At 44.5% G+C, this 72,089-nt stretch overlaps 1 protein-coding gene across 2 annotated transcripts; it reads left to right on the top strand.

Moving 5' to 3' along the window:
• Window positions 1–23,463: 23,463 nt before the first annotated feature.
• Window positions 23,464–47,027, top strand: KCNG3 (potassium voltage-gated channel modifier subfamily G member 3). 2 transcript variants are annotated; one of them, XM_074988532.1, is made up of 2 exons: window positions 23,464–24,089; window positions 46,254–47,027. In XM_074988532.1, the coding sequence occupies exons 1-2, from the start codon at window positions 23,464–23,466 to the stop codon at window positions 46,897–46,899; spliced, it is 1,272 nt and encodes a 423-aa protein (XP_074844633.1). In that variant the 3' UTR covers window positions 46,900–47,027. The 2 variants fall into 2 exon arrangements, with proteins under 2 accessions (XP_074844633.1, XP_074844632.1); XM_074988531.1 differs by having other exon boundaries at window positions 23,464–24,122.
• Window positions 47,028–72,089: the final 25,062 nt, after the last annotated feature.

The following is a 72,089-nucleotide window of genomic DNA, read 5'->3' as shown; positions in this document are numbered from 1 at the left end:
GGGCCGCTGAGGCGGAGTGCGGTTACAAACAGGCCCCGGCCACCCTGTGCCACCAGGCCCAGCAGGACAGGGCGTGTGTACAGAAGGCCCTGCACCAGGCCTTTGAACGGGGCCATGGTGACCCCCCCACCCTGCACACTCCCCCACCACCCACACCCTGCACACACACACCCACACACACCAGCACACATGCATGGGGGGACACAAGATAAACCTTAAAAATAAACTATTTACTCGCAGAACTGTGCCCCTCATTTCCTTGGGAGAACATGTGGAGGGGGGAGGGTGAATGGGGAGCCGGGATGGGGGGGCCTCACCCCTCCACAGGGCTCGACGGCTGGGATCCCCGTTGCCTGCACCAACCCCTTCCTCCCCATGTCCAGGGGCCCCACTGGGGCCAGGCCGGGGGCATAGGGAGGTAGGGGCACAGCTTGGGCGCAGTCCCCACGCCTGTGCCAGGCTCGGCATAGGGGGAGAGGGGACCGGGTGCTCAGCCTCCAGATGGCCAGCCCTGATGAGCAGGGTGTGGGCCAGGTGGACGAGGCTGGCCGGGGGGAGGTGGGGAGGAAGCAGGGCCTCAAGGTTGGCCTCCTCGGGGCGGGGGGCGTTGTGGGGAGGCAGGGGGATGGGGGATTGGGGCAGGAAGGGGAAAACGCTGGGAGGAAGGGGGGGGGACGCACGGGTGCTGGGGGCTTGGGGGACAGTGGGGGTGTGACGGCAGGGGCGTGGGTGTGGAACTAACCTACGATGGAGCAGCAGCAGGGGCCAGATGGCTGACCGCAGCCTGGGTGAGGGTGTCCAGATTGGATGCCATCCAGTCCCATGCCTGCCGCTCCATGGCAAGCCACTCCCACACGGCACCTGTCAGCTCTCTCAGGGTGGCTGTGTGGGCCGTGTCCCCTGCCTCCTCCTCCCCGACCTCATGGCGCCAGCGGAGGGACGAGCAACGGCCCTGTGCTGTCCCTGTCTGAGGCCTGGGCTGTCGTTGGGCTCCCCTGGCCAGTCACAGGGCTGGTTCAGCTGCTGGAGCTGTGGAGACACAAGGGGAGAGGAACAGGCCATTAGTCCCAGTGAGGGACCCCTTGAACTCCTCTGTCCATCCCATCCCATCCCAGGGGCCCAGTATGGACCGTATCCAGGGTTCCCCCTCTGGGTTGCAGGAGCACTAGCTCCCCTGTACCACCATCCATCTCTCCACGGCCTGGCAGCCCATGGTGCTGTCTGGCCCGCATGGTGCTGGGTGCCACACGTCAGCCCTCTGGGGCCAGGGTGGCAGGGCCGTCAGGCCTGCCTGTGTCCTGGGGCTGATGTCCCTGTGAGTGGGCTGCGGCTGCCGTGGGCGGGTCTGCATGCCCCCTCCCCTGGCCCCGCAGCCACCGGCATGCACAGTATATACCTGTGGGTCCCTCCAGGAACTCGGGAAAGGTACAGTCGGAGGGGGCCAGGCTGGATGGGCCAGACGGGACGTCAATGACGAGGGCCCCCACACTCGAGCCCTCATCATTGCTGCTGGCTGGGATCTGGGGGAAGGGTGGTGGGGGGGTGCCTGCAGGTGGCTGGTGGTCTGGGACAGTGCTCCCCCTTGGTCCCCATCTCCTCCATCTCTGGCTCGGTCAGGGGGTTGGTGGTGTCCAGGAACATGACCGAGGGTCCCACCTCCTTGGGCCCAAGAAGGCAGGCCAGTTCTTTAAAGTAGGGGTTGGTGCTGCCCCTGACCTCCCGGCCGTGTCTTGAGCCCAGTGGTAGCCCTGCTGGAGCTCCTTGACCTTCGACCTCACCTGGTCCGAGGTCTGGGTGGGGCGACCCCAGCTGGTAAGGCCCTTGGGCAGGCACTCGAATGCTGTGGCATTCCAGCACCGGACCCCTGTCAGCTGCAGGACCTCCTTGTCTTCCCACAGGGTGAGGAGGTCATGCAGCTCAGCATCAGTCCAGGAGGGGGCCTGGCACCTGGGGGGCTGGCTCCCCTCCTGGGAGGACTCCCCCCAATCCGTGGCTGGCCCCTGAGGTGGGCGGGAGTCCCAGCTGCTGGCCATGGTGCCGATGGAGTTGAGACTTCACCTGGGGCATTGCAGCTGTCAGCAGGCTGAGTGGTAGCATGGGCTTCCTGCTGCCTGCACACTCTCGGCTTCCTCCCTGATGGCTTCTGGGTGCCTGCATCCTGAAACGTGGCCAGATGCTGGAGCCATAGAGCTCCACTTGTGCTGTGAGCAGTACCGCCACCTGCCAGATGATCGCGGCCATGGAGGACCGCTCTTTCGAAAGAGTGGGCCATGGAGCGTCTGCACTTGCTCTCTTTTGAAATAATCTTTCGAAGGAGGGCACATTTCCCATCCTGGGAACAGAGGACCGATTTTGAAAGAACAGGAGAGTTCTTTCAAAGTTAATTTCGAAAGAGGGCCATGTCAGTGTAGATGTTCTACAGCTACTTTCGAAAGAACTCAGTCTTCTGATCTGAATTTCAAATGTACTTGCTAGTGTAGATGCACCCTGAGAGCTGGAATCACAGGGTTTTGTCTACTACAAAACCCACAAGACAGCAGTGGATGAACGGACGGCACAACCGGCGGCTGGCCAATAGGAGGAGCAGCAGTGGACGGACGGACAGCGTGCAGACAGACAGCATGAGTGGCGGACAGCTGGTAGGAGGCGCAGCACGCAGACGGTAGGTGCGACTGGCGAATGGCTGGTGGGGCAGCTGGCAGGGCGTAAGTGGAACAGTGGCCCGGCATAAAGGGGCATTGCCTCAGGTTCAATGAGGGAATGCATCAGGGTGATGCGTCAGGACCTGCATGGACTGGACCAAGTTGTAAGTGGAGCATTTGAAAAGGGGGGTACAAGAAAGTTTGGGTGTGTGGATTGTCTGGTTGCAGTATTGAACTGGTGAGCTTGAGAGGCAAGGGACACTGCTCAATCCACTTGAGCTGGGAGAGTTACTTGAGGCTTGGTTATGAACTCTGGGTGTGGTATTTTCCCAAGCTTGTGCCATATGAAGTTTCTGCCTCTTTCATTAAAAGTTTCTTTTCTACACTCAGACTCTGTGCTTGCAAGTGGGGAAGCAGTGCCTCTCTGAGGCACCCAGGGGTGTGTGAATTTCTCAGCCTACTGGGTGGGGGCTCGAGCCAGTTCTGTGTGAGATGGATAAAAAAGAACCCCTAGATATTGAACCTGGCCCTGGGTGCTGCCGACTCCTTCTGGCAGAAGGGTTACATTGAGATAAAGAGTAAAACAAGTTTGACTACTCAAGACAGATTACATGTGAGAGGCAAAAGTCAGTAGTTACAACAAGAAAATGAAATATAAACATGCAGTCTGAACTCTCAAACCTATTCGACATCTAAATAAAGCAGTTTCTCATTCCCCTGAATATTGCAGTCCTTAATATACAGCTTTGTCCCTTAAACTTGAGCCTTCTCCTTTATAGGAGTCCTCAGTCTTCTTCTCGGTGTCCCTGATGTTTGCAGCATAGGTGGGGTAGGAGACAGGCCCAGCATGTGCACATTGTTCTATTTTATACCCTCAGCTCTAAATGCTCCTGGAGTACAAGTCCAGGCATGTTTGGGGGCCTTGTGAATCTTCACACAAAGCTGAGCAATTCTTTCAGTGGGGCCTCATACAGGTGATTTATTGAATTGAAGCTCCTTTGCTGGACAGTGGTTGTTGATGGATTGTCTGACACCCGCTTTCCTTACTATTGTCTCTAGGTATCTGGCTGATTCTCCAATTTACATCATGTGTTAATGAAAACCATACAATGCAATTCTCATAACTCCATATGCCTTGTTGATATACATATATGGATAGAAAATGATGACTTTCAGCAGATTACAACCTTCCCCTTGATACATAGGAAGCATGTCTTGTGAAGTAAGATCACAGTTATATAAAGCACAAGGAAGATGAGGGTTTCAGGATGCTTCCCCAAAGTATAGAATGTCACAGACATGCATGACACACAAGTGGCCAGCCATTTGTACAGCTCTTTGACTCCTGTACTGTTCCCCCTCACACATCACTTTAAAGTTAAAAGTAAAATTAATGGTATTTAGCTGAGATTTGAGCTTCTCTTTTCAAAGGAATTGCCCATTGACCCAGTTCTTCTTTACTCTGGGATTAAAAAATATTCTAATGAATGGATGAGATATTTGCTACCAATTAATTTTCAATGGCTGTGGCTACACTAGCCCCCGCCTTTCGACAGGACCGCTGGACTTCAAAAGCCCCTTCTTCCCAAAACCAAATGGGAAAAAAGGGCTTTCAAAGTCGGGGGGTCCTTTTGAAAGGCCCCTGTCTATGGGGGCAGCGTGCATTTTGAAAGCGGCACTTTCATAATGTGCATGGCTGCCATTATGCTAATGAGGTGCTGCATATTCATAGAAGCACCTCATTAGCATCTGCTGAAGTGGCTCATTACCATGCCCCTTCCGAAAGGCAGGGCTAGTGTAGCCACAGCAAATAAGATCCCAGTTGTGAAGGTAACAAGTGGTTCAGCAACATCATGGAAAATAGCTAATCTCTGGCTGTGTCTACATTACCACCTTCCTTCGAAGGAAGGATGGTAATGAGGCTGTTCAGAGTTTACTAATGAAGTGCTGCCGTGCATAGGTGGCACTTCATTAAGCATATTCCCCCCGCGGCAACGCCGAAGTTTTAAACTTCGAAGAACCAGCATGCGTCTAGCCGCGGTGCACCTGCTGATACTTCGAAGGAGTAAGGGGGCTTCAAAATTGTTTTACACGCAAAGACAGAAGGAAAACTATTATTCTTCATGTTCTTTATAAAATGGAATAGTACATTCAAGTATTAGTTTTATGTCAGAGGCACTGTTTTGAATGAGGAGAGAAAAAAGAAAGTGTTATATTTTATAGATTCCAATCCTGCCAGCCTTTTGTATGCAGAACTTCTGGGCACAGCGGCCCTTTTGTGTCACCATTCATAACTCTTGAAGTTTTCTCTGTAGCTATTCCCATTATCAGCCTCTATTACAAGATTTTATAACTTGACAATAAAAGTTCATGCTGGGCTGGAGTTTGTCTTAGTAGGTTTCATGAACCCAAGAGCAATTGTTTTTCTTTTTTGTGTATAAATTATTTTTCTAGTTGTGTGAATGGAAAGTGTGGTGTGCTTGGGAGGAAGAGGGGGATTTTGGCTGCTTTTTAATGGATGCATAATTCAAAAAAATCTATTATGCAAGTATTTGCAAAGCAATGTGTTTATAATGTGAAGTAACTGCCCTTTAACACAAAATACTGTATCTTAAGTCACCTAGATGGTTGTAAGGACAGAGACATTTCAGAAGGATTGTGAGCATACACATTTATAGTATACTAGAAGATTTACCTGGTGTTGCTCAGGTCCTTAACTCTATTAATGTTTGTATGTCTTCACTTGAGTCATTGCTCTGGGGTGAGTCTGGGGATGAAGGGTTCAGTAGACAGGCTGTCCCAGGGAAAGAGGACTCCCCGAGCCCTCTCTCACCGCAGCAGCTGGAGGCCAGATGACAAGCACCTTTCCATGGCTGCTGCAGCTTCAGCAGGCACAGCAGGGGAGGTTGCACATCCCCTGGCTAAGGCAGGTCCAGATTTGTATGTCCCCTGCACTCCCCAGCCAGAGTGAGAAATGCAGCAAACTGTGAACTTCCCCTTGCTCCCTGTTGAAGGGGAACAGCCAGTAATATTCCCATATGAACTGGGGGGCAAGGGGGAGCTTCAGCTCCCCATCTCTTCCCTAAAGGGCACATGTGGGTGGGAGGCTTAGAGTTGAGGCAGTCCTGGATGTAGCATGGGGTGCAACGCCAACCAGTCTTTTTTTCCCTGTCTGGTGATTCTGTCACTTTTCCATATGGTTGTATGAGAAGCAGTCCCAGGCCAGGCACATCCTCTTTCCCTGGCACAATCAAAACCCTTAGGCTACCTGAAGTTATGATAAGAGGAAACTGTATACCGAATTTGGAACTAACAGACTGGTGGACAGATTCAGAGACAAACTTTCTCAGAGTAGATGCAGGTACAGAACCTACCATGGCCTGTGCAGCCACAGCTTCTGCATGGGAGATTGATTGTGAAACTTAACAGCTGCATGATAAAGCAATATTTAATTACTATGAGCATTGATATGGTAGACTCATGTAGTGAACACCTATTTGGGAAAATTTCATTATGTAATAGATCATGTGTTATTTTGTTATGTTGTAATTCTATTGGTTTGAGTTGTTCTGGATTTGCACTGGTGTAACTGAGCAGAATCTGGTCCAATGATTATAAATTCAGACTCCATGGCTAGACTGTGCCCTTGGGACACATAGCTATTATGGGATCAGTGCAGAACCACTCAACCCCAGAGGGCACATTGATCAGAGATCCAAAATGCCAAACAGAACTCCCCAGTGTAATGGGAAGAATTCATACTGCTATATCTCTATAAGGGATGCAGCACAGTCCATAACGGATCAGCTCCACCTGCCAGTAGGGTTGGGGAGCAGAACTATGGATCCATAGACTTTTCTCCTTGTCAAAGCCAATCAAAGGAGGGGCAGAAGGGCAGTTTGGCCTTGGCCTCAAGTTCACAGGGGCCTCAAATTTAGACACTTGATAATTTTTGGCATTTGATAAGTCTTGCAAATTGCTTTCATGTGCAAACCTATCAGATCAAAATGTGAAACACCTTTATTTTGTTTTCATGTGTTGTAATTTTTTATTTTTCTTATGGCTAGGGGCCTCAATGCTGGACGAGGCCCAGGCCTCTCTGGACTTCTGACAGTGTCTGGTCCTTGCCCACTTTTGAATGCTGTTCACCTGGGAATCCTAGCTCTCTGATCCATGCCATGCTCTACTGGAAACTTGATGCCAGGAGTTAAGCAGTAAAATACTGTGAAGCCTTTTTATGCTTGCACAAATTGGATAAGTTTGGCAATACTGCCAAATCTTGTCACACCTATGAATTTGTTGTACTTGGGAGAAAAGAAGAGAAGTAGAGAGAAACTATACTGGTATTCTGTAGGGCCACTGAGAATAGAGACAACTAAACCCTGTTCCACTCTTGGCACAGATCCTGTTTAGAATTGTGCAGTTGTGTCGGGCGTCAAGTCACAGGATCTATGCGTTACATGATGGTGAGAACTCTCCCCAGTGACAGTAGTGCAAGTGCCAATTCTGCTGCTTGCACATGGGCAAAATATGAGATTCTGTACCACTTGCACACCTGGGAATGAAACTGGTGAGGTAGTGAGAAGGCACAGGGTGGCCTTGATGTGGCAGATGGTTCAGGAAGAGATCCAGGCTGTCTGCTTGACAATCCGGGGTAGAGAAATGGAGAGGCTTCACTCCTGCAGACCTGGCTAAAAAGCTGCTTTATGCAAGTGAGTGGGGCTTTAAACTATGTTTGAAGGGACAGGTAACCAAAGCCCACTGGTAAGTCAAAAGCATGGAGATACGGGGAAAGGATTGACATTTGAGGGGAGTGAGGGCTGTAATGTCAGAGATAAAGGAGAGACAAGACATAACTGGGTGAGGAGGAAATCAAATTAGTATCTCAGATGTCTGTATCCTAATGCAAGAAATATGGTGAATAAACAGGAAGAACTTGAAATGCTAGTAAATAAACACATCTATAACTTAGCAGGCATCACAGAGACTTGGTGGGATAATATGCATAATTAGAATATTGGTATAAAAGCGTACAGTTTGCTCAAGGACTGTCAGGGAAAAAAGGGAAAAGGTGTAACCTTGTATATTAAAAATGTATATACTTTGAGGTTCAAATGGAAATTGGAGACAGACTTATTGATTGTCTTTGTGTAAGAATAAAAGGGGTAAAAGCAAGGATGATGTCATGGTAGGGATCTATTACAGGCCACCAAGCCAGGAAGACAAGGTAGACGAGGCTTTTCTTAAACAACTAACAAAATCTTCCAAAGCACAGGGCTTAGTTGTGATGAAGGACTTCAGCTACCTAGATATCTGTTGGGAAAGTAAAACAGAAGGGCACAGATTATCCAAAAAGCTCCTGGAATGTACTGGAAGACATTTTTTATTTCAGAGGTGGAGAAAGCTACTGGGGGAGAGGGTGTTTCAGGTTTGGTTTTGACAAATGAGATGGATGAGAATTCAAAAGAGGAAGGCAGCTTGGGTGAAACTGATGAGGGAATGGTAGGCTTCATGATTCTAAGGAATGGTAGGAAGGAAAACAGCAAAATAAAGACAATGGATTTCAAGATGGCAGATATTAGCAAACTTACGGAGTTAACAGGCAAGATCCCGGTAGAAGCAAATCGCAGAGGAAAGACAATTGAAGACAGTTGGCAGTTTTTCAAAGAGACATTATTATGGGCACAGGAGCAAATGACTCCACTGCACAGGAAAGACAGGAATATGGCAAGAGACCACCTGTCTTAATCAGGAGATTTTCAGTTATCTAAAAAAGAGTCCTACAAAAAGTGGAGAAACTAGGTCAAATTACAAAGCATGAATATAAACAAATAACACAAGTATGCAGAGGCAAAATTAGAAAGATCAAGGCACAAAATGAGATTAAACTAAACAGAGTCATAAAGGTTAATAAAACACATTCTACAAATACGTTAGAAGCAAGAGAAAGACCAAGGACAGGGTAGGGCTATTAATTAATTAACAAAGAGGGAAAAACAGTAACAGAAAATGTAGAAACGGCAGAGCTACTTTATGACTTTTTTCAGTTTTCATCGAGGAAGTTGGTGGTGGACACGTAACCTAGTGAATTCCAGTCAAACAGGGTAGAATCAGAAGTTAAAAATTACCTAGCCTACATCAACACTACAAAATAGTCAAATTTATTGAAGTCAACTTTTTACATCTAGAATTTAAAAAAGTTGAAGTTGAGTGTCCACAAATGTCCAGAAAGTTGTCATATCGTGTTTTCATTGCCTAAGTTACATCCGACTGCATCAGCAATGCATTGTGGGTACCTATCCCACAGTGCCAGCAGCCCCATTGCATTCTGGCTTTATGTGCCAGTGGGTTATGGGAAAGCACTAAGGGAAAGCACTAAGCACTATGCAAGTGGTTGTGGGTGTCTGATGTCATCATCCCAGAGTACAACCCTCCATGCTGTCAGAAAACAAATAGCCAGCCTAAGGAATTTTGCACCATTTTTTGGATCATCTTCCCAAAACCTACTCCTGGATCTTGCCACTGCATGACATTAGCATGGATCCTGAACAGCTTATAGCTGTTGCACAGTGTCTTGTGGCCACTTCCCAGAGTGCCATGCAGTATTTAATTCAACAAAGCCAGTGGGAGAATGAGATGGATGAGGTGGATGAGGATTATTTGGATGATGATATTGAAGAACTGGAGACCAGGAATGCAGAGCTGCTGGCCACCCTGGATGCACTGCATTGTATGCAGTGGGGTGCCGGTTCTGGAGAGGTGAAACCAGCACGCACTGGTGGGACTGCATTGTTTTGGAGGTCTGGGATGACCAACAGTGGCTGCAGAACTTCTGCATGCATAAGGCCACTTTCATTGAACTTTGTGATTTGATGTCCCCAGTCTGAAGTGCAGTGATATCAGAAGAAGACCTGCTTTGCCCATTCACAAGCAAGTGGCAATTCCTTTGTGGAAGTTTGCAATACCCAACAGCTACCATCAGTGGAAAATCAATTTGGGATCTACACTGGGGGACACAGTGATCCAGGTAGCCAAGGCAATCTGCCTGTCTGATGCAAAAGACCATGATTCTAGGAAACGTGCAGGACATAGAGGATGGCTTTGCTGCCATGAGATTTCCTAACTGTGGTAAGGTGACAGATGGAATGCACATCCCCATTTGGGCCCTGGACCACCTAGCTTTAGAGTACATAAACTGCACGGGCTATTTCTCCATGGTGTTGCAGGCATTGGTGGATCACAAAGGTCATTTCTTTGACATCTATGTAGCATGGTCGGGGAAAGGTACATGATGCACACATCTTTAGAAAATCAGGTCTGTATAGAAAGCTCCAGGATAGGACTTTCTTCCCAGACCAGAAAATCAAGATTGGCAATATGGAGATGCCTCCAGTAATACTGGGTGACACTGCTCCCTTGTCTCATAAAGCCATACATAGGCACCCTGGACTGCAGCAATGAGCGCTTCAGCTACAGGCTTAGCAAGTGTATAATGGAAATGGAATGTGCCTTTGGCCTTTTAAAAGCAAGATTCAGGTGCCTTTTGACCCATCTGAACCTTTTCCAAACCAACATTCCCTCTCTCTCCCAGCTCCATAGTTGCAGCATGTGTATTCTCCATAACGTGCGAATCAAAAGGGAAAAATTTCATGCCAGCCTGCGTTGCAGAAGCAGATGCCCCAGGCAGTGCTCATACACAACTAGACACAAGAGCATTCAGCAATGCACATGCAGAAGCAATGGCATTCAGGGAGGCTTTCAAAAATACCTTTATGAATGAGCAGACCGCCACATGAATCTACTGTGTTTAACTATTGTGATACCATCCCCACCCCCACAATGATGTGGGCTTGACCTCTATGAAAGCACCTCTAACTGCACCCCACCCCATATGAACCAATAAACAACACTGTGGTTTTCACAAAAAACATTCCTTTTATGGGGGAGGGGGCTGAGAGGTATGAAAAAGGGAATCCTGGCATCGTGTATGGTGGAATATTAGCCTTCTGCACTGTGAGACCTCAAAGAGGAAGGGTCAAGATATATTGAGGGGAGACCAGGCAACAGGGTGAGGAGGCTGGATAAAGAGTCCTCTTGTGGGTGTTCCTCTGCTCGAATATGGAATGCAGGATGTTAGTTTGTTCCCTGACAGCTGTCAAGAGCTCTGCCGACTCCTGGTTCCTGGACTGGAACATGGTTTGTCAACATGGCAGCATGCTTCGTTGACACTACTGTGTCACTTTCAGTCAGCAGTGGCTTTGGCTCACTCCCTGTCTGTCTTTCAAGCTTCTGCAGGATGAGGTCCTTTTTGGATCTTTTCTTTCACCTCATCGTAGGAACAATTTTTAAATGTGACACGAAGTACTTACCCATAGAATGAATAGGTCTCTGTTCAGTAATCACTGCGACTTTTGTTTTAGAAGGCCACTTTTGGCTTCTTAAAAATGACACTGAATCATGGGGAGGGATAGATTTTAGTAAGGCTTTGATACAGTCTTGCTGGCCTTCTTATTAACAAATTGGGGAAATACAACCAAGATGGAGCAACTACAAGATGCTGGTTGGATAACTGTTCCCAGTCATGCTGGAAGGGCACAACATGTAGGGTTCTGCAGGGATCAGTTCTGGGTCCCGTAGTGTTCAATATTTTCACCAATTATTTAGAAAATGGCATCAAGAGAACACTTATAATGTATGTGAATGATACCAAGGCAGGAGGTGCTGCAAGTACTTTGAATGATAGGTTCATAATTCAAAATGATCTGCACAAACTGGAGAAATTGTCTGAGGTAAATAGGATGAAGTTCAATAAGGACAAATGTTCCACTCTAAGTGGATTTACAATCAGTTGTACACATACAAAATGGGACATGACACCCTAGGAAGGAGTACTGCAGAAAGGGATCTGGGGGTGATAGGGATCACAAGCTAAATATGCGTCACCAGTATGACACTGTTGCAAAAAAGATAACATCATTTTGGTATTTATTAGCGGAAGTGTTGCAAGTAAGACATAAAAAGTACTTCCGCTCCACTCTATGCTGATTAGGTCTCAGCTGGAGTAGTGTCCAGTTATGGGCAATACATTTCAGGTAAGATGTGGACAAACTGGAGGAGGTGTAGAGAAGACCAACAAAAATAATTAAAGGTCTAGACTATGTGACCTATGAGAGAAGATTGAAAGAATTTAGTCTGACTGAGAGGGAATAGGATAACAGTTTTCAAGTACCTAAAAGGTTATTACAGGGAGGACCAAGAAAAAACATGCTCCGTAATCTCTGATGATAGGACAAGAAGCGATGAGCTTACATTGAAGCCAGGGAGGTTTAGATTGGAGATTAGGAAAAGCTTCCTCACTGTCAGGGTGGATAAGCACTGGAATAAATTGCCAATCGCAGTTATTGAATCTTCATCATTGGAGATTTTTAAAAGTGGATTAGACAAGCAACAGTCCGGGATGGTCAGATGGTGCTTGGTCCTGCCATGAGTCCAGGGGATGGGAACTGATGATTCCTGGAGGTCCCGCTGAGTCCTGTGAAAAACAGGGCCCATCAAAGTCACCATTTTCACAAATACAGTCCTTTAGCCCAGAAGGATCTTTAAACAGGGCCCTTGCTTTGTCGCTGGGCCAGATTCATCCTGGCTTGTGCAAGCATTCATCAACATAAACAGAGGATCAGAGCTCTAAGGCAGAAAGTTTGGTAGGGAGGGAGTTTGTAGCCATGAAAAATCACCACAGATAACATTGTGCTTGAAGGGGAGGGCTTAGGGATATCATTCTCTCCTTGGTTATCTGCTTGGGGAGCAGAGCAGGCCAGGGACTCCAATGGATCAGTGTACTTGGAAGCTTCCTCTGAAAGAACTCAAATAAAGCCCCTGACTGAAACTACAACGGCCCCAACCACCACCTCCTGCCAGTGTAAGTTCTCCTTGTGTGCCTGCAATCCCACCCCTGCAAAAAAGGGTATAAATTGCATCTGTTTGTGCTGGGCAGAATGATTATGGCTTTGCATCTTTACCATTCAGGTCACCTGTGCGGTGTCAATCCAGAAGCCATCTATTACAGGCTGTGCTTACAGACACACAAAAGATTGTTCACAGTGAACCTTTTCCATACATGGCAGCATAATGGAAATCACAATTGACTGTTTGATTTATGCAGTGGGAATTACAGGCAATTTATTCCAAAGGTGTATAATACTGATACACACTTGTTTCATTTTACTACCTGGGATCTATAGAGGTGAAAAAGCCCCACCAGGCACAGAATCACCCTTAGCAGGTGAAAATTCACTCTCAAAATAAATTATCAGATTCCAGACAACCTATATATGAGATTGTAAATCTTGAGTTGAGCATTATAATAGGTTGTCATTATTCTTTACTTGACTGTAGAGCTGTATTTTATTTACATTATTTTTATAGTAACGCTCTGGTAAGAGCATGAAATTGATTCTTCACTTCCTGTGAACCCCTGATACAGTCATCAAATTATGTCATTCAGTTATGCAAAACCACTAGTGCTTATGTTGACAGTCTCAAATGATGTCCTAAAGTCCATTCTTAGATTACATACACTAACATTTTATCACTTTAGATATTAAAGACTAAATATTGTGCTCAATGCAATTGGAACTCTACCTCTAGCTGCAGATTTGTACCACAGAATCCAAACTTTCATTTAAAAATGGCTTTTAGCTCTTATGTTCATGACAATGGCCTTGAAAACGGAAACAAAGTGTAAACTGAATGTGACCTTGACAGAGCCACTTACCCATGCCCCAGTTTCCCACTTATAAAAAGGGACATGATACTTAGTTCCATTGTTTATAATGGGTAGACCTATAAGTAACTTTGAGGGGTAGCCGTGTTAGTCTGTATCCGCATAAAAAACGAGAAGTCCTGTGGCACCTTCTAGACTAACAGATATGTGGGAGCATAAGGTTTTGTGGGCAAAGAATCACTTCGTCAGCTGCCAAATAACTAGGGCAACCATAACTTCCTATAACTCCTGTCCCAAATACAGGAGAGGGAGATATGTGGGGGGAGGGGTGGCTGCTCCTGGCTCCACCAACCTCCGGGGAGCTGGGAAGCAAGTAGCTGCTGCAGGTCCTTCCTGTGTCCCAGGGAAGCAGCAGCTGCTGGCGCTCTCCGGGAGTCCCAGGGAAGCGGCATCCACTGTCTCTCCCCAAGCCCCATGGAAGTGGCAGCTGCGGGTGCTGTCTGGGAATCCCGGAGAAGTGGCAGTTTCTGGCCCTCCCCCAGGAGTGACAAAAAGGTCAGCAAGAGGGTGGGGCCCAAATATGGGACAATTAGTCCCTTTTAAAATATAAGAAGGGACACCTTTCTGGCATCCCAAATATGGGACCGTCCCACCAAATATGGGATGGATGGTCACCCCCAAAATAATTAACTTTGTGCACTTTCAAATAATGTTAATGAAGCAGTGATGTCATCTTGTTTTTGTAGACAGTGGTTTTGAGAGGTGTGAACAACCACATTCCTCTGACTGTAGGGATAACCTTGAAACTCAGAGCCGATGATTAATATATAAGCACTTTCTATTACTTCACTGCTGAGCATTTTAGCAGAAACATACAGCTAACGTGACTATTCCACAAACCAATCTGCTTCAATGAATAGCAGCCATGAAATGGACGAGAACATCAGTTTCACATATTTTGTCTGAGGAACACCATATTTCATTTCCCAAAATGAAATGTTTTGGGATCTCTAATTCATTGAGAAGTTTCAGTAAGTTTGCTTTTGTTCCATATGAGAATAAAAGCAAATTTGGAAATACTAAAATGTATCATTGACAGAAACATCCACTTGTATTACCTTCCTCCACCCCCTGTCCAGTTTCAGCCAGCTCTATTCCTGTTCACTCTTAGGTGTCATTTAGTATCTCCTTGCCTCAGTTCTCTTTCGGTAGAGTGGGTATAATAGCACTGCCTTACCTCACAGTGATGTCCAGAGGCATTCAAACACACAGTAATGGGGACTAAGAAAGCACTCAAAATAGCAAGAATATTGCTCATGTACACTGGAAAAACATTGGGAATTAGAATAGAATTTTATGAACTAAATCAGTCTGCCCTCACTACAAAGTTTCTCTGTCAGGAAAAAGAAACAGCTGATTTTGGAGTTGAAGGAAGAGTTAGGTCAGAAACTGGAATTAAAATGTTAAGAAGGAAATATGGCTGAAAAGAAATATTACTCATTTGTGGACTCATCAAAATATATTACTCAGGCCACTTTCCAGCAGCCAGTTCTGCCCAGAATAGATGTTCTTGGGGGAGCTATTTGTAAAAAATTGGTTATGTTTTTTTCTTTCTGTTGAAAGTTTATGCTGACATTTGTTCTAAATCTTCTATTGTTTCATCCATCAAACAGGCACTTGTTAAACAGACCTAATAAGGTTCTTAACTTTAAAGATCTCAGATTTTTCCACCCTTCTAGAAAAGAAACCCATTTAACTATCAGAAAATGGTAGACAAAAGGGCAAAGAAAACCCTGAATGTACTTTAATGAATAAAAGATATGGATGGTAACAAGAAAACAAGGCACTGAAATGATAAAGTGACTCTTCTCAGTTTTGTTGAAGTCTATCTGGTAGCACCTGTGTCTCAAGATGAAGTTGCTAAAAGAGCCATAAACACTACATACTGGGAAAAAATTGTACTCATCATCTGATAACATTACTCTTCAGAAAGTTAGGTCACTAAGGTGAGCTGCTGGAGACCTATAGTAGTTAAAAAAAATAGTAGTATTAACTTCTCAGGCATATTAGTGAAAGAATATACAAAAGCAGAGACACCTTCCACTTAGAAGAAAAGGCTCTTCTGATGAAATCAAAACTTCTGTACTATTACTATAGCTCCCAACCTTTTACCACTAGGAAAAGTAGCACTAGATTTATTAAGATGGAACAGCAACCCTAATGGAGGCCCACATCTAGGCTACGTGTGTCATAGGGCATATCCTCGGTTCCATAACTATGCCATTATAACCCAGTAGTGTAGATGAAAACTACAGCAACAGAAGGGTATTTTCCAGCACTGCAGGAATGCCAAGTGATGGTAGCAGGTCAACAGAAGCATTATTCCATTCACCAAATTGCATCGGTAGTGGGGGGTTAGATTTGTAAAGGGCCATCCCTAGGCATATGCAAAATACATGGCTGCATAGGGCGCCTGAACATTTGGGGCATCAAATTTCCAGGTGTTCCTACTCAGCTGCATGTTCTTGTATGACTAAGTATGGCCCTATTCACCTCTGCTGTTGCACTTCAGCCTTCCTGGTTCATGTCCCTGCCACCCCTCCCACTCCCTCCTACCAGCAGCAGGACTGCTTTCTTCCTGCCCACTCCCAGCTCCACATGCTCCGCTTGTCCAGCAACAAGCCACTAGTAAGGGTGTCCTCCTTCCAGGCTAGGAGCTCCACCTCTGCAGCTCTGCTCTACCCCCAAGAAGCACCCAGGTCCGGGTAGAAGCTCCTCAGGGGTTAAGGGATGAAGTCCCAGTCCCAGGCAGAAGCTACATGAGGTTTGGGGCTAAGCCTTGAGCCCCAGGCCCCTAGCAGAAGCCATGCAAGGGTGGGGGTGGAAGCCTTGAAATGATGTTTCCTTTAACCTCAGCTTCAACTCTATAGAGGTCTACAGCTTGCTCAGACAAGCAAGGAGACAACATCTGGCTTCTATGGCTTAGAGAAAAATTGAAATTAGCGAGCTACTGTGCAAGTCAACTCACTGCAGGCACACACCACTGTGGCTGGGTATTGCGTAGCAGCCTCTTTTCTGCTAGCACCTCTTGCTGACAGCCAGTCTGGCCTTGCAATAGTCTACCTCTTCCTGTGACTCAACCTGCAGCCAGGTTCCTTTACTCCTGCCTCTGCCAGGGAAAGCCAAGTAGCCTGGTAGCTTCATGCCAGAGCTTCAGCCCAGCTCCAAGTTTTGGGGACTTTCCAGCCCTCGGTTCCCTGGTCTTCATACTACCACCCTGGCGAAGACCACAGGTGAACCCTGGACTCTTCCCCTTTCAGCTCCTCCTCAGACCCACCCTGCTACATTTGTATGTTGTATCAAGTCTGGACTGGGCGGGCAAGCTCTCATTAACCCTTTCATGTTTTTTATGCCCCATTGCACGTCATGTTCTGATTGCTGCAACTGAAAGACACAGCTATTAAATGGCTAGGCAAGTTAAACCATTTACTGTGCATTTAGAGTCAGATCCTCCTAGGCTGTAATGTGGCATCGCTCTCCATGGAGGATCTAAACCCTTGTCCCTATTTCCAGGAAGGGCTTCTTTATCAGCAAGACCCGGGAGAGGTAGAATTCTGGTGTCCCATCTCCTGAATCCTGCTTGGGTTTTGTTTCCAGCCTGATGGCGAGGTTATTGGCTAAGTCGCACTGTTCTCAGCAATTTGAATGCACAGTTTATTACTATTAGGAACAAGGGAAATTATAGCTTAAACTGTTGAATTAGTTCATTGGCATTTTCCCCTGCATGCACTGTGGCAGATGAGGCAACAGCTGTAGTGGCCACAATGGCAGTTTTGGCATTCCCTTTTGTGTGCTCATTTGGTATAGCTTAGCAATTCTGAGCAGCTCTGGTAATACATTGCAAAATACACCCGTAGTGTTTTGGGGAAAATCAGAGGACAGAAGGATATTTTAGTCCATAAGTCACTGGCCAGGAGAAGCTGAGTCTCTGGAAGTATTCAATTTATTCATCATTTACTGCTTCTTGGCATAACTAAGACAAACATAGCCAAGCAATACATGCAATAACCTTAATACCAAAAAGTAAAAAACAAAAAGCAGTCAAGTAGCACTTTAAAGACTAGCAAAATAGTTTATTAAGTGAGCTTTCGTGGGACAGACCCACTTCTTCAGACCATAGCCAGACCAGAACAAACTCAATATTTAAGGCACAGAGAACCAAAAACAGTAAGCGAGGAGGACAAATCAGAAAAAGATAATCAAGGTGAGCAAATCAGAGAGTGGAGGGGTGCGGGGGAAGGTCAAGAATTAGATTAAGCCAAGTATGCAGATGAGCCCCTATAGTGACTCAGCAAGTTCCCGTCCCAGTTTAAACCATGTGTTAATGTGCCGAATTTGAATATAAAAGCCAGCTTGGCTGCTTCCCTTTGAAGAACGGTGCGGAAAGTTCTTTTTCAGTAACACGCATACTCTTAAGTCATTAACAGAATGGTCCACTCCATTAAAATGTTGACTAACTGGTTTGTGGATCTGGAGTGTTTTGATGTCTGTTTTGTGCCCATTAACCCTTTGTCTAAGGGAGTTAGAAGTCTGTCCAATATACAAAGCATCTGGGCATTGTTGGCACATGATGGCACATATAATGTTAGTAGAGGAGCATGAGAAAGTGCCCGTGATTCTGTGAGTAACCTGGTTAGGTCCAGTGATGGTATTTCCAGAGAAGATATGTGGACAAAGCTGGCAGCGGGCTTTGTTGCAGGGAAAGGTTCCAGGACTGGTATTCCTGGGGTAGAGACTGTGGCTGTTGGTGAGGATCCTCATAAGGTTGGGTGGTTGTCTGTAGGAGAGAACAGACATGTCACTCAGGGCCTTCTGGAGTGTGGCATCCTGATTAAGGATAGGTTGTAGGTCTTTAATAATTCATTGCAGTGGTCTGAGTTGGGGGCTGTAGGTGACAACCAGTGGTGTTCTGTTCTTGGCTTTTTTGGGCCGATCTTGGAGTACTGGGTCTGTCCCACGAAAGCTCACCTAATAAACTATTTTGCTAGTCTTTAAAGTGCTACTTGACTGCTTTTTGTTTTGATAGTGTATAGACTAGCACAGCTTCCTCTGTTACTTACCAAAAGGTAAGGAACTGTGTTCTTTTCCAACCTGATCTCTTACTCATTGCAAGCCCTCTGGTGCAGGGACTATCATTGTGCTCTGTGTTTTATAAAGGAGTAGCACAATGCGGTCCAATCCGTGACTACCTCTCCTAGTCCTGCAGTAATACAAATAAACATTACTGGCTGATGTCACTTCACATTAGACCAACCCTGCACTTTTTGGTCTCAATAGTGATACTCCCATTTACTTCAACACGTGCAGAATCCAACCCAAAATTATGTGGAAGGGGGTTTTTGGTGGCAATCACTGTAACTACAGCCATATGATCACACAAATCAGTCAGGGATCCTTTTATTCAACAGAGAGAACACCATTGCCAGAACAGTAGCACCAACACAAAACCAACATGATTTTGGAAATTACAGACAAGATTTCAAATATATTAAATACCTTTATGATGTATTAGTACAATGAGAACTGTGAAAGGAGGTACTTGGTAATAAAGAAAACCACTTTGCAATATGCTTATTCACAGCTCCTGGGCAGTGAATGATACAATTTTATAAAGTTGGAAAATTTAAGGTAATTCCATGATATAAAATCATGATGAATACTTCCAGGACTACATGTGATTTTCTGAATGAGTGAGAAATCAACTGCTTGACTGCACAATCTTTTTAGTTATGTTTTAGACCAATAGCCTTGGTTAATAGCACTGTAGATTCATTTTAAACCTACATTGCAGGGGTGTGGAACCTTTTTTTGGGTCAGAGGTCACTACGGGGTCTGGGCATGAGGGAGGGTGCAGGAGTAGGCTGGGGGTGGGTGATCTGGGCCAGAGTGGGGTGCAGGAGTGGGCTGAAGGTGTGGGTCTAGGTGGAAGAAAGGGTCTAGGAGAGTTTGGGGTGGGGTGTCTGGAAGAGAGGGGTTAAGGTGGGCTGAAGGGTCTTGGAGGGAGCAGGCAGGAGTGGGGTGGTGAGCCATGGTAGAAGGGAGGATGCAGAAAGTGGGTTGGAGTAGGGGTCTGGATGGAAGGGGGCACAGGGGCAATCAAGGGGCGCCAGGGTCTGGGTGATGGGGGTGCAGCTTACCTGCTCTCCTCTGGATGCACTTGGCTCTGCTCCCCCTCCCTTCACTCCCAGGCACTGCCTTCCGCTGCTCTGGAATTCTGGCCAATCAGAGCAAAGAGAGAAAGCCACTGGGCAGGCTGCCAAGGCTGCTGCTGCTCCCCCCATCCTTTCTCAGACTGAGAGAACAGCAGCAAGCAGCAGTGGATCCCAGAGACACTTCCTGCTCCTCCACCCTGCATTTTGCCTAATCCGGGCCACAAGGCTTGGGGCTCCAGACCCTCCACCCTGCTGTGGCCCAGATTCCATGGAGGGGAGACCTGAGCCTCAGAGTCTGGATCCAGACAAACCGTGGGCCAGGGATTCCCCAACCCTGCTATAATATATGTGATGAACAGGTTTATTACCATATATCAATATCTATGCAGACCCACATATACTGTTTTTGGTGTCTTGTTTACTTGTTAATACCACCCTTCAAAGTAGCACAGCTGGACATACACAATGCACTGTTCTTTACTGGATGTAGGTGTTTTTTATCTCTTGCTCCTCTTATTTTACTGCCTATTTCACTTATATCCTCAGAGTTCTCAGACTGATTTTCCTGAAACTAATTAACTTTTTTTTATCTTCCAAGTTCTGATCTTCTTTTTAGATGTCCTGAAGCAAAATATATAAAACATAAATTTATATATAAAATATAAAGTTATATATAAAATAAAATATAATTTAGGGAGCTCCTCTCACTAGAAATCATTGTAATTTTTGCCATTAACTTCACTGAGGAAAAGTTTTGTCTCCCAGCACCAGATTCCAATCTGTTGTAAATCCAGAGTAACTGACATCAGACTATTCTGGATTTACTACAGTGAGATTACTAGTTACTACAGATTTATCTGACTCCAAACTTCCAAAGATCAGATCATTTACTGGACAGTTACAGTTTCTACAGAATGACTATATTACTTGCTGCTCCATTTAAGACAGCTACTTAATTTACAACTGTACATTTTGTTTATCACACTAGCTAGTAAAATCAAATGTACATTCTGTCAAAAAGAACTAAATTATTTAAAATAATTTATGGCCTTTCACATTTGGAGAGTGAAAAAATGTTGGGCCCTTTGGAAGATTGAAGAAATTGAAGTTTTCAGATTAGTTTGCTTCCTAATATTCAGAAATATTGCCCTTATGGAGAACTCTGTATTAGGTGTCATATTACAGATCACTAATATATTTTAAAATCGTCATCTCATGTCACCAAGTGATCCACTGACGACAGTGAAGTTTGATTCTTGTATTCCTGTTCTCTAATCCTCCTTTTGCTCCTGCCATACATCTTCTGCTGAAAATGTGTTATAAAGCCATGTTTTCCTTTATATATTCTTTACACTTCATATTTCTAGCCATTCCTCTGTACTCGTGTCTTAAAGTCATATTATTTATATGCGTAGGTGCTAAAGGGGTTGAGTGATGCATGTAAAACTGCAACGTTAGTAATGACTGGCTGAGTCATTATCAGCATGAATGTGGTAACTACTATTATTTGCAGCTTTTGAACATATTTTTTAACCAGACCTTGAGCAGTTGCTCCTACGAGTGTGAAATAAAGAGGCCTGTGACTTAAAGAAAAACTGAAAAATTTTAGTAAAATGATTGTTACTAATCAAATAAACTGCAAGCAAGGAACCTTTAACTAAAGTCAGCACTTGATAGATGAAACCATTCCAGCTATGTGAAAATAAAACCTAGAGTTCATTATTCATATAGAGATCTAGAAAAAATTATTGTGGAATAATACATTGATTTGTGCGCTTGACTATTTTTTTGGCTCTGTAAATTAAGAGAAAAACGGCTCTAACTATGACCTCTAGTGGACATAATGCAATCAAGCATAAAAGTGACTGAGACAAGATGGGTGAGGTAATAGATTTTATTGGTACAACTTCTGTTTGTAAGAGACAAGCTTTTGAGCTCATACAGAGCTCTTCTTCAGGTCTGGAAAACTTAATCAGTGTCACAGCTAAGTTCAAGATATTACATAATTCTTCCCAGTAGTAATGTGGAAATTTGATTGAATCTGTCTCCTATCATACTGGTAGAAAGATGACAGAAACCGATTAAAATCAATAGCATTTATTTCATGCTCTCATTGTATTGCAAATCTTTTCTGACTAAACTGTAGGATTATTCACTTCTCTCTTTTTTAACCTTTATAGGTCCTACAAACATCAGCTGTCAAGATAAACTGTTCGTAACAAAACACAATAGCCCATAAAAACAAATACATATATCATCAACCGCAGAAAGATGTAATAGTAAAACTAAGTATCTTGTCACTGTCTGTTCCCTTTTAGAGGTACTGGATTCTGCCCAGGTTTGGTATCAGTTTTGAAGAGAAATATTCCCTTGCCCTTCCTCTGCGAAACAAGGAGCTAAATGTGCTAATTGCTAGTGTAAACTGAACTGAGATGAACAGAGTTCTGCCTTGGATGAACTTACACCAAGGTGCTTCAGCTGCTGATGAATATGGGCAACACTTAAAAAGGATCCAGGGGAAAGAAAAACACCAAATCCCTCTGCACTAAATCCCAAAACAAGAAAGTCGAACAGCCTCATCATCATCATTGTACTGTACAAATATGCTACAATTACGATCAAAAGGACAGACTCAGGCAGAAGGCCAGGCAACTGAGTGAGCAGGCACTGCTGGTCTTACTACAAACAAACGTTCTGCACTTGTAGAACAAAAAAGGAAGAAAAATGAAGATAAATACAATTGGTCCCTAAATACGATACCGAGGAGGGTATAAATAAAACAGCCAGAAAGAAGCGATGTTTTCACACTGTTCCCTAAACTATGTGCGGGGTCAGTAAGCGGCCAGCCAGACGATAGAGAGCGGGAGCGATGTACTCTGACCCCGACATGCATCCGCCGTCTTACGAAGAACGAACAAACTCTCATCAGAAGCAAGAAGATAAAGAAGCCTAAAGCGTGTCGTCTCCCCACCCCCATATCCCCAGACCCGGCTGGCAGGGAGCGCGCTCTGCCCACCCAATTCCCAGCCCAGCCGGCTGTCCGCAGCCCCTCTCACAGGAACTCACAGCTAGGGGGGACAAAAAGGCGCTGCCTGCCCGCTGGGGTAGATAAGCCGTGGGTAGCGCGGGGCTCCAGGGACTTCGGGCCGCTTCGTCGAACGCAGCCAGCTCTTGCAGGCAACTTCTCCCAAGTCCGCGCGCGCAGCTAGCGGCCCGCGGCGCCCCCTGCCCTCTGCGCAGAGGCGGCCGCAGCCCAACGCCGCCACCCCTGCGACTCCCCCAATCCACTTACCTCAGCCGTCCCCGCTGCCCGCCGAGCGCGAGCTGGGCGCTAGCAGGGCCGCCGGCGATTCCGCGCTCCGGGCACGTCCATGGGCTGGTGAAAGGGAGCTGGGGTGGGGTGGGGTGGGGGTCCCGCGCGGGGCCGCAGCTGGGAGACGGAGGGAAGCAGCGGCGGGGGCTGGGGCAGAGGCAAGGTGGGCGGCAGCGCCACTCCCTCGCCGTGCCAGGGAGGGAGGAGGAGGCGTGTCCCCTCCCCGCCGCCTCCGCCGAGCCGCTCTGTCTCCGGCTCGCCTCCGAGCAGACAGCGGGCGGCGGCAGCGGGGCGAGCGGAGGAGGCAGCGGAGCGGGGCTCTCCAACTTGGCGGGGCTCTCCCTGCCTGGCCCGCGCCATGCCCGCGGCGCCGCCTCCGTCTGCCCCGGCCGCCCGAGGAGCTGGAGCCGCGCCCAGGGGACTGCCCCGGGCCTCACCCTCCGCGCCCCACTGAGGCAGCCGCCGCCGCCGCCGGCTGCAAGGGGGCGCCCGGGCGGCCGGCCGCCGGAAGGGCGCGGGGAGCCCCCTGCCGGGGCAGCAGCAGCGGGCGGAGCCGGGGCCAGGCGCCGAGCCATGCCCTTTGGCCGGGGCCGCGCGGTGGTGTTGAACGTGGGGGGCACCCGCTACTCCTTCGCCCGCGAGGTGCTGAAGGACTTCCCGCTGCAGCGGGTGAGCCGCCTGCACGGGTGCCTCTCGGAGCAGGACGTGCTGGAGGTGTGCGACGACTACGACCGGGAGCGCAACGAGTTCTTCTTCGACCGGCACGCCGAGGCCTTCGGCTTCATCCTGCTGTACGTGCGGCACGGGCACCTGCGCTTCGCGCCGCACATGTGCGAGCTCTCCTTCTACAACGAGATGCGCTACTGGGGGCTGGAGTGCGCGCACCTCGACTACTGCTGCCAGCGCCGCCTGGACGACCGCATGTCCGACACCTACACCTGCTACTCGGCCGACGAGCCGCCCCCCGCGGCCGCAGCCGACGAGCCGCGGCCCCCCGCCGAGCCCCCGCCCGCGGCCGAGGGCAGGAAGTGGCTGGAGAGGATGAGGCGGACTTTCGAGGAGCCCACCTCGTCCGTGGCCGCCCAGATCCTGGCCACGGTCTCCGTCCTCTTCGTCATCGTGTCCATGGTGGTGCTGTGCGCCAGCACCCTGCCCGAGTGGCGGGCGGCGGAGAACCGCAGCGTGGAGGAGCAGAGCAGGTACACAGCAGACTCAGTGAGGGAGCCCTCCGGGTAGGACGAGTCGCTTATTTTCCCCCCTGCCGTCCGGTCAGCTCCGCTGTGTCCAGTCCCGTGTGTCCTGCCGCTCGTCGTGACGGGTCGTCACTGTTGTTGCGCGCTGAGGGAGCAGCGGGAGGCCCCGAGAAGAGCAGGATCCTCCCAGGGCAGGGAAACGCCTGCCTGGCTCTTCTGTGTTGGGATCCAATCCTCTTTGTGCCAGGCACTGGGCTACCACCCCAAGCCCCAGGATAGGGCCCCTCTTTACTAACACTTCCCGCCCCTGGAAATTACCCGGCCCCGGATTCCCCTATTTATTTGTTAGAGCGGTAACTTCCCACGTAACAATGGGGAGCCTGGTGGTTCTCCCTCGCCTAGAGAAATGGACAGAATCTAGTGAAACAAATCCACCCCCAGCAACTGAGGTCAGAATCTTGCCCAGGGTCTTTGTAAGTGTATTCCTCTCGGGAACGTCCCTCCATCAATAATTATAGCTAGTAGGAATAATCCTTTTGAAGTCTGTAGAACTCTTATGAACAAGGAGGACTCAGGTGAGGAAAGGATCTGAGAGTGGTCCAGCTAAGTGGGGAACAAGCCAACTAGCTCTCCACACTTTAAGCAGATGTCTTTTGCCCATTTTTAATTTGTTCTAAAAGTTAAATGTAGTGTAGATTCCATATATAAAAGGTCCCAGTCTCCCATAAACTGTACACAAATTACATGAGTAATTTTACACTTACGAAGTCTGGCAAGAGCAGACTCTATACACAGATTTAGAAGTTAGAGATGGAAATGGTCTAGCAGAGAAACGATTCGGTGTCCTTACAGGTACATTGCACAGTGTCTCAACAGATATTTAAATTGATGCCATACAGTATTTGTTCTTAACCAAAACATATTTAAAAAACATTAAGATTGTGAAGCAAAAACCATGACATACCAAATTTATGGTGTGATTTTAGGGCTCACTCCTGCCTGTCTTATAAATATGAGTAATCCTTATAGGACCTGATTCTTTCAAACCTGGGTTAAATTGGTGTAACAATATTGATGCTCTGATCTAAACCCATGGGAGAACAGACTCAAACATACAGGCTTTAACAGGATCTCTCTCTTAAGTATGAATTACTCAAGTGAGGGAGATTGACGTAAGTAAAAAAAAACCCCACCCCATCCCCATTTTTTCTGTTCCTCTTTGCTGGTTGAGGATATTTGTGTATCAGCAGAAGTTTTTATCCTCCACAGTTCAATCCATCCTGCTTTTCCCTGTAGTGAAGTCATGCCATCATTAGGAGACCAGTCGGTTGCCATAGAAGTAATTGATACAGTATGCACTAATCGTCAAATTCATTTCTTGGAAGTAGGTTGATGATTTCCATCGACTTAGATGTACATATGCTGCTCAAGGTTCATTGTAACTGGGCCAAAGATTTCACTGAAGAAGGGTGTGGAGATGGACTGAAGCACTTGGCTTCAGTTTATATAAAAAAACCAGAAGTAAAAATGATCTGTGTTCAAGCCTGATACATGTGACAGTTTTGTGTGATTCAAAAGCTCAACTTTAAATTGGATTCAGGGGCCTAGTTATTTCAGCTATCTCCAAAGAGTTGGTGGTTTGGATAATTTTTATATAAACAAAAAAAGTACTGAGGTGAGCACCTGACAAACAGAACAGGATGAGCTATGACAGAGGCACTGTTGACTTTATTCACAATAATTCCTGATGCCCTGTATGTCAACAGGAAAGTTCTTTCACTTATCTCAAAGAGTTTTTGTGTATAGCTAAGCATTACGTATTTTATATTTAACTTTTAAACAGAATTCAGTACCCTTTCCCCAAAAATGCTTGTATATAAAATGATTTACCAGCAGACCCTTATGTGTATAAGTACTTTCAGAAATAGATCGCAGATACTAATAGCATACAATGTGGCCAGTACCTCTCTGAGATGGGAAGGGAAAAGAAATCAGAGTGGTCTGTAAATACCTGTGCCAATGGCAGTCCCTCTCAGAGGTCCAGAGAGGCCTGGGCCACTTCCAGCTTTCAAAGCCACTAGCCATAATAAAAATAAAGAATAGAAACATATGAAGAGAAAATTAAGCATCGGTATGAGAGACACACAATTTGAATATTTTACCTAACAACTGCTTTTCCAGGCTTTCTCAGCAAATGTACTAATTGAGGGATGAGCATAAAAACAGTGAAATATATCAAATGCCAAAAAAAAATGAACAAGTATCTAAATATGAGGCCCCCTTTGAGCTTGAGGCTATGGAAGAATGGAATTTCCCCTCCCCCCCCGCCCATGCCCACCTGCCAATTGGCCCTGGTCAATGGTAGGTTGAAAACTATTTGTGATGCAATATGGAATTGCAAAGAACTGGCCTACAGCATAGGGAATCAGGATTATACTTCAACAATCCCTATGTTTCTTTAGCAGGAATATTTACTATCTATGCAGTGATATAATTTGGTTCATTTGAGATACAACTTTATTCACACATTATTGCTGAACAGATGTTAATAGTTTAATACTGAGCAGATTGCAAATAAATGTATGTTCTTCCTATGGTTGCCACCATACTTACAACACACAAGTGGAGGTGGCATAGTTTTTACATAGAGTGGTTATTTTAGTTATGCATATCAGTATTAAAAAGCCTGAGGAGGTGGAAGAACATGAGTCTAAAGCAGAGTTGCAGCTGGCATAAATTGTCATAGGCACATTTTCACAAAACTTATTGAAGTCAGTTTATAGCAGTTGAAGAGCTGACCCTGAGAATCCAGTTGTGAAGACACAAGAGTATTTAAGTCACGCATATGTTTCCAGGATCAAAGCCAGCACCTGAGTGACATTTAGCATGATTTTTCTTTCCTCCCGGATTTCAGTGACTCAACTGCTTCTTTCAGCCTTTAAATTCCATAAGTTAAAAAGGCTTAATTATTTTAAAAATGCCTGTTATCAGTTGCCTTTTCATGAGGTGCTAGGATTTTCTGACATTGTTGAATTTTTAGGGCTGAGCCATGTTATCTTCTTAAAAAAGTTCCCATTCCTGTTGAGTTTTACCTGAGGAGGGACCACAGGAGTAAACCCATTGACAGGGTTACAGAGCAGGCCTTGTTTTAGACTCTTCCCAGCTTTGAGTGCACACCTCAGATGGCAAGCGTTGCTTGCTATCATCCAGCCTTTGTTGGACTGGATCTTTGGATGGCAGTCTTCTGTTTTACAAGTCTTAACAATAGGCCCCAGTTGCCTTTGGGGTCTATAAGCCATTTTCCTCTGTGGAGCTGTAAACACTGAGGGCACTTCTGCACTTGCCCCCTCCTTTGAAGGGGGCATGTAAACAAGCCAGATTGGGGAAGAGCAATGAGGTGCTGCACTGCATATGCAACACCTCATTAGCCTAATTCCTGCAATGCAAAACTTTGAAGTTAGCAACTTCAAAGTGCTGTCAAGCCGTGTAGCCACGGGCACTTACAACTTCGAAGTGCCCTTACTCTCAAAACACACCCAGATTGAATAGGCATCTGGGAAGTAAGAGCACTTCGAAGTTGCACGGGTACTTTGTACTGCCCACCGCTACATGGCTTGCCGGCACTTCGAAGTTGCTAACTTCAAAGTTCCTGCGGCGAGAATTAGGCTAACGTGCTGCATATGCAGCACAGCACCTCATTGCTATTCCCCCATCTGGCTTGTTTACATGCCCCCTTTGAAGGAGAGGGCTAGTGTATTTGAGCCCTGAGATGATTAAGAAGCTTGTTTATCCAAAAGGCACACAGCGAAAAAGATAAAAACCATGGAGGTATGTATGCATATTTCCGCTTCTCTTAAGGGGTGTGGTAAATTCCATTTAGCCCAGTTATCTCCTCTGGCTGGGCTGCAAGAGAGCCTGTTTGCTTCATTTTGTGTCATTCTCAGAGCATTTCCTACAGTATCTGCCCCTGGCAGCTACTGACAGCCCACCAGTAGGTAAAGTAAACCAAGGTGCATATACAGTAACTCTTCACTTGATGCTGTAGTTATGTTCCTAAAATGCAAAGTTAAGCAAAATGCTGCTAAGCAAATCCAATTTCCCCATAAGAATTAATGTAAATAGGGGGTGATTAGGTTCCAGGGAAATTTTTCCAGCAGACAAAAGGTAGTATATGAAAATAAGGTATAAAATTTTAACAGTTTAATACTGTACACAGCAATAATAATTGCTAAGCCTGGCTGAGGGGGTGCAGTCATCGTGTGGAATATTTCCCAGGAAATGTCTTGCTGTTAAATGATGAAGTAGCACTCAGCTGAGCCCTCAAGGGTTAACATGTTAATGTAGCTGCACACTCTAAGGATAGCATGGACTGAGGCAGAAGGAAACAATAGGTGTATAGCAGTGACTGCAAACACTTGGCTGCAGCAACTGAACATTGATGATGAACCCACACTATCGCCCTGGAGTGCGCCAGTCTCTCCTCTCGACCATGCAAACACAGCTGCACAGTACTGAGGAGCGTGTATGTGAGAGAGGCACATGCTAATTGTGAGAGAGAAATAGGTGCATACGCTGTGCGTGTATTTGAGAAAGGGAGCACAGACTGCGACATGCATTGCCCCTTTAAGTACTCTGGCCCCACTTCAAGTAACTGTCATTGCAAGTAGACTGGGAAGTCCAAGCACAAGACTCTGTAGCTGTGATACCCTGGTTTGTGAAGGTGGGGTATGGAGTGGGGAGGGGAGGACATTCTATCAGCACTCCTCTCCCTGCACAGCAATTAGGAGGCTTCCCAGGAGCAGCTCCAAGGCAGGGGGCAGAAGCAGCAGGTCCCAGGGAGCTGAATTGCCCACCTCACAGGGAACTTAGAGGGGTTGGTGCAGCACTACCAACCTATCCTCTTTCCAACCCACCACAGGGACAGGCTGCTCTTCCAGAAAATACTGCAAGTCGTGGACAAAGCGAGCCATCAAATAATGTTGTAAGAGAGCATCGAACATCTTTAATATGATCACGTACTCTAATAGAGAAGCAGTATAAGAACGAAACAATGTTAAACGGGCAGAATGTTGAGTGAGGAGTTACTATACTTACTTCCCTCAGTCTCCGCTCCCATACTTAATGGCTGACCAAAGTAAGGTCTAACCCAAAGGTCAACTGAAGAAAGTGGAAAGACTCCCATTAACTTTCTCTGGATTTGGATCAGGCTCCCAGTGGTTTGCTATCCAGATAAACTGCAGCCCCTTCCTGGTTAATTGTCTGGGATATTTCAGTATATTCTGGGGACTCTCTCAAAGAGAAGAGGAACAAAATAGTTAACACATACATTAATTGAAATTAAATTTAATGCCAGTGCCCAAACTTTGCTAGCCCCTCCCAGTTCCTTTCCTGGCACTCCTTATATATTTAGGATGTTTCACTTTAAAATGCACTCAGATTGATTTTGGAATCTGGGGAGTTTGTAAACAATCAGTTTAGTATCAATATTGGAAGAGAAACCTAATCGCACCTCAGCAAAATAAGCTGTGACAGTAACAAATGGTCTCCATAACGTAATTCTGCAATACGACATAAAGGCCACCCACTGCATCGAAAGTGCTGCAAACTAGCCATGTAGACAGGCTTCCTTCAAAAGGAAGGGCACTTTTGAAGGAACCCTGTCTACACAGCTAGTTTCCATTTTGAAAGCAGTACTTTTGATGTGGCGAGTGGCTGTCGTTATGCAAATGAGGTGCTGAATATTCATATCAACACCTCATTAGCATTTTCAATCTGCTGCATTTACATGCTCTGTCCAAAAGGGAGGGGCATTGTAGAAGCAGCCATAGGAAAGCATTCTTGCACCACTTTTGACTGCAAACTACACAGTTTCATGTCATTCCACCCCCCAGATTATTTTTCAGTTTTGAAACAATAATTTATGTCTTAGAAGAGGCACCAGACTCCTCACCCTGGCAAGTGAATTATTGTTCTCCAGAGAGCAACTAAGTATGGATAGGAGCTGGCCAAGCTTCCCACAAAAACAGCCCTACTAATTAGCCTTGACCCTCTTCTCTGGACATAACCACTAAATGATAGAGCAATTCAGCCCACAACCTAGTCAGTCCTCTTTTTAAGGAGACTGGTAGTAAGAATGGTGTCTAGCAATGCCCATTGATGCCATTTTTGTGTACATGTTCAGATGTGAGCATTGTCATATGAAAATGGACCAAGATCACCAGACATTTCATGTGGTCCTCTGAATGGCCATGAGGTGAGTGAGATTTGGTCAACACATCTGATAAAGCAGGTCTTTTCCCACAAAAACTTATGCTCCAATATATTTGTTAGTCTATAAGGTGCCACAGGACTTTCTCATTGTTTTTGCAGATACAGACCAACATGACTACCCCTCTGATACTGGTCATGACTGTTCAGCTCAGCATGGGAACCAGTGACCTAATAGCAAAGAGTCTGTACATTTTATCGGTCTCCTGGGCTATGTCTACACTAGCCCCAAACTTCGAAATGGCCATTTCAAAGTTTACTAATGAAGCACTGAAATACATATTCAGCACCTCATTAGCATGTGGGTGGCCGCAGCACTTCGAAACTGATGCGGCTCATCCCGATGGGGCTCCTTTTCAAAAGGACCCCAGCTACTTTGAAGTCCCCTTATTCCCATCTGCTCATAGGAATAAGGGGACTTTGAAGTAGGCAGGGTCCTTTCGAAAAGGGGCCCTGTCAATTTCGAAGTGCCGTGGCCACCCACATGCTAATGAGGCACTGAATATGTATTTCAGTGCTTCATTAGTAAACTTCAAAATGGCCATTTACACGGCCATTTCGAAGTTTGGGGCTAGTGCAGACATGGCCCTGGAGTGAGATCCCCTTTAATTAAAACCATATCCTAGCCTATCACTCCTGAGAGGAAAATAGAGGGCCTAGGAATGCAGAATGAAGCCATAGATCATGGGTGTCCAACCTTTTGGCTTGCCTGGGTCACACTGAGTGAAGAGGAATTGTCTTGGGCCGCATATAAAATATATAATATAGTTAATGTATATAAATCACATAATAATGTTAAAAGTTTACGATCTTGTGGGGCCGCATTACTAGCTGTCCAGGGCCGCATGCGGCCCGCGGACTGGACACGCCTGCCATAGATTGTGAGAATTCCAAATCCTGCAGATCTGAGATTTGCAGACAGTTGGGTTTTTGGTTTGCAGTGAGGCTGCCCTCCTTGGGGCTATTCCTGCAAAAGCAGGGAGAAATACAGAGCAGACCTTATTAGTGAACACATTTTGCAAAGCAATATATTTTATGGTCTTGCTCTTCTCTTAGCTGGAGGTCCCACTCCTCCAGGGAGAAGAATTGTGCCACAACTTCCACAGCTACTAGGGAGCAAACAGCAGTAGCCCTCTTCCCCATCACCTCATCTAATGCTTTAGGCAATTTAAAGCCTTTCTCTTTGCTCTCCTGTGTCACACACAATAGATGAGTATTTAGGTTCCTGAAATATTTTAGTCTGTGGACTCACCTATGAATTGAGTCTGCTTGTGATACTGAAATGAGAGCTCATTTTCCTAGGACTTCCTGAGCCTTTCCATTGCAAGTCATTGGAGCCTGTCAGACTCCCCGTCCTGGAACACCTCCTTATGCAAACTCAGCATTGCAGCCCTCCATCCCCACTTCACCCTATTCCTCCAGACTTCAGGGAGGTGTGCAGTAAACTTGTCTCTCCACTTAATAAGATCATGCTAAGAATCCCACTCAGTCTAAGGCAGCAGTTCCCAGCCTTGTGTAGATGGTGACCTATTTTGACAATTCAGGAAGACTAGGGCTACGTCTACACGTGCAGCCAACATCGAAATAGCTTATTTCGATGTTGCGACATCGAAATAGTCTATTTCGATGAATAACGTCTACACGTCCTCCAGGGCCAGCAACGTCGATGTTCAACTTCGACGTTGCTCAGCCCAACATCGAAATAGGCGCAGCGAGGGAACGTCTACACGCCAAAGTAGCACACATCGAAATAAGGGAGCCAGGCACAGCTGCAGACAGGGTCACGGGGCGGACTCAACAGCAAGTCGCTCCCTTAAAGGGCCCCTCCCAGACACACTTTCATTAAACAGTGCAAGATACACAGAGCCAACAACTAGTTGCAGACCCTGTATATGCAGCACGGACCCCCAGCTGCAGCAGCAGCAGCCAGAAGCCCTGGGCTAAGGGCTGCTGCCCATGGTGACCACAGAGCCCCGCAAGGGCTGGAGAGAGAGTATCTCTCAACCCCCCAGCTGATGGCCACCATGGAGGACCCCGCTATTTCGATGTTGCGGGACGCGGATCGTCTACACGTCCCTACTTCGATGTTGAACGTCGAAGTAGGGCGCTATTCCCATCCCCTCATGGGGTTAGCGACTTCGACGTCTCGCCGCCTAACGTCGATTTCAACTTCGAAATAGCGCCCAACACGTGTAGACGTGACGGGCGCTATTTCGAAGTTACTGCCGCTACTTCGAAGTAGCGTGCACGTGTAGACGCAGCTTAGGTGACCCAAGGCAATTCAAAAATGGGGGAGCAGGGAGGAGGAGCCATCAGTAGCTAATTTTACACCTGAGGCGAAATTGTGCCCTCATGTGTATATCTTCATAATGATTATTTCACAGAAAAGGGGGAATAATAAAATAATACCACTACATTTACTATAGTCAGTCACAGGTGCGGTAGTGGAAAGACACTCATCCACAAACTCCTCCCCCAGGCTTAAACCCCAAAATCAGGGGTTGGGGAGTCACACACAAGCTGGGGGGGCCTTGGGGAACTGCATTGAGGGGCTAGGAATCACTCAGGGCTGAAGGGGACTAGGGGAGTCACACTCAGGGTCTAGGAGTCACTCGGGCTGCAGGGGGTTAGAGGAGTCACTCAGGGGCTGAAGGGGACTAGGGGAGTCACATTCAGGGGCTTCAGGGAGCTTGAGGGGGCACAGGGACCCCCATGGCTGGAAGGCAGCTGGGACATGGAGCTCCAGCCAGCAGTATCAGCCACAGGAACCCTGACCAGTCCAGTGGGGATGCCCAACCCCCAGAGCTAGAAGCCAGGTGGGGCAGAGCCAGCCACTGAAACCCCAGCTAGGGGGGAACCCCAACCCCCATAGCTGGAAGCCAGCCTATGGAAACCCTGCTGGAGTCTAGTCAGACCCCATCTTTAGCACAGGCTGCAAACCAGGGAGCTGATCAGCTTTGCCTCCCTACAACCCTTGAACTCAGGCCCCTACCTTACCTAAGCTGAGCAGTGCTCCTCAGGTATGCAGTTCTCTGCTCTGTAGCTGAAATGGTTCTCAATTTAATTGACTGAGTTAACTGCCTGACAGCTGTTAATCCAATTAAGAAGTTGAGAACTACTTCAGGAGTGTGAATGGTTTCTTAATATCTAGCTGTGGAGCCACCCAGCCCAGCTAGCAAGTCGTGACCCATGTTTGGGACTCGACCCATAGGTTGGGAAACCCTGGTCTAAGGTAGAAGCTTCCTGGCTTGAAAGAAAACTCCTCCACAAATCCCAGACTGAGTCCTCCACCGATTCTTCCCTCTCTTAGGCTCTGCACATCTCTACTGTTTCTGGGCTTTCATGTTGGAGGACCACTTTCCTTTAAAGTGCTGATGCTTGCAGTATATTCCCCAGAGCCTTCTCCTGAGCCAGCCTTAGGATTTTTCCCTCCCTATTCACCGACCTCCACTTTTTTTCACCTATGATTCCTTTTCCTACTGCCCTGCAGTCGCTCCTTTATACAAATCACCCCATCTGGTTTGCCTGCTGGGGTTAATTATTAATTACCTTTCTCCTCTTCAGGCACCATATAAAGCACTAATTGGGCTTTCCCTCACTCCTTATTCCTGTTTCTCCCAGTTTATTAGTTAGAAAGCATGCTTTCCTAAGCAAAGTAAAACAGTTTCTTTTCTAAGCACCACCTCTCATCAGTTGCAAGAAGATGTTTGTTCATATCCTAGAAAACATCTCTGCAGAACTCCAATTAAAAAACGTAATGGCCACGTCTACACGTGCACACTACTTCGAAGTAGCGGTGCCAACTTCGAAATAGCGCCCGTCACGGCTACACGCGTCAGGCGCTATTTCGAAGTTGAAATCGACGTTAGGTGGCGAGACGTCGAAGTCGCTAATCCCATGAGGGAATGGGAATAGCGCCCTACTTCGAAGTTGAATGTCGAAGTAGGGCACGTGTAGATGATCTGCGTCCCGCAACATCGAAATAGTGGGGTCCGCCATGGCGGCCATCAGCTGAGGGGTTGAGAGAGACTCTCTCTCCAGCCCCTGCGGGGCTCTATGGTCATCGTGTGCAGCAGCCCTTAGCCCAGGGCTTCTGGCTGCTGCTGCAGCAGCTGGGGATCCATGCTGCATGCACAGGGTCTGCAACCAGTTGTCGGCTCTGTGGATCTTGTGTTGTTTAGTGCAACTGTGTCTGGGAGGGGCCCTTTAAGGGAGCGGCTTGCTGTTGAGTCCGCCCTGTGACCCTGTCTGCAGCTGTTCCTGGCACCCTTATTTCGATGTGTGCTACTTTGGCGTGTAGACGTTCCCTCGCAGCGCCTATTTCGATGTGGTGCTGCCCAACGTCAAAGTTGAACGTCGACGTTGCCAGCCCTGGAGGACGTGTAGACGTTATTCATCGAAATAGACTATTTCGATGTCGCTACATTGAAATAAGCTATTTCGATGTAGCGTGCACGTGTAGACGTAACCAATTTGTGTTTCAATCTCAGGGGCCCAGAAAATACATTTGAAACCCCTTGTGTTTAGTCTCCTATCTTCACAGAGCTTCAGAACACCAACCATATTTGTTTCCAATATTTAATAAGATTAAGATCCAGTTTGTCATGTTTAGCCCCATGCACCATTTTATAGTTAAATTCAAAATTGTTTATATAGAAGGCTGTGACAGGTAATGGAACTCCATCACTTTAAAAATAGGGATATGAATGCCTCTGTTACAACTGAGTTTTCCCATATGACATTCATATAAAGGTGCATTCAGACAGGGACAGGTCATAGCACCACATCCTGTGTGTGGGTGCACCAGAGAAAAGAGAGAGTGCCAGGAGCTGACATGTTCCCTTACTTCCCCATGTGGCCTCAACACAATGGGAATGTGCAAGTACAGGTTGCACCTCCTTCATTTGGCACCCTTGGGACCTGATGGGTCCCGGGTGAGGGAATCTGCCAGAGGAAGGGAGGTCACTTCCTCCAGTCACCCAGTCTGCTGCTCCTCTTCTCTTCCCCCCCTACCACACACACATGCAGCCCTGGGGTCCCCCTAACTCCTGATGGACGTTGGCCCCTGCTGCGATGACATCAGCCTGGCCACCTCCAGCTGCCAGCTGTGGGGGCTGGTTCCAGCCCCATGCTGGACATGGCCCTGACTCCAGCCATTTGGATACCAACTCTGCCCCAGTTGTGCTTCAAACATGGCCCCAGAGCCAGAAGCATGACCGGGTCCTGCAGAGGCCAGCTCAAGCCCTGGCTGGGGTGCAGAACACTGCCCTGGCTTGCAGGCCCCAACCCTAGCCCACAGGCTGGCTCTGGACTGGCCAGGATGCCAGCATGGTCCTGGCCCCATGGGTACATCATGCTGTCGGCACTGTCCTGGTCCCGCAGGTGCCAGGCTGCCTGCAGGGTCTCGGCCCCAGGGACACGAAATGCAGCCCCAGCCCCGCAGACACCGGCTCTGGCTGGATGTAGCTTCTGGCCAGGGATGCAAGCCCCGCTACACTCCACTGCCCAAGGTGACCAGGATCCCCCTAACCTCCCAACCCAGCATCCCAGGTCCAGTAGCATCCATGGTCCTGCAGGACGATGGAGGTAGCTGGAGGAGAGAATTTTGGTTTTGGGAAGTTCAGCCTGTAGTGGTTAGGGTCTGTCCCACGAAAGCTCACCTAATAAATTATTTTGCTAGTCTTTAAAGTGCTACTTGACTGTTTTTGTTTTGATAGCGTATAGACTAGCACGGCTCCCTCTCTGTTGCTTAGGGCTAGGTGCTCCTAACTTCTGTAAAGTGGATAGGAAGTGATGGCTGTGAGGCACAACTAGAGTTTCCCCGTCCCCAGCAGCTGTGGTCAGAGACAACTGCAGAGCAGGTTCCCACTTCTCTTTAATCACAGTAACTGCACCTGTGGGAGTCCCAGAGGGCATTTTACCTTTCTCTAGGGCAGGACCTTCCATGTTGCCTATTTTGAAGATACACTTTGTCACCACCCCAACTGGGGGGTTGCAGTGATATATGATGCAGTCTAGCACAGTCTGATATACTGTCAGTGATGAAATGAAGAATGGAAAGATGCTGACAGGGGAGAGAATTTCCTAGCACTTTACAGATTCTTGCTCTGATTCTGCAATACTTGCTCAGGCAAGACTTACATTTACTTGGAAGATATTATGTATGAAAGTCAGTGGGAGTTTGCCTGACCAAAGGCTTGACCATTGGGCCCAATGTTTTGACATTTTTCTAATTTTATGCTGCTTTTATGTGGAAATTAGGTTTTAGGAACAATTTAGGCACAAGTGGAGGTTGACAGACTTAAATCACGTGTTGTCTTGTCATCTGTTTTCTTCATGTGTGCCATGTTGATTGTGTATGTTTTTATGTTTTATTCAGAGCATTTAATAGATGATAAGCCACTCCAGGGATTTTTTTTTTTGAGATTTCAGCTAATTTCTTGGAGAATGTTAGAGAGAAAAGCATATTATCAGTTAAAAAGAGTAATTCACAACTGAAGGGTGCTTTGTGACAATTCACAATATGATTACTTTGAATATACCACACTAGTGTTGTTAGTGACTTTAAAAAAAATCATTTCTGAAGCAGTCTAAGCCAGTCTATATGTAAAATAGGTTATTCTGCTGGGGACTTATCAGTCAGAACAGAAAATTAAACAAAGTGATTGCTTTAGAAAAAGAGCTACAGAGGACGGATTTTCATTTTGCAGACAAAGAACCACATTAAAAAAAAAGCTGAGGGTCTTATATGAAAACTGATAAATGCCTGGAGATTTAGTGTTTCTGACAATAACTAAATTTGCATTGTGCTTAGGTACAAGCAGAGGTCACTGACACAATAGAAGATTTTACGTGTCGTCTGTGCTGAAATATTTAGCCACTAAATCAAAATGAAGTTTCAGCATTTTTTCTGAAATCTCCATTTTTGCAATTTTCTGAGGGAGCAATACTTTGTTTGTTTAAAAGTATTTTCTTATTTTTTAATGGTAGGTTGTTTTAAAACAGAAACAAAGAAGGGGAAAAGCCTGCTAAAAACCTTGATTGGAATTATTCAGAGTAGATGCTCGTTTGCCTCAGCAACATAAACTCTGTGTTGTAAATATGTTTTTAACTTTTTGAACTGGCATGTTATTTAAACAATGGACTACAACATATTGGGCTTGTCTACACTAGCCCCATCCTTTGAAGGGGGCATGTAAACGAGCTCAATCAGTGAATAGCAGTGAGGTGCTACACTGCATATGCAGCACCTCATTAGCATAATTCTCGTAGCGCAGCCTTCAAAGTTGCTAACTTCGAAGCTCCAGCAAGCAGTCTAGCCATGGGTACTTCAACGTACCCATGCTCCTTTGAAGTTCCCTTACTCCCAAAATTATTTTTTTAAAAGGAGTAAGGGGACTTTGGGCACTTCAAAGTGCCTGTGGCTAGATTGCTTACCAGCGCTTCCAAGTTTGCAACTTAGAAGTTCACGCTCCAAGAGTTATGCTAATAAGGTGCTACATATGCAGCGCAGCACCTCATTGCTATTCACCTATCGGGCTCACTTACGTGCCCCCTTTGAAGGAGGGGCTAGCGTAGATGAGCACATAGTCTATCAGGTGACCATATAGTGAAACGGTTTTAAAAGGTATATGTTTAATTTACCTTTCTCCACTCTGTCTCCTCCTCCATTAAAAAATAAGCAGAGTGATTTATGTAATTAAATATTTTAAGAAAAACAAATACAGAACATGCGATGTCCTCACTCTTCCAACTGAATGCATCATACTTTGTTTAATTTCATATTAAATGTCAGAGGTAATCAGGCCAAATTAAAGGACTAATTGCTAAATCTCAGTTTTCTTAACTGATGCTATTTATCTGTTAAAAAACAAACAAGTAACAAATAACGGATGATTTAATGGATCATTTAAGGCCAGAGTAACTCAATCTGAGGCTGCAGAACTAACGTATTTCTGCTGAATCCTCTCATAGGCTATAGATCTGATCATCATATTCTTCTTACTCTTCCTGGTCTCAGGAGCACCGCCTACCCATCCCCAAAGATGCACGTAGGACAAGATGGACATGATGGAATTAAGCCACTGGAATTCATCCATGAAGGGGAGGAGCAAATTGTCATAGAGAGAGAGAAAACTCATCCTTCTTCTCAATCATCAGAAAATGGGGAAAGGGAAGAGGGACAAAGAGAAGAATCACCCTTCTTCTCAATAGCCAGGAAATATATAGATATGTAGGCTGGAGGGAGGGACAGGTAAGATGGAATGACTGCAGCTATCATTTTGACTGGAGGGCATGTCGAAGCTAGGAAACATGATTTCCTGATCTTGCATCAATAATATTAGATGAGACAAAGCAACCGCAGCAGCACATTATGCACCAATTAGTTTGTACCTGTGCGGTTCAATTCTGTAATAAAATGACTTCCTCTGTCACTTGTGGTCTAAGTGAGCTTCATAAGCCTCCCAGGTTTGTAGTCTTGGAGTTTCTTATTGTCTTCAGAGAAGCAGTATTCCTATCTATTGAATATGTAACATTTACTTCACCATCCTTGGCCAACTATAATTGACCCTGTCCAAGGACTGTGCCAAACATTATCACCATGCAGGAAAAATAGGGCTCAGGGGAGCCTAAGGTAGCAGTAGGGTTGACCCAAGTGGCTGACACAATGAAGATGAAAGATAATTTCTTGTTAAGAATTGCCTTTAGGTAAAGTCAAAGGCCAGTCTATCTCTACATTTAATTGGAACACTCCACTTAGGGCAGTCACTTGTGTCCTAGTAGTGTAACATTTAGTGGAGCCAGGAGGTAAATTCTATTGCTGTCAGTCACTGATTTAGCATTTCAGCATCCTGTGGTTCCAGGGGTTTAGCCAGGTCAGTGGTATGACTCTTTATGGTAAGAAATGAATCAAACAGATCTTCAGATCTTTTCGGAGAAGGTATAACATAAGAGCTTGTGACCAGTGAGTTGGGTTCAGTGGATGATCTTGGTGAGCTACCTGGAGTCAGAGGCTACATCCCAAGTTCTGTAGTGATTTTGCCAGTCTCTTGTGCTCAGTAGCACAGTCCCTTGATCTTCCACACACTCGGGCCCTTAATTATTTATAAAGCTTCATCTGAAACGTTAGATTTCTTTTCTCTAAGTCTTTATACAGAAAAGCAGCCTGAGGCTAGAGGCTTATAGATTCAGCATATTTATTTATTTTTTGTTTAAATCTTTTCAGAGATTATACTGAATTTAGGCCTTGCCAGGGTGTTATTCAAATCAGATTTCATTTTAAACAAGATTATTTTTTAAAAAGAAACAGCCAGTATAATTTAAATAACAAAATAAAAAAATCTGATTAAAATTAGAAAAAAATCTTTCTTCAAAAATTGATTTTTTTTATCCCCGTCCAAAAGCTATGCTGGATCACTAAGTCAATACCCACTCACAGGAAAGATTCTATTACCAAATCACCAAAACTAAAGCCTATTGCTTCCTGGTTGTTCCACATCCAAGTATTGACCCAGTCAGATCCTTCCTCATTTGGGTTCCCAATTTTCTGTTTGCAGAAGACCACACAGTCTTCCCCTCCCCTACGCTGAGGACACATCCTTGCCTTGCTCCTTCTTTGAGGTCCTGCAGCCCCCTCCCTCCATTGCTTTCTCTCCCCTTCCCTTGCTCACTTGCTCATTTTCAACTGGCTGGGTTGTGAGAAGGTTTGAGGGCTCCAGCTGGGCATGCAGGTTGTGGGGTGGGACTGCAGATGAGGGATGTGGGGTGGGGGTGGGGGCTCCAGGCAGGGGCAAGGGACTGGGATGTGTGAAGGGGTGAGGGCTCTTGAGTGAAGCTGGGGAGAGGAGTTTGGGGTGCCGATAGGCCATAGGGATTCAGAGTGCAGGAGGGGGCTTAGGGCTGGGGCAAAAGGGTAAGGTGTGGGATGGGGAGTGAAATAAGGGCCCCCAGTGGGAGTTAGGGTGTGGGGTGGGAGCTCCAGGCTGGGGTAGAGATTGAAACATGAGAAGAAGTGAAGTGTGCTGCCTCTAGATTGCACTTACCTTAGACAGCTCCTGGAACTGACATCATCTCCTTGCTCCAAGGCAGAAGTGCAGTCTGTTGGCTTTGTGTGCTGTCTCTGCCTGCAGGCATTGCCCCGCCGCCCACGCACACACTCCCATGGACCATGGTTCCCAGCCAGTGGGATCTGCAGAGCCAGAGCTTGTGGTGGGGGCAGCACACTGAGCCCCTGTGGCTTCCTCCATGCCTAGGAGCCAGAGAGAGATGCTGGCATATGGCCTGCTCAGCTGCAGGCAGCCAGCCAGAGTTTTAACAGCCTGATCAGCGGTGTTGCCAGGGTCCCTTTTTGACCAGGAGTTCTGGCTGGAAACTGGACACCTGGTAACCTTATGTCTAGCTTGTCATCATGAACGATTCAATGTAATAGGCTCATGGCCTCAGGAGGAGCCAGGAAGTGGAACTTTTTTGAATGTACAAAACAAAAAACTTGCTGTTTTGTTTAAATGTTAACTACCAGGGGTCAGAGTCACAACATGAATCCTGGAAAATAAATCCTAGAAAATGGGTTGGAATGGAATGACGTTCCCTTAAATGTAGAATTCTTTTGGGCACACTTAAGATTGTATATGAATTCTATATCCATGGCTAGGTGTTGTTTAATTAGTAGTTGATGATAATGATGATGAAGAGCCTAGCCAATTCCCAGCCTGTAAGCAAGTGCAGGCTCTGTCAGTTTCTACATTAGGGATGATTTGTATTAGCTTGCATTTGCTATTCAATAGAGGGGGAGAGAAGCAGTCACAGAAAATACCAGAGAAATAGTTTTTCATGTTAGCATGGAGAATGGGATAGATATAAAATTATGTAATATTTTTGAACAGGGACCATGTTCCTCTGTGAGCTATCTTGTAGCAAATAATAGATTATTTTCCCCTGTGGCATTAGAGCATGAGCGACAAATATGCTTTTTAAATCAGGAAAGCAAAATTATTAAGTTCATTAATGGCTTTATGACTGAATATAATCTGTGCTTTTCTAGGTGTTTTGTTTTGAAAGAATATTTAGGTCTGAATTGAACTGCCAGATGCAGTAAACCTAGATTTTTAACAATGGAGATTTCGTACCTATATCTAACAGGTATCCTTTGCACTTCTATTTACAGTGTTCACTGTCACTGTTACAGTGAACACTAACATTTCCCAAGCTTCAGATCATTTAGACCAGTGGTTCCAAAACTTTTCGGCATCACGCCCCCTTTTTGATTTTTGAGAAACCCACATGCTCCCCCCACCTCTTCTTTACCATCATCCAACCCCCCCCTTAACAAAATATTCAAATTGTAATTTAAAATAAACACAACAACTTGATATAAAAATGTTACTTAAAATTAAAAACAAGCACAAATAGTTGTTCTTGGGCCCTTGCGGGCCACCAGAGGTGATCGCGAGAGCTGCCTGCCCACCTGAGACTTGCCTTGCCAGAGCTGCCCACCTGAGCCCCACGCTGCCAGGGCCAGCCACCCACCTGCCCACCAGTCACCTGGGCCAGCTACCTGCCCACCCGCCAGCTGCCTGAGCCCCACCCTGCTGGGACCAGCTGCCTGCCCACCAGCTGCCCGAGCTGCCCACCCAAGCCCCATGCTGACGAGGCCCACTGCTCGAGCCCCACGTTGCTGGGGCCAGCCACCCGCCTGACAGGCTGAGCTGCCCAACCCCTGCACTGCCAAGGCCAGCCACCAGCCTGAGTCTCCTGAACCCTGTGATGCCTGGGCCAGCTGCCCAAGCAGCACGAGTCCTACAAGCCGGCCGGCTGCCCAAGCCCCATGAGCTGCCCGCCCGAGCCACTCCGATCCCACAAATCCAGGCACCACCAGCCCCCCCTCACTCTTAATCCATCCCCCTCACCTGAGCCAGGCACCCCCAGCCTCTAATCTAATCCCATCCTCCTCCTCCCGCACCCAACCCACACTCACTCATCTTTGCAGAAGGCAGCTAGCTCCACGTGGGTCTTCATCGGCTGCCTGATTTTTATAGTGGCTGTGCCAGGTCACCCGCATAAAATGGCAGGGGCTGAGAGCTGGAAGCAAAGACTGACTCTTTCTTCAGGTGGGGAATGATGGGGGGCTGGGTCTCCTCATGCCCCCCCTCGAATTTCTTCACGCTCCTCCATGGGGGCACCCCCCCAGTTTGGGAAACCATGATTTAGACCACAGGTCCTTTTACCATATTGCATTATTATCCTTAAGAGAACACGTTTTGATTTATATGGAGCTACATATTAAATATTTTTAAGATAAATGCAGTTAATGTATTTTTATACCCTTATCTAAGAGAAAGGCCCAATCGCATAGATACTTCATGGGCCTTGCTAGCTATATGTGCAGATTCAGTGGCTGCCTCTGACTGAATGGGTACTTATCGTTAATGGCTGCAATTAATTTATAAAGTAAAAATTATTCCTTTGCTGTTGTCTGACCATTACTACTCCCTCTGTTTTTGAGACTGAGATGTCTCTCTCTCTCTCTTTGGAAAAGAGGGTCTGCATTAAGACCCAACCACTGTGGCTAATAGAGCTGATTAGTTTGAGAAGACTCTGAAGAATATTATCTTTCTAACAGATCACCGTATTAGTGGTTCAGAGCACCATCAGCGTGTGGGCTAGAATCTGTGCTGTGCCTCTCAACAGAACTGGTTGTCTCTCAAAACAGGCAGAATCTTCTCGGGTTGTATAACAGCCTGTAATGCTTGTTAGGGCTCTGAAATGTTTTGGGCACATAGAGACTGGTGAAGGTCAGTGCAGATGTGTTGTTGCCATTGTTGGAGCTGATTTTTAGTGTCCCTGTGAGGTACTATCTTTTCTTGAAGTCATACAGGATACTCTTTCACATCCACCAGCCCCAGGACTGGAAGGTTGCTAGATATTCCAGTATTCTGGATAATAGAGAGGTATACATAGCTATGCATAACACTTAAGAAAAACAAGATTAGATATTAAGAAGCAAACAAAAATGTATGCAGAGTACTTTGTTTACCAACAACAGAAGTATTGTGCACTGTAAACTTATACTGTATTTTCTGTATTTATTTGTATTTACTTTCACTATACTGAATTTATGGAAAACGTAACTAAAATTTATTTATGGTTTAAATGCCGGTTATTTGAGAGTTCCAGATGATAGAATGCCGGATATGAAAGAGTTTACTGTGTTGGATTCTTACTTAAGAAGCCATCCCATGGCATGGACAGTGTTTTCAAATACTGCTGCATTCTGGATCTCCACTCTGGATCTGGTGGTGAAACAACCCCAGTAAATGTAGGGGTTTAAAATCTGGGTGGTCGTAGTCAGTTGAGTTTTAGCCCTGTGATGGTACTGAGCTGGAATTGGTCATGTTAGGTCTTGTGCTTCTGCAGACAATAGGTGAAGGTGTTTGTGAGATGAGGGAAGCAGCGAGAAAATGTCAGATATTATATTAGCTCCCCCTTAATTAACAAGATATACTCACAATTAGTTAAGTAAGAGGGCATGTTTCCACATGCAGGATACTATACTGGGCCCCAAGCAGCTAATACATACCCCAAAATAGCATTTGATGTTTGTGGCTTTTGCTGGCCCCAATTCTGAAAAGCGTTTTAGCCTGTTAATAAATCTCACAGACATCACTGGGCCTTAAAGTTAAGCCCATGTTTAAGCACTCTTCAAGGACAGGGATATGTTCTTGCATCTGGGCCATTTGTACTTGGTAGGATGGTGGTGCCCTTCTCTTTCAGATAGGTCATGTCTACCGTACAGCAATCTTTCAAAAGATGATCTTCCAGAAGGTCTTCTTTCAAAAGAGCACATCCACACACAAAAAAGCAGATTGAAAGATCGATCTGCTCTTTCAACAGAGAGCATCCATACAGCCCCTGCTCTGTTGAAAGAATGGGCCAGGAATCAAAAAATCCAGCTCCATAAAGATTGTTTTGTTTTGTTTTTAAAAAGGGCCCATAGAGCATCTAGACATGCTTTTTTTGAACGAAGCTTTTGAAAGGAAGAGCTCTTCCTGATCCAGGAGTGGAAGAGGGCTTCCTGAAGAATCATAGAATCATAGAACAATAGAGCTGGAAGAGACCTAAAAAAGCCATCGAGTCCAGCCCCCTGCTCTAAGCAGGACCAAATCCATCAGATCAGCCCCGCCAGGGCTTTGCTGAGGCAAGACTTAAACACCTCCAGGGATGGAGACTCCACTACTTCCCTGAGTAGACTATTCCAATGCTTCACCACCCTCCTAGTGAAAAGAAGAGCCGCATTCTTTTGATTTCAGATTGAGAGAGCTCATATTGTGCGTGGACGCTCTATGTGTTCTTTCGAAAAAGGGCCTGATTTACCTAAATAACTTGGTAGTGTAGTTGTGCCCATGTGGTCCTCATCATTGACTCAGTTACATTTTTGAACACTTTTGAAATTGACTCCAATTGTACAACAAGACCTCGTGCAGATATTACATTACACTGGCCACCAGTATTGGGTTTACCCATAAAGTTCAGGAAAGGCTCAGCTAATATTTCAATCAATAAATAACTACAAATTCAGTGACGCTGCCTTGGCTAACTCAGTGGCTGTGTCTACACAACAAAAATAACTTCAAAGTAAGCAACTTCGAAGTTGAGTGTCTACACACACCCTACTTCGACGTTAAACTTTGAAGTAGGGCACAGCACCATTCCCAGAAATGGAGTAAGGACTTTGAAGTTGGGCTCCCTACTTGAAAGTTAACTTCAAAGTAAAGAAAAATGTGTGTAGACTCTCTGCTGGCTACTTCAACGTAGTACGTAACTTTCAAGTTAACTTTGAAGTTAGTTCCTCATGTAGACACACCCAGTATGTAGCAGTTGGGTAGAAGAATGTCATTGACAGACAACCTGATCTCAAGTTTGTCTCCAGCATTGTGGTATGGGGGCTTGGATTAAGGTTTGGTTAGTCTTCACTTAGAGCCATGTGCTTTGAGAACATCTCTGTGTCCCTGTTGACAGTTCTCACTTGCAGCTGAGCAAGGTGGAAAAGAGAAACCCATTATCCACCAAACCAGAAAGCCAATTAAGGAAGAGAGGTAGCTATCCTTCCTACACTCATTTCCCCTGAATTTGTGGGGACCGAGTCCTTCCATCATCATCATCAGATTATTTTTTAAAAATGTCATGTACTCTAGGAGCCTGGGGCTGTCCCTATAGACTATGCCGGAGAGTTCCTGCAGCCTAGAACTGCAGGTTTGCCTTGGGGCTTTTTTGAACCCAGCTGGAGATGAGAGTGAGAGGACCCAATGTGGCACAGACACTGGAGAAGTGGGAGGGTGAGAGCAAACTTGCATGAGCTGTTTTCCCTAAAAATGGATTTTCAGCTTCCCAGCCCTCATTGTTTGTGGTCCATGTCGGCAGACTGGTCTTTCTTAACATGTTCTGCTATTGAGCTGCCACTCCATAGCTTTTTTTCGCTTTCATTGCTTGCAAAGTATGGAGGTCTTAAGCTAGATAGAGACCTACCGTGTTGTAATTTTAGACATTATCCTAAATTGCAGATAGATCCTAGATTCCTTTAGTGTTCCTGATGTCCTGAAGTACCCATACATATGGGTAATGTTAATTCTTTGTAATTCCAACAAAACATTCAGTAAATAAATTGCAGCTATAATCAAAGCCTTATCAGTGATCAGTTCTGAGTTGTACTCAGCAGTACCCACTGATATGTAGTTAATCACTGCTGCATTGTACTTATACAAACAAGGCTCCGAATCAGATAGTGCAGGTTGCCATTTGGCACACCCTCCACTGAGGGCCTGGATTAATCAATTTAGTAATGTCCACAAACAACTATTAATGAAAATGTTCACTTAGATTTACAATGCACTTTGTTTCTTTTGACAGGATCATTGAAGCTATCTGCATAGGCTGGTTCACTGCAGAGTGCATTGTGAGGTTCATCGTCTCCAAAGACAAGTGTGAGTTTGTCAAGAGACCTCTGAATATCATTGATTTGCTGGCAATCACTCCTTACTACATCTCTGTGATAATGACAGTTTTCACAGGGGAAAATTCTCAGCTCCAGAGGGCTGGAGTCACCTTGAGAGTCCTTAGGATGATGAGGATTTTTTGGGTGATTAAACTTGCCCGTCACTTCATTGGTCTTCAAACACTTGGACTGACTCTGAAGCGTTGTTACAGAGAGATGGTGATGCTTCTTGTCTTTATCTGTGTTGCTATGGCAATTTTTAGTGCACTTTCACAACTCCTTGAAAATGGGCTGGACTTGGGAACAAAGAATAAGGATTTTGCCAGCATCCCTGCTGCTTGTTGGTGGGTAATAATCTCTATGACCACGGTTGGGTATGGTGACATGTGCCCCATCACCATACCTGGAAGGATTCTTGGTGGAATTTGCGTGGTTAGTGGGATTGTTTTATTAGCATTGCCTATTACTTTCATCTATCATAGCTTTGTGCAATGTTATCACGAGCTTAAGTTCCGATCTGCAAGGTACAGCAGAAGCCTTTCTGCTGAGTTCTTAAATTAGTGAGTGCACCCGCTTTTTGTAATAGTATTTGCTAAGCTTTGGTGTAAGAAGTGATGGGCACTTCCTGTGCATGCCCATCTTGCTGGATAATGTGAGGAATGTCATTGTCATCAGCCTTGAAGGACATCCGTCACCGTTCTCATCTGAAGGATGACTACCTACATTGGGCCCCACAGTAGGGAGTATGGATGGGGATGTTGAGATATGAGAGGGAAAAATGGTGGCTTCTACAACAACAAAGTGACTGGGAAGTTCTCAAGACCTTATGGGGGCTGAACTTCTCTCTGCCTATTCCAACAACACACACAAAGCATGGGCTTGGCATCAAGAGAAAAGAAGGCCTTACAACTCAGTAAGAGTTACAGGTACTCACTCCACCTCAGGCTGATATCCCATTGCTTTGCAAAGAAACTATAGCAGATATTCAAATATTTTAAAATCAAAAAATCCCTTGGAGGAGTAGAAACCTTGTTGACTCAAAATCTGTTCCAGCAGGTTTGGCACTGAAGCAGAATTGCTGCTACATTTAATTCCTCCAAGTTGTGCAGCAGATGGAATAATCTAGTCCTACAACTGAAGGAGGAGGAAAAATATTTTAATACAAAAGGCAGAGAGTTTCTCACAGCCCAATTCTGATCTCAGTTAAAGCAACAGTGACAGTGGTCAGTTGCAGTCAGTGGAGCTATTCTAGATTTTCAGTTGCGTAACCAAGATGTGTATATGTCCTTCTCTGTGTTGTGGCATATGCTAATAGCAATTAATATCCAACTTTATAAAGGTCAGAATAAAATTCAATTGTTAATGATATAATCAGTGTATCAACCGGTAGTTCAGTGGAGGGAAATATCCAGATTTGACTTATGCGCTCACCTAAACTCTGTCAACATGAAGACATTTATCTATAAGCCTTGATTTTTCCCCCACCCCTTTTATTAACCATAAATATCACCTCATAGTGAAATAATGATGCAAGGAATATGACATGAGTCTGTCACTTGAGATGTTGAAAAACTTCCTGCACAGCGCACTAGGAAACAGGCCTGCAGTGTTGGGACTGAGTCAGATGTCCAGGTGGGTCTGTTTCCATTTTCCAGTTCTACGATGATTCTTATTAAAGGGCCTTTTGTGAATTAATATAGTTAATATAAATTTTAATAACTATGAAACGGCCCAGGTGATATTGAAAAGCAGCATTTAGCTGTTAGAACCTGTGTTTGATAAAAATAATATATTCTCCCCTGCAAATATGGAATTAAGATGAATGTAGGTTCTCATGTTTCATATACTACATTTCTTGTGTAGTACTGCTTAATAACACTATTAAATACAACTTTGAAAAGCTACCATGTAGAACTGTGCAGTTAAACATTAAAAGAAATGTAGGCCCAGCTAAACAAGTACTATTTACCATGCACCATTAGCAGGAAATATTTTTATTAACCAGAATCACCTGTCTGTTTTAATTTGGTGTGCTTGCCTGGAACTCATTGTGAAACATTTACTGTGTGTATTGTAGAAGCATCTTTGGATGTTTTATGTATACTTGTCAGCTTTAGAAATAGACTGACTGGCACCTAGATACAGAAGTCTTTGGTACTGATCACTCAATTTAAAAATATTAAGTGGGATATGTAACTATTACTTGAAGGCAATATGCTGAAAAAAGAAATATGCGGCCATCTTTGCTGCTCAAGACCTGAAAAATTATGGATCATGTTAACCAGCAAGCTATCATTTGTAGAGGAAAGGGCAATGCACTGATAAAAAGCCAGTCAGAGTGAGTAAGGAAATTGTGGGACTACCAGAAGTTATAAAGTACCCTGAACAAAAAGTTAACTATATGTTGGATTGCAGTACCCATGAGTAGACGAGCCTGACATCTCTGCATGTTGCGGAGAAGTAATTATTCCTTGTGTGGTAGAGAGGAAGGCAGAGGGCGAGAAAGGAAGAAACCCTCAGCTAGTGTAAGCTGGCCAGCTTCCATTGACTTGAGAACATCTGTCCCAAGAGTCACCAGCTGAGGTTTTGGGTCTCACCATAAATAATACTGTTAATTAAAGAAAAAAAATCCTCACAAAAATGAAAGTTAACTTTTCCAGCTACTGAAGACACTTGAGTCAAAGTTAATGTTTTGGTGAAATCCCTACTTTTTTTTGAAAAAAGAAAATCCCTAAGAAAAATTGACTTCAGCAAAACGAAAAATGTCCATCCACGTAACACTGGATTTCTATTATTTTCTTGTTCTACTAGTGTTAAAAAGCTTGTGCTACACATTTCTCATATTCTATTTCCCAATATTAGAAACTCTTGGGTGAAATTAGTTTCCATATAACTCATTCTAGACTACTGCACCTTCACTCTAGAGATTATGTTTAAACAGATTAACACCCTCTATTTGTGACTCAAAATACAATATACCAATTGAGCAAAATGTATGTATCTCATAGTTTTAAACATATACAAATAGGAAATGTACTTACATTAAGTTGTAATACTCAATTCCAGGGAAAAAAGTTGTATTTTTAGCTCTACAGTGTGTATCAAGTCAGGTTTTTTAGCTTCATGTGCAAAAAAGCAAAGTCAGATATAAATTAATGCATGCTATGACTTTCAAATACTAATTTCTACCATACAAGCAATTGAATATTAGGTATTCCAAAGACAAACTAATGTCTGGAATATGTCTGACATAAGAGTGCAGAAAATATGCTATTTTATAAAGAGCTCTCAAAGGGTAAATTCTTATAATATATAAAAAATATAATCACCTACTTAAAATATTTATGTAAAGAAATGTACGTTTATGAAAAGAGATCATCTTAAATACAACTCTTAGATTGCTGTAGATCAGTTTTTCATTGCAGCTTGTAAACAAAAATGCCTAATGTATTTTAAATTTCCATTGCAGTGGAATAATTTTGAATAGCTAAGTGGATGTTTCAGATGAGTCTAGTCCATATAAACTTACACTGAAGTTAAGGTAGCTATGGAAAGACATTTGCTCTTTTCTTTATTTTAGTGTGGCATGGCTATTAATGTATTGACAAAAGATTTCCCTTACTCTTTTTAGAAACCAAGTTGACGTAGTCTTACATCAAAGATAGCCTTAAAACAGAAAGCCTTATAGTGAAGGGTTAGGGTATTTTGATTTATAGTAATGCTTATTTTCTTATTTGAAATAGATTGGTTTTCCTAGTGAAACTTTCTATAAATATACTATAAATATTGAATTATGCACATGTATAAATAAAGCATTCCTTTAAGTTGGTCAAGTTATTTCATTTAAATGATTATGAAATTTCTTTTCAGTTTTATACAAGCATTTTGATGTAGCATTCTCTCTACTTAATACAGCATTTCAAAAATTAAGAGAGGTTAGTTTGCTAATTCTCAACCACTTTCCCCATCTCCACTCCAGAGTAAAACTGTGTTCTTGTATGTCAGGTATACAATAAAGTCTATAGGGACAAGTTCTCAAAGAATATAAGACACAAACTCCTAAATGTTTCCTGACAATTTAAACAAAAAATAGGGAGAAAATGTGAATGCAGCAAATCTTAATATTTTTCTTCACAAGGGGACATAAAGACTTCTGTGCCTCCAAAATTCAGCCAGTGTAAATTAACACCAAATTGTGGAAATTTTACCTCTTGACACCAAAGGCTAATTGTCAATTAGATCTTGGGCTCAAACCCACAGGGTGCTGAATGTCTGAGAGTACTCTGCTTCCACTGAAATCAGAAGGCCTGGAGAGGACCAAGAACCTGCAAACTGGGCCCAGAGTTTGCAGTAAGAGACACACCCCAAATCTCACTATTAGTTACTATCTCTTTGGCTATCAGATTGCTCCAGCAGGTATGCTAAATACCTCTAAAGATATACATGAGAGGAGGAATGTGATCTTCGGCCATGTGTCCTAAAAATCAGATTTGGAAAAAACAAGACACCAAAGAGATAGATGATTGTAGCCCTGGTAGCCTCTCCCAAACAAGACTGGACTCCATAATGATTGACTATTTTAACAACTTTGTCCAGATGGATGTGAGCCGTCTAGGGGGTGCTTATTAATTTTGAGTTTAAAAATATCCTTTTGTCAGTGGGGCATGTTTTGAGTCTCATGAACATGGCAGAGAGCCCAGTGAATATGAAAATCCTCTTATGAGGTTCTTGGCCTGACTAACATTTACGTAAGAGAGGAGTAGTGGGTGGCAATTTTCATTGCATAAACACAGTGGCCATGTCTACACTACAGCAATCTTTCAAAAGATGATCTTCCAGAAGATCTCTTCCAGAAGCTCGTCTTTCGAAAGAGCATATCCACACACAAAAAAGCAGATTGAAAGAACAAGACGCTCCTTCACTAGAGAGTCGCCAAATAGCCCCCACTCTTTTGAAAGAACAGGCCAGGGATCAAAAAATCCAGTGCCCTGAGGACTCCTCTTTTGAAAAAAGGGCTCATGGAGCATCTACACATGCTGTTTGTCAAAAGGAGCTTTTGAAAGGTGGCGCTTTTCCTGATCCAGGAGCGGAAGAGGGCTTCTGGAAGAAGAGCCGCATTCGTTGGATTTTGGATCAAAAGAGCGCATTTGGTGTGTGGATGTGTTCTTTCGTAACAGGGCCTGATTTTCCAAAAGAACTTACATAATATCCTGATGGATAAGTGACAAAACTGCTGGATTTGTGGCTCCAAAATCAGATGCTCTTCATTTCAGCTGACTTAATTACAAACACCTTAACAGATCTGAACTCTAGCCCAGGATGGGCCATCAAGCCCCAGTGTTCACGCTATGCCAATTTCTTTTCACATGAGGTCCATGCTAAAATTACCACTTGAGCTCTGGCCACTTGAAATTTGTATTTGCAGTTTGCAAAGGCCCAGTATGCAAAGGATGCAGTTTTTTCCATGTAGGCACAGGGATCCTTTCACAAGGAGGCAGATGCTGGATCACACCCCAAAGCTGTGCATAATGAAATAGATTGATTGTGTGGATTTATTAGAGAGAGGTTTTGTTTTCATGACTTGAAAGGGATTCTGATTCAAAGAAACAAAACATACTTTGTTTTTTAATTATTTTTCACATTTAGAAATGGATCATTTTCTTGCTGATGTTTGTCTATATTTTACTGTCCTGTTCTCACCCCGTTGCAAAGAATAGCTCCTCTTTACATTAATGAGAGTAAATAAATTGGGTAGCGTCTTAGCTCCATTGAAGCTATGACACTTTGCACTAGTTGAGGATCCGCCTCAGCAGGTATGGAGTAGACAATGAATTGCCATTCATATAATTAATCATTGAAAACTATCTAACATAATGTATGGTTTATTGAATAAAATTTGAAGTAAAGAATCTCCTTTGTGGATGACACCAAAGGTAAAAATTCAGGAGGAATATATTGTGAGACTGAAATGTATGTTCAGTCAAATTGTTCATCTGTTCTGAAACTAAATTCTAATTGCCAGAGATTAAATATAAATGAGATCAAATGAATGAAGTGACAATGTTGACTGCAGCTTTTTAGAATCCTTTGTTCTTTGCAAATTCAGTAATTTAATAATTTTCTAGAACATTGATTTTATATGGTTTGCATATGTGTAACTACCTTCTGTGTACCATTTGAGAAGTTAATACATTTTTGCTTACCCACCTGTATACAGTATGATGTGCATGTCATCTCCAAATAAGTCTATGGGATTCACCAACTTGTTTTACTGTGCGAGGCTTAAGATACAACATAAAATAAAATTGTCAGACTTTTTAAATAAAAGTCTTACATTATTCTATTTTATTTTAAGGTATAGCATTGTTTTGAAAAGTAATTCTGCAAAATTGATATGTTTATCATGCAACAGTTCTGCTCCCTGTGGGTACTTATATCTGTTTGACGTACTCACTTCCCCCCAAAAAAAGTGTTTCTTAGGCCACATCTATGCTACCACCCTTGTCAGGATAACTTATGTCACTCAGGGGTGTGAAACAACATAAATTATACCAAAAGAAGTGCCAGTATGGACAGCGCTGTTGGTGGGAGGAGCTATCACAGCTTCTGAGGGTGGTTTTATTATGTCGATGGGAGAGCTGTCACCCACTGGCATAATGTGGCTACACAAGTGAGCTTTACAGCAGTACAGCTACATCAATACAGCTGTGCCATTGTAAACTCAACTAGGTAGACATGACCTTACTTTTTAACTCCCATTTCAACTGCAGAGTAAATAAAGTTGTGAGAGGATGGACTGAATTTGAATCTATCTCAGCATCATCAGAATTTTACAGGACTCAAATCTGTCCTCAGACATCTCTAGTAACTTCAGGAGAGACACTGGTGGTGAAGGGAGAGGGTGAATTGGGGTAATTTATTAACAGAATTTGGCCTGTAGAACCTTTTACAGATTGAACCTCTCTAATCCAGAACCCTCTGGCCCAGCAACATCCATAATCTGGCATGATTTTAGTTAGCTGGAAGACCACTTATGGATGTGGCTGAGTTTCCCATGGTCCCATACATTTTGTTTATAGCTACCAGTCCTGGTTCTCCATGTTCTGTGCTGCTATTTAGCTGTAATTCACCTCTGAAGGTCTTCTGAAAGTCCAGTAAGCAGTGGAAATGTTGGTAAAGTGCTCGAAAATATTGACCTCCCATAGTCAGGCAAATTCTCTTGTTCAGTACCAGTCAGGTCCCAAGGGTGCTGGACGAGAGAGGTTCAACCTGTATTACTACAGACAAGGTGAGGCCCAGGCAGAGCAATTTAGGTTGCAGAATGTAGGCTATGTTTTCAAGTCTGGAAGTTAAAGATGAGCTATTTTGCATGCATTTAATCTGTAAGTCACTGAGACTCAAATAATGAATCCTATAGTGCTGTTTTACAGAGTCACTTTTCACATTAAGAACGAAAATGTTTTACAACTAGAGGGGAAAGAGTAATCAGAACAATAAATAAAGCATCATGTAACTGAAATATGTAAGCCCTTGGACTAATTCTGATGAAATCATAACCCAGAAAACAGACACAAGCCTTATTTAACTCCACTGAATTCATTGAAATGTGTTCACTTCTAAAAAAAAACAAGCCAACAAAAAATCCCCTTACACTTCACTCTGAGTTTGTTCCAAAGTTTCAGAAAAAAACTCTGAAACATGATCTAGTACAACATTTACTGTGGAAATGACTGAATTGCATTACTTGCTATGAGAGAAAGGTAAAAGGCTGCAAGACACTCCGTGGAAATACTTTAAATCAAGGGTGTGAAATGTGGGGGGTGGGTCCCCTTGGGAGGAATGTAAAATTTTGTAAGGCTGGGGGGTGTCTCAGCATGATTAGGTGCTTGGTCTCAGGCTCATCCATCTCATAAAAATGTTGAAATATGTTACTGTTTTTATGTACATGGATTCACATTTATATACCAATTAATAAAGTGTTTACATTCTACAGACTTATTTCCTTATGCCTGCTGAAAGGTTGTTTAGTTTTTGTTTTTCTTTTTTTTTTTCATATGAAGATAACTGAAATTTCCATTGGTTTGGATTACATTAGGCAGGTTGGAGGGGCTCTGCTAATTGCAGGGATGAAAAGTGGGGCCTGAGGGTAAAACTTTTGCTCACCCCTGCTTTAAATGAAGCCATTTCAATGATAGTTCCCAAAATAATCACATCTAATGTTCTTCAGGTTTCTTCTTTTTAAAAAGAACTCATGCTTTGGACATCAAATGAGACCACTTTTGATTTTTTGGTGTCAGAGCAATTAGATTATGACAAAAATTAAAAACAGATTAGAAAATAATCTTTTTTCCATTTTATCAGTTCAAAAAGACTGATTAATCAGGGAACAAAAAATAAAAAGATTTCTAAATAGCTATATCAGCATATCTTGTTAATGACTCATTGAGAGCTTCCAAGGTATCTGCAGGAGAGGAGAAGAAATGAGAATTAAGCTTAAACACCTTTTTTGGGCCAGCTTTTTAAGAGATAATGATGACCTGCTGCTCCCATTAAACTGGAGTTCTGGGTGATTAGTATGCTTTAAAAGATCCATTTAAGTCTCAAAGTATGTCCATAATGTTTCATATCACAGTAATCTTAGTCAGCTACTAAGTAGATTAAAATGTGACAAATCAGAAAGTACTACATCAGAATCAGTCCCCACATTACCCAAAAAATACTTCTAATTATTAATCTGCAGTATTTGCCATCCCTATATATGATTTATATTTATTCTCTAAATGCAAAGCACCATAAGGTTACTGTAGTGAGGTGGTGTGGCCTAGAAGCAGAGGAGCCCTCCCTGAACCCTTGGTGGGTGCTGCCAGAGCGCCCTTGCTCCACTCCCCAGACACTTACACACAAGGCAGGGAGTGCCAGAGGCGGAGCATGGAGCTCATTAAAAGGGCAGCATCAGAGCAGATCTGGTGGCCAAGGCCTGGCTCCTGAGAGCAGGAGCCAAGTAGCCCACACCAGACCTTCAGACTGGCCACATCTGTCAGCCAGCCACCCTGACCTGGCCCTGAAGAAGCGTCCTAACCTGCCACTAGCCTGCTACCTGGAGGATCTAGGAGCGTCTGGGCCTCCAGGCCTGCTGCTTGCCCACAACCTGGAGGGCCTACAGCCACCTTTGCCCCCAAACCTGCCACATGGCTGCTACCTGGAGGGCTTAGATCTACCTGATCCCCCTGACCTGCCGCTGGCCCACTACCAGGAAGGCCCAGAACTGCCTGAGTCCCCAGACCTACTGCCCACGTGCTACCCAGAGGACATGGACGTGCCCAACCTCTCTGATGACTCTGAATGGACCCTGACACCGATGGAAGTGGAGGTGAGAAGCAGCTGGGTGGCAGCCCCACCTGAGCCAATGTCAGTGTGTTGCAGCCTGGATCCCCACTGATAGACAGCATGTGACAGCTGCCATTAGGGCCTCAGGCTGGGACACAGTGGAATAGGTGGGTCTGCACCCCTCCAACTCTCCCTGGAGTGGCAGCCATCCCCTCTCCAGACCTACCCTGAATTGTTGGTCTGCGCAGCTCTCCTAAGAAGGAGCTGAACCATGCACTAATGGCTGCCCCTCCCTGAACCATGGCAGCTCACTGACTGTAGTAAGTTATGGTGGCTTTCTCTCACCCCGGAAGGGGTGAACCCTAACATGCACCTCTACAGTCACATAATGAAAACACTTGAAAATCATTGATCAATAGCCTTCCTCCACATTTTGTAGGCTTCAGGCAGCATTGAGAAGCAGGCCATGCCACGTTCCATCCCATCCACTAGACATTCTGCCCTGGCACCAGTTGCCACAAAACTTGCTTTGGCAATTTACCTCCCCTTACCTGCCCCATAAGATCAGGTTTGCTTCATCTGATTGTTTGATGATATTAGGAATTACTCCAAATAGACTGTAAATTCAGAAGCTATCTTGCACACAAACATCAGGCAGTAATTGGAACATTTCAGTTTGAAGGCAAGAAAGCCTTTTAATGTCCTGTTTCCTTGGCATCCATGAAGACAAGACTGCAGCAGTGTCACTTTACAATTTATTGTATACATTGACATCTCCAAATGACACTAGAGCAGTACAATTTTATGGGAGATGCGCTAAGTGATGTTTAGTGTCCCCTGAGTCATGCTGCTCAGATATTTCAAGTGGTCAATGCACTCCAGTGCCTGAATATCTTTCCCTTGCCAGACAGTTGTCTTTGTAGAGTCATGTGATATACTTAGACCTAACCACTCTACTTTCCACTCTGCTTCTCTTTTAGCAGTATTTGTCCCTCTTCTTACAATGATCCTTTCAGGTCAATATAGTCAGAAGAGCACAAATGACTAATTTTTCCTCTCATTCACCATCATAAATAAGTAATAATCAGCACAATTAGTTCTAAGTCTCAGGATTGCTCCTCAAAAACCAATTCTCCTTGGTTTCATTCTTTGACCAATCTGATATTTTAAGGAGCCTAAGAAGAAGGGAACTTCTGGCTGTATTTTGCTCCTGGCTCCCACTTGTGTTAGTGGCAATTCTGTATAAATATCTGAAGGCAGAATTTCACTTGTATGCACATCAAAGGGATACGTTAAGTTACATAAATGGGCAGGAATGAGCTACCTGATTTCTTTTCAGCTGATTTTTAAATGTTGCATATGGTCAAGTAATTTAGCATTAATATAGCAAATTGGCAAAGTGTGAGTAATGGACGTCCACCTTTGATGGCTGCACTACAACAAGTTAACAGTGTATTTCTACTACCATTTAATAGCCTAGATCAGTGTTTCCCAATTCTAGTTGGCCACAGAACCCTTTTAAACTCGCAAGAATTTGGCGGAACACCATTCCCAGTCTCTACACTCCTAGGCCCCAAAACCTGGAGGCTTTACCCTTGTCTCCAGGCTTTACCCTTCTCAGCCCTCAACCCCGCCCAAATCCACCCTCTGTCCACAAGCTTTACCCCTGCCATTCCCAGGATTAATTCCCTCTCAGTCCCAAACCCACACCCTCATCCCCAGGATTAACCTGCCTCAGCCCTAAACTGGCTCCCAGAACTAACCTGTCCATGGTGCTGGCTGGGGAGCCTACGCTAGATGCCATGTGTGCCCAGCAGAAGGAAAGCTGGTGTGGAGGTGTTCCACTGGCAGGGCTGAGCTGAACCACACCCAGCTCAGAGATGTGTGGCTGCTTGCGTAATGGGGCGAGTAAGGGGCTCTCTGCAGCTCCCTGCCCTGCCACCGCTGAAATAATGAAACTAAATGGTTTAATGGCCAGATCCCTCCCACCACCCTGCTGGCTGTTAAACCAATTAAATTTAGCTGTACTGTTTCAGTGGCAGCAGGGTGGGGAGCGGCAGAGGAGTCAGCTATTTGTAATGGAATTTTCTTGTGGAACTCATATTTTCACTTCATGCAACCCCGGGGTTCTGCGGAACATCGTTTAGGAAACACTGGCTTAGATCGTTATTTAGCTGACGGGCTGTAGGTCTATACTGCAGTACTGAAGGTCCTAGTTGGATCTATGTTGGAGAATCATTGCTTTAAGCTCCCCTCTGACCCCCACCTGGTGACTTACCAGAACCAGAACTGAAAAAGAACCCCAAAGAGCAGATGGAAGATATATCATGGGAAAAGCAGAAAAAGAGGTTTTAAAAATTAAGTGCTACTTAAATACAAAAGATCTTGTTTTCAAGTCTTATGTAGTGACATTTGTGACACGCACTGAGACAGTCACAAGAGACCCTGTGAGCATAGCTATTAGCAAGTCATGACAATGAAATGTAAGCAGTTGCCAGGTGACAAATACAATGAAACCTCACTGTGCCTTTTGGTCCATTGCTTTTGATCCCTTTCCCAGTCTAATGTTTTACTTCTCTTCCTTTCCCTTTGCCCCCCTCTCAGTTCCACTTCCTTCTCTTTCCATTTGTCTTCCTTCCCGTTTCTTCCCCCTCCTCCCTCATGGTTTCATCTGTATAAAGGACTGATGCATCTTTAAAACAGTTGCTTGTGAGTCTTATTTCTAATGCATTTCTTCCTGAAGCACTAGACACGTGATTTTATAATTTAACAATCTGGAGAAAGATGAGAAGGAAATAAATATATTTAAATAGTTAAAATTCCAGAATCCTAATATAACTCTTATTCTACTTCAAGTTGCACCTCCTAACACCAGCACTCTCTGGTCTGGCAGGACCACGGATGCTCTTGGACCAGACAGCCCAGGAGCCTAAGGGCAGGAGGGCCAGCTGGGGCCAGAGGCAACAAACTCAGCAGCTCCACAACAGTGCGTAGCTGGGGCCAGAGTCTCCTGGCAGCCCTGCAGCAGCACTGGCCCAGAGCTGGAGTCCTGCGGCAGTCCTAGTCCCTGTGGAATGTGGGGCCAGGACTGGAGACCTGTGGCAGAAGTCATAGTCCAGCTGTCTCCTCCCCACCCCCTGCAGCAGCTGGGCAAGCAGCCCAAGGGGTGACAGTGGGGTGAAGAAAGGTGCCAGCTGTGGGCTTGAGGGCTGGTGGCAGAGGACCTGCCCTGATCCAGCAAACTCTCTTGTTCAAGTCCAGTCAGGTCCTGACCCTGCCAGACCAGGGAGGTGCACCCTGTAGGTGGTGCTTAGCCAATTATAAAATGGATATGGGGTTTTGGGTGGAGGTACTGCTGAGCTGGTTTATAGTGTCCACTGTTTGGTGTCCACTGGTTCTGGTGTAAGGAATTCATGGTGTCAAAGCAGTGCCCCAGCTCTCCTGAGGACGTGCATACAGAGGGTGGTCGCTCTGCCCTTTAGACCAATGTCAATGATTGAACAATATCCCCAGTGCCCCAAAAGAGCCAAGGAGTACGTCAGGATGTAATCTGTGTGACAATACCTACTGCTAGACACTAAGGTAGAACACTGTTGGAGATAGAGAAAAAATCAATATTTTATAAACAAACAACAGAAAAATCAATGTGCCAGTGTCCCACATTCCCTCAAGCCCTAAGGCCTCACAGTTTAACTGTAGGGATCTTCTAGAGCATTCATGCACAGCAAACAGTTTTCAAAACTCCAGTATTCTGGGAACCCAGTGCCAGCAGCCAGACCTCAGTGCAGAGAACTGGAAAACTTTTAATTTATTTTTATGAAAGAGTGTATTGTTCATTGTTACCCACTGGGGTGAGGACTTTAACTTCTTTCTCTTCTAATGTGGAGATCATCATAGTAACAGGGTTAACTGCCCCTCTGATCCCTCCATAATCTCAAGAAAACCTCTTTAGGTTGCAGGCCTCCAAGTCTCCCCTTTCTATAGAGAGGAACTATGGAGGATTCCTCTCCCTCCAGATCAGTTTTAGGGTTGCAGCCCTCTTACAAGTCAGTGCATTTATCCCAGCAGATCTGATCTTAGTGCAATGCCTCCAGTTCTGCTCTCTCCACCAGGGACTCTGACAGAGCCTATCAGTGACCAGCCAGCTTTCCCAAAGCACAGAGCATCATATGGGACAAAAGCACCATAGAGAAAACATAAACCAATAAAGAATCTACAAACTCATGCTAAGCTTACCAGATGTCGCCTTTCTTCCACATGAAGTTAGGTTCCAAAACACTTCCAGCTGGGTTTTGCCCTCCTACTCACAGTTTCATATCAATTTAAAGAGCAAATGAAGGGCCCTCAGTCAGTTCATAACAACCCTTTACACCAAAAGCCTCTCCCTTGTCTTCGGCCTCTTGACCATGATCTAAACAGTACAGGCAACTTCCTGAGTTGGGGGCGAGGGTGGTATTGCTCCAAAGCAGTTTACCTACCCCAGGATTTGGCATAATTATCCCCCACTGATTTGATTTCCTAGAAGTTCAGTAACCCTCTCACATGGAGCTACAATTCCTAGCTCACAAAGATACCTATCGCATTTATTTAGTAGACAACTTTTATGAATATTTCTTTTATCCATAGCCTCTGGCACATCTCAATATACTAGTCTTTTGAAGTTTCCACACTTCCAAGGTCTCACATCTTTCACAGCAACATATTATCTCACTTGTCCAGCCCAAACTTCTTAGAGATGGGTTCCATGAGGTAGAGAGAGTCCCCCTGGGAATTCCCTTTTTCAGGTGAATAAGGAGGATTCTGAACACTTTGTGACCCAGCCTGCCTGAAAGGGTCTACAACGCCATTCTGTCTCCTGTTGGATGACAACCCAGACCCCAACCCAATAAATGGGCCCATAGTTGATTTTCCCACAGCAGCCTCCTTAAGTCTGATCTTCTGAAGTTGTGGACTTGCATAATTCACAGACATGACTGAAACACAGTTATGGCCAATCTGTGTTGTGGTATAGTCAGCAGTCTCGTGACTTTTAATTCTGGGGAGAGACTGTGTATTAGCATTAGACAGCGCAGCTTGTAATTGTAAATCCTGGTAATAGAGAACCAAGGAGAACTACTGGGTCTGTCTGTATCCAATGGCCGAAATAAAAGAATCCTTTTATATTTGTGACTTCTGAATGCTCTCTGCTGCACTAAAATGGGCACTGTTTGTTGAGTAGATTGGCCACAAGCACGTTGCATCAGAGTCACGAACAGAATAAGAGTGCTAAAGCCATGAAGTGAAGATACCCAGTACAGCCACTGGGGTTACCATTTTTGAACTTTAAAAAAGAGGACAGCCATAAGCGGGAGTGTATCTGTACTAGTATCTACCAACTCAAGTTGTATTAATGTGTTATAGTATATATAGTACATTAATACAAGGTGAGTTGGTAGATACTGATACAGATACACTTGATCTTGGGGGTTTCCTCTTTTTTTACATGGTAACCCTAGCAACCAAGAGCAAATCATCCAAAACCTGGATGCCTGAGATCATCTTGTTTGAATTAATGTTTTCTTGTCACACTGTAAATGACATTTATTTTCCATTCAGTGACGTGAGGCAAGAATCTTGCAAGAAATTCAAAAAACTTCATTCATCCCAAGCCATCTTAGTTTTCCCACCTGTAAACAGGATAAACTAGTATGATTACACTTTGTATGAGATGTCATTGAGGCTAAGCCACGCTGTAGAGAAGCTAATTAGCAGATGAAGTCAGTTATAAATGGTGTTATCATAAGGTAATGGTCTCCTGGCACTAGAGGAATACACTTATTGAGAATAAATTTGAAGGCAATGTTATTCATTTATTTGCAAAGCTGGAGACACTGATCTTATGATGGTAGTTAATTATCATAATGTTATTTTTGACATACAAAATGATTCATATAACAAATTACCATTAGCTAAGAGAACCATTTATAAACTAGGACAGTTTCTTATAGGAGTGTAGAAATTTCATTACTGCTTTAGGTGTGACCTGTTTTCTTTAAATTGAGGCAAGTAGAAACCAACTTAAAATGCTGTTTATTGTTGGCTAAACTTGGAGAATATGCTCCTTATGAAAGCAATAGGCTAGAAATAATAGAAGCAAAGACAATTGTATGCAAATACTATGTTAGCAACCCGCTGAGAGGCAAAGTTCTGAATTATACTGTGTTCTAAGAACATAAGAACAGCCAGACTGGCTTGGGACCATCTAGCCCAGGATCTTGTCTTCTAATAGTAGCCAGTGCCAAATGCTGCAGGGGGAATGAATAGTGCAATTATCGCATGATCCATTCCTTGCAGTCCTGACCCAGCTTCTGGCAGTGAGAAGTGGAGGTGATGCATGGGGAGCAGGGACAGAAAGGGTCACATGCCTGACAAACACCATGGCCCCACATGCAGCGTTACATGTCCCCCCAAAGGCAGCTGGTGCCGGAACCATTCCATCCATTGAATGGTTTGGGGAAAATGCCCTGGCCTCTGGACTTTGGGGGGCACTGTAGGGCCCAGGGTAGCCTGGAGGACTAGCAGGGGACCTGGTACCAGTAGCAGGGGTTGGGTCCATCCCTGCACTCACCAGCAGTGGGAAGCGAAGTGGCCCAGATCCAGCTCGCTCTGCTTCCCCAGCTCCCAGCCAGGTCACTCAGGGAAGGGGTTGTGGAAAGGGATGGAACAACCCCTCACTCACAGGCAGCATTGGAAAGTAGAGTAATGCAGCTGGGAACCAGGGGAGCAGAGCAGCTTGGGCCTGAGTTGCTCCACTTCCTGCTGTGACTGGTGAGTGCATGACAAGCAACCCAGCTGTTGGTGCCAAGCCCCCCACTAGTCCTACAGGCCACATCACTTCTGGGAGAGTGCTTGGGGGAGGACGGAGTGGGGCTGGAGTAGTGGCAGGAAGAAGTATGGTGGGAGTAGAGCAGGGGTGGGGCTCATAGGAAGGGATGCACAGGGAGCAGGCCAGGGGTAGGAGAAGATGGGGACTGGAATGGGGTTTGGGCCCCACATCCTCCTAGGGACAGCCTTCCCTGGGCAGGGGGTGGCATAGGGAGGAGTCATGTGAGGGCAGGTTGTCACATGGCCATTGCGCTCCCCCCCAAAAAAAAAAATTGTGTCCCTCTCCAGCAGTTATCTCCGGTGAGAAATTTAGGAGCACACAGACCATGGGATTGCATTCGTGACCATTTTGGCTGATAACCAGTGATGGACCTATACTCCATGAACTTGTCTAATTCTTATTTTGAAGATTGTTATAATTTTGGTCTTCTTTAGTTGACTGGGAGTTGTGTGAAAAAATACTTCTTTTTGTTCTAAACCTGCTGCCTGTTAATTTCATTGGCTGACTCCTGGTGCTTGTATTATACAATGAAAAGAAGAAAGGAGAGCAGCAGAATACAGACCCTGGACTTCAAAAAAGCAGACTTTGACTCCATCAAAGAACTGATGGACTAGATCCACCAGGAGATTAATCTGAGGGTAAAAAGAGTCCAGGAGAGCTGGCTGTATTTTAAAGAAACTTTAGTGAGGCTGCAGGAACAAATCATCCAAGGCGCAGAAAGCATAGCAAATGCAGTAGGTGACCAGTTTGGCTTATGAGAAATCTTTGGCAAGCTTAAATACAAAAAGGAAACTTAGAGGAAGTGGAAACGTGGACAAATGACTAGGAAGGAGTTTAAAAATATTGCTCAAGCATGTAGAAGTGCAATAAAGAAGGTCAAAGCACAACTAAAGTTACAGCTAGCAAGGGATGTGAAGGGAACTAGAAGGGTTTCTACAGTTATGTGAGCAACAAGAAGGAGGTCAGATAAAGTGTGGAACCCTTTCTGACTGGGGGAGGCAACCTGGTGACAGATGATGAGGAAAAGCTGAAGTACCCAGTGCTTTTTTTTTGTTTGTTTTTGTTATTTTCCTTTTTTTGAGCCTTGATCTTTAGAGACAAGGTCAGTTCCAGAATGCTGCAATGGGAGGCACGGTGTGGAGAGGATTTGAGCAGCCCTCAGAAGTGAAAGAACAGGTAAAGGACTGTTCAGAAAAGTTGGGCATACACAAGTCCACAGGGCCAAATCTAATGCATTCAAGGGTGCTGAGAGACTTGGTTAATGTGATTGCAGAGCCACTAGCCATTGTCTTTGAAAACTCATGGCAATTGAAGGGAGGTCCTGAATGATTGGAAAAAAGGCAAATGTACTGCCCATCTTTAAAAAGGGGAAGAAAGAGAATCTGGGGAATGACAAATTGGTCAGCCTCACTTCAATCCCTGGACAATTCATGGAGCAGGTCCTCAAGGAATCCATTTTGAAGCAATCAGAGGAGAGTAAGGTGATCAGGAGCAATCAATATGGATTCACCAAGGGCAAGTCATGCCTGACCATCCTGATTGCTTTCTATGATGAGATAACTAGCTCTGTGGATATGGGGGAAATGGTGGTCATAATATACCTCATCTTTAGCAAAGTTTTTTATATGGTCTTCCACTGTATTTTTGCCAGAAAATTAAAGAAGTATGGGTTGGAGGAATGGATTACAAAATGGATAGACAGCTGGGCAAATCATCTGGTACAACCCGCTCATGGCTCAATGTCCATTGGCAGCCAGTATTAAGAGGAGTGCCCCAGGCATCAGTCCCGTGGTTGGTTTTGTTCAACACCTTCATTAATGATCTGGATGAGGGGATGGATTGCACCCACAGCGAGCTTCCAGATGACACTAAGCTGGCGGGAGAGGTAGATACATTGGAAAACAGAGGAAGGGTCCAGAGTGACCAAGATAATTTGAAGGATTGGGCCAAGAGAAATCTGATGAGGTTCAATAAGGACACGTGCAGAGTCCTGCACTTACAATGGAAGAATTCCAAGTACTGCTACAGGATTGGGACCCACTGGCTAAGCAGCAGTTCTGCAGAAAAAGACCTGGGGATTACAGTAGATAGAAAGATAGATATGTCAATGTGCCCTTGTTGTTAAAAAGACTAATAGTATATTGGGCTGCATTAGTGGGAGTTTTGCCAGCAGATCAAGGGAAGTGATTTTTGGCTGTAGTGAGGCCACATCTGAAGCACTGTATCCAGTTTTGGGCTCCCCTCTATATAAAGGATGTGAATAAATTGGAGAGTCCAGCAGAGAGTAATGAAAATTATTGGGGCCCTGGGGCACGTGACTTATAAGGAGAGACTGAGGGAATCTGACTTATTTAGTCTTTAGAAGAGAAGAATGAGACAGGTATGGAGTTGATACCAGACTTCAGCTACCCAAAAGGGGTTTCTAAAGAGGATGGCACTAGGCCGGGGTGACCAACATGTGGTACACAGTCCAGAACCCAGCCCACAAAGCCTTTTTTATCCGAGCCATGAAACCTTTCAGCAGCACCATTTTACCCAAGCCAGCCAAAGTGAGAGTATGGGGCATGGGGTATAGTCAGGCTGGGGCAGGGGTTGGGGACCTGCAGCTCTGGAGCCACATGTGGCTCTTTAAGGAGCCACTTATGGGTCTCTGCCTTGCTGTGGCTGAAACAATGGAACTAAATTGAACTGGTTTAACAGCCAGCAGGGCAGCGGGAGGGATCCAGCCATTAAACCAATTCAATTTAGTTCCATTATTTCAGTGGCAGCAGGGCAGGGCACTGCCCACACTGCAGGTAGGGGAAGTGAGCAGGAGAGCTGGGAGGAGGGGCGGCCAGGTCTGCCTCTGCTGGAGCTGCACTGAGAAATGGGGAGGTGGTAGCCACAGAGGAGCTCCTTGGCTGAGCATGGTTAATCCTCGGGATGGGGGCAGGATAGAGGGTTTAAGCCTGGGGATAGGGACTGGTCTGAGGCTGAGAGGGGTTAAGCCTGGGAATGGAGGGCTGGTTTGGGGCTATTTTGTGTTCGGACCCTGGACCATGTAGAAACTTGCTATGTGGCCACCAAGGCAAAAAGGTTGGCCACCCCAAAGCTAGGCTATTCTCAGTGGTGGCAGATGACAGAACAAGAAGCAATGGACTAAAGGTGCAAAGGGGGAGGTCTAAGTTGGATATTAGGAAAAACTATTTCACTTGGAGGTGGCAAAGCTCTAAGGGGTCACCTAAAGAGGTGGTGGAATTTACATCCTTAGAGGTTTTTAAGGAGTTGACAAACCCCTGGCTGGGGTGATTTAGTTGGGATTGGTTCTGCTTTGAGCAGGGGCTTAGACTATACGACCTCCGAAGGTCTCATCATATGCTAATCTTCTATGATACCACGAAATGAAAAAACTCTTCCTTATTCACTTTCTCTACACCATTCATGATTTTATAAAACTCTCTCATATCCCCCCTTAGTCATCTTTTTTCTAAGATGAACACTAGTCCTGATCTTTTTAATCTCTCCTCATTTGGAATCTGTCACATGCCTAATAATTTTGGTGTGCTTCTTTGTATCTTTTCCAGCATTGACCTGGGGAGGGATAGCACAGTTGTTTGAGTATTAGCCTGCTAAGCCCAGGGTTGTGAGCTCACTCCTTGAGGACCCCATTAAGGGACCAAGACAAATAGACATCAGGGATGGTGCTTGACCCTGCCAAGAAGGCAGGGGCCTCAACTAAAGGCCCCTTTCAGCTCTAGGAGACATGTACGTCCAATTATTCTTTCTTGCAGCAAGCAGAACTGCATGCAGTATTCATAGTGTGGGTGGACCATGGATTTAAAAAGAAGCATTTTGATAGTTTCTGTCTTATCTTTCCCTTCCCTAGTGGTTCCTAGCTTCCATGAGCTTCTCTGACTGCCACTGCACATTGAGCCAACATGTTTAGAGAAGAATACACAATGACTCTGAGATCTCTATTTTTCAGTAGCAACACCTAATTTAGACCCCATCATTTTGTATATATCACAGGATTATGTTTGCCACTGAGCATTTGTTTGCACTTATGAACATTGCATTTCATGTTCCATTTTGTCCCCAGTTTTTGGACTTAGTTATCCTCAGTTATTTTGTACCGTCTGCGAACTTTGCAACCTCACTGCATATCTCTTTTTCCAGATTGCTCATAAATATGTTGAGCAGCACAGGGCCATCTACAGCCACAGTCCCAGAAGTGGGCCAAAAGACAGCGTAACCAACCATGTGTGGAATTATAGCTCCACTCCTGATGGAGTCTCACAATCTAAAACGGCCATCCTACCTCTACTGCCTCTCACACACAGGCACGGTTCGGTTTGAGCTACACGTCAGGTCACCATAGCAAAAAGTTCCCACTCCAGTCAATGTTCCCACGAATGTCTTCCAACCATGTGCAAAATAAATGTTTTGTGAACTGATGCATGTGTGGATGTGCGCCACCAGTAGAAACACATGCTGCTGCCAGCTCTGGCTACTCTGCTAAGCAGCTGGGTGGCATCTGAATCTCTCCTGAGTGGCTGACTAAGCGTACAGTTTACAGAAAACACTGACTCAGTAGCTATCCCGACTTAACCCCTGGCCTAGATGAAGCTAGGTGAATGGAGGAATGCTTCTCTTGACTTAGTTACAGTGGCTCAGGGATGTGGCATTCCTACAATGATAGAAAAAAAATCTTTCTGTTCTTTTACTGTAGGTGGCATCAGCACTTTGGAGTTATGGCAGCAGAGTTCTAGTAATCCTGAGAGCAGGGGCAGGCCTCCTCGGGGGTGTGTGAAATTTTGTAAGGGGGACATAGCACAAACAGCTGCTAGGTCTCAGGCTCTTCCATCTCATTAACAATGTTGAAATAGGTTACTGTTTTTATGTATGTGTATTCCCATTTATATACCAATTAATGAAGTTTTTTCCAATCTACATACGTATTTTCTTTCACATGCTAAAAGGGTTTTTGCTTTATTTTTCAAATGAACATAGCCAAAATTTCCATCTGTTTGGATTACATTAGAGAGGCTGTGGGGGGCCTGCTAATTGCAGGGATGAAAAGTGGGGCCCGACAAAAAGTTTGCTCACCACTGCCCTAGAGTGTAGCAGTAGCCTGGGATAGCTCTCTGTTTAGGATATAATTTTTGCTCCTTCCATGTAAAAATCAAACTTCCCCCCCATTTCAAACAACAATTTATGTGATTAAATCTTGAGTAATTTACTTTTTATCATGTATGCTTATTTATTATTTGTGCTTCACTCAGTGTGGGCAAGAAAACAGTCTCATCAATTGACTATCCTGGTTCTCTGCACAAAACCATTTCTGCCCTGTTTGTTTCCTACACACTTCTTGTGTCAGATAGCTATCCTTCACTCTTCATCACCAATTGAATGATATAGGGAAAACAGCATGAGGAGCCTGGTATTTTCATACCTAGCTCTTTAGGGAAGTGGAGGGCAATATCTCACACTGCTAGTATGCAAAAATGCATAGAAAGTTTGGAGCTAATTTTGCTGCCACTGATGGCAAGAGCACAACTCCCATTGACTTCAAAGGCAGCAAGATTAAGCTGTTTGGTGCTCTATTTCCAAAGTGGCCACTTGAAAGAAAAGCACATTATGAAATGAAACTTTGCTCAATTATTTCACGATTATATTTGTTCTGGTAAAATTCTTAATGGCAACATACACTGAATTATGTGGCATTCAGTTTCTCTCTTTACACCAATGTTTGCTTGCTGGAAAAATAAAATTAAATGAAAATCCAACTCCAGTTTTGTAGTTTAGAAATATGTAGAGAACACAAAATGATTACAACAAGAAATCCTGTGGCATCTTATAAACTAACAGCTACTTTGGAGCATAAGCTTTTGTGGGCAAAGACCCTCTTCATCTGAACAAAGCTTATGCTCCAAAATCTGTTAGTCTATAATGTGCCACAGAACTTCTCGTTATTTTTGCGGATACAGACTAACATGGCTACCCTGTCTGATAAAAAGCAATTATAAAAGAACCAAAATAGTAAATGTACCATTTATTATAAGCTATTTGCACCTGGAGCTTTAATAGTATGTGACATTTTACTGCTAATTGTGACTTGTAGTTTTTTTGTTAAGTAATTAATATTACAGAGAAATAATCTCTTAAAAAAACTGTGATATGTCCATATTTAAGAACACCCAGTACCGGTCATTCTACCTCAGCACCATGGAAGCCTCAAGTAAAGGAAAAATGCCCAGGATACAGAAAATAATCAAAAGAAAATTAATTCTGAATGCATTCAGTGAATACAAAGGGAGACAAACTGCTATTTTGCCACACCCGTCCACATTGTTCCCCCCAAAAAATTCCACCTAAAAATTATGGGCCAAGATCAGACAGACATTATACATTTTGGCCATATTTATGTAATCCAGTAATATAAGACTTTCCTCAGTTGTGTGTTTTGAATTAGTTCAAGATTAAACACCATGTCTAGATTTTCATCATTTTTAATGGTGTTAAGACTGTTGAACAGAAAACTGCTCCTTGACAATTACAGATTGAAGAATGTATTGCTCAGTACACCACCTGTGCCCATGCCCAGCAAATAACAGCAGTAAAGCATTAGGAAATTCAGAAGCACTTTGGGGAAAAAAAAAAAAACCCTGCTACTCCATTGGCTCACTGTTCTGTACATAGAGCTAAATTGTTTTTTCTGATAATCTATAAATGTGTAGGTAGACTGTTTTAATGTTGCAGTTTTAAAATTAGAGCATGTCTTTAAAGAATACCTTCTGGGTTGGTTGATATTATGTGTGGTTCATCCATCCATCTCTCTCTCTCTCTCTCACTCTCTCTCTGTCTGTCTCTCTCTCTCTCTCTCTCTCTCACTCACACACACACACACACATTAAAAAGCTCCAATTTAAACCTTTTAGAAATGATTGCTGCATAAACAAAACATGAGTGCACAGAGCAATTTTATGTTCTAAATCCACCCACTCACTTGTACTCTGCAATTCAAGAACAGAGCACATGGGCAGATTCACAGGGTTTGAGTTACAAGCATCTGTGCTGAAATAATACTCAGCATGTTAAGGTTTGATTCATTAAGTAATTTGTTCAGCAGAGAAAAAAAGATGTTTTTAACATTGTTTTTATTTTACCTTTAAAACATCAAAACAGAGCGCTATAAAAACATGACAGACTGAAGGGATAGCTGTTGTGTGGATGAGTGAAAAAGATAATTAATCTTAGAAAGTATGGTCCTAATGGTCTTTCTATGTCAAACCAAAATGAATGCAAACACAGTAACAGAGGAATGACCATATTAGATTAGGTTTATGGTCCATCTAGTGTACCATTCTGTCTCCAATCAGGGCCAGCACCAGAGACCTCTAACGAAAAAACAGGAACCAGACAGGAGGCAGATGTGCAATAATCTGTCCCATGGATGTCTTCTCCAAAACCCTAACAGAGATTGGTTCAAAGTCTGAGATTTTTTTTCTCTTCAATGTTCTAAAATGTTTTATTTGCATTAACTGCTCTAATGCTAAATAGTCTCGTTATCCACCTAAACATCCAATTGGGTTTTGAAATTTGCTAATTTGTGGTCTCAATGAAATCCTGTGGCACTGAGTTCCACACTTCAATTTACAAACTTCATAGAAAAATATTCCTTTTCTCAGGTTTGATCTTGCCATGTCTCAATTTAATTCAATGTCCCCTGGTTCTTTTTGAAACCAACAAAGAGCAGAAGATTCTGATCTCTCTTTTCTCATACATTACGTTATATACTTTTATCATGTTGTCTCTTATTTTCTCCATTCCAGGGTAAAACAAAAATTCCCCTTTTCTTCCAATTTCTCTGAGGCTAAACCCTTGAACAGACCAGATAAAGACAAAGACTGGTTTTCATTCCAGTGGCCTTCCTTGGGAAAAATCCTGGTTTACTCTCAAATATTTTTACTAGAATGGCTTACTGGTGGATGGAAAGCAGAGGCTTACTTTGACAAGAAAGCTTTTCTCAGCCTCTACAGTGGCATTGATTATCAGTATACCTGTTCTCCGATCCTTCTCTTACTCCTACTTTAATAATACTGTCAGTCCAAGGATTAGATCCTGATCTACAAATCCACTAAATCCCACCAGTTACCATATCTTCATCCAGGACCTGCTTACACAGCCCTTCCTCTCTGGGACAATGCAGCTAACAAAGCCAAAGATGAAATGTGCGAGAGCAGACAAAGCATTCTTAGGACAACATGGAAGAGCTTGCCATGAAGATTTAATACATCTGGCAAGGACTTATATATTATATTATATTGGATGCTATAGTTAATTCAAATATAAACAAACATGAATAGGACCCAAAGTACTTTCTAATATAATGCAATATATTTACCCCTACTGACTTAAACAGGAGTCAGAATGGGCCCCATATTTTTAGAAGAGATAAAAGCGAACATAATTTGTGGTCCTAGTCAGCATTCCACCGTAGAACCATATGGTTTAGTTCTTTATACCCATTCTACATTTTAAATTTATTCTCACCTCCTAATTTGTCACAAGCAAATATAAATGATTGCTCACAGTACAAACACTGGCAAATCATTTCCTCCTAATTATTCTTTGAAGTAACCAAAGTTGCCAATGAGTGTTTCCTCTCTAGTGTAAGAAGAAGTCCCATGTGAAACAAGGTTAGGTTTCATTTCATGCTGTGATTTTAAAAACTAAGATTTCACAGCCACCTGTATAACACTTAGAAAACACAGTTCCCTCATGGTTCCTATTACACATCAGCTTCGGTCTCTTTCCCTAATGCAGTCTACTTTACAACCTGTGGCGTTACCACATACTTATTGTACTGTGGGGTTGAAAGTTACTCCCCAGGCACCGCTCCCCCAGCTACTTGAGAGCATGCATTGGCAGGAACAGTGGTCTCTCAGAGCCATGTCTGTATCTAACTCAAAACCCTCCTTCCACAGGTGAAGGGTAAATTCAGTCTACAGAAGGGCTTTCTAAGCTAACACCATCAGCCTTATTTTGCAGAATATACCCCTGTAGTTTGGGTGCGGGTAGTGTCAAACAAGTCACCATTCTTGCCATCAGACCCAAAATTATGAAGCCATAAAGACAATAAAACACATAGGCTAAGGCTACATTATTGTTTCTATTTGAGGATACATTTGTATCCTGAAATAGGAACCACAAGGCCAAACACCGCATGCATGAAATAGCCCAGCTATTTCAAGTGGTGTTTCGTTCCCACTAACCCTCATCACATGAAGGTTCCCAGAAAGCTCAACGTAAGAGCTTATTTTGAACTCGGGTGCAGTGTAGCCTGCACTGGGTTCGAAATAAGACCCCTCAAAATAAGTTATACAATTTATTCAATGCAAATTGTGTAACTTATTTCAAGCTAGGGGTACACATAGGTGGGTGGTGGAATTTTATCTTTTGAACCTCTTCTGGTAAATGGTTTCCTTTGTCTCTTGATGCATCTCCTGTGAAATTATATCTCTCGCAGTTTGAGTTAGAAAAAGATGTTCATATAATTGCTACGCAACCCATGGTAATA

This window comes from Carettochelys insculpta, chromosome 3 (genome assembly GCF_033958435.1).
Source record: "Carettochelys insculpta isolate YL-2023 chromosome 3, ASM3395843v1, whole genome shotgun sequence".
Classification (NCBI taxonomy): Eukaryota; Metazoa; Chordata; order Testudines; family Carettochelyidae; genus Carettochelys; species Carettochelys insculpta.
The sequence above is the reverse complement of the archived record's forward strand: the minus strand, read 5'-3'. Positions and strand labels throughout refer to the sequence as shown.

What these genes read in the sequence shown, in the direction of transcription:
- KCNG3 (XM_074988531.1), top strand. Translation starts at nt 23,464, where the DNA reads ATGCCCTTTGGCCGGGGCCGCGCGGTGGTGTTGAACGTGGGGGGCACC. An exon ending in TCAGTGAGGGAGCCCTCCGG is followed by an intron (nt 24,123 to 46,253) that starts GTAGGACGAGTC and finishes TTCTTTTGACAG; the next exon opens with GATCATTGAAGCTATCTGCA.